Source organism: Nomascus leucogenys, chromosome 24 (assembly GCF_006542625.1).
Source record: "Nomascus leucogenys isolate Asia chromosome 24, Asia_NLE_v1, whole genome shotgun sequence".
Taxonomy (NCBI): domain Eukaryota; kingdom Metazoa; phylum Chordata; class Mammalia; order Primates; family Hylobatidae; genus Nomascus; species Nomascus leucogenys.
The window spans coordinates 22,129,041-22,199,491 of record NC_044404.1 but is presented as its reverse complement, the minus strand read 5'-3'; the positions used below and the strand labels follow the sequence as shown (position 1 = coordinate 22,199,491).

The 70,451-nt window shown below is 53.9% G+C and overlaps 1 protein-coding gene across 2 annotated transcripts; it reads left to right on the top strand.

Annotated features, from left to right (window-relative positions):
* The first annotated feature begins 34,322 nt into the window (after positions 1-34,322).
* Positions 34,323-59,346, top strand: WNT4 (Wnt family member 4). 2 transcript variants are annotated; one of them, XM_030805268.1, is made up of 5 exons: positions 34,323-34,483; positions 49,452-49,687; positions 57,716-57,847; positions 57,937-58,079; positions 58,775-59,346. In XM_030805268.1, the coding sequence occupies exons 2-5, from the start codon at positions 49,540-49,542 to the stop codon at positions 59,240-59,242; spliced, it is 891 nt and encodes a 296-aa protein (XP_030661128.1). In that variant the 5' UTR covers positions 34,323-34,483; positions 49,452-49,539; the 3' UTR covers positions 59,243-59,346. The 2 variants fall into 2 exon arrangements, with proteins under 2 accessions (XP_030661128.1, XP_030661127.1); XM_030805267.1 differs by lacking the exon at positions 34,323-34,483 and adding an exon at positions 35,103-35,368.
* The last annotated feature ends 11,105 nt before the right edge of the window (positions 59,347-70,451 follow it).

Sequence of the window (70,451 nt, the reverse complement as noted above, 5' to 3'; positions counted from 1 at the left end):
AGGATCAAGAGCGGCTTGGGGTCCTTTACCTTGAGATGTGAGGACTTAGCCATGATAAGAAGCTAAGAGGGCTGAGCCAGAGAAGGAAGGAGAAGGGATGGGGGAGGGTGGGGAGGACTGCAGGTGTGAGGCCCCGGAGGAGATGGCAGGGAACAGGATCCAGAAGACAGTGGCAGGGGCAGCTGGGCCCCAGGCAGGAGCCCTCAACTGGGGTTTCAGAGGACAGCAGGTGAAGAGGGAGTGGAGAGGCCACTGTTGGGTGGGTGGGTGGAGAAGGCAAGCCAAGGATGTGCTCACCAAGGGCCTGAGGACCTGCACGACATAGGGGTGGCAGCAGCAGAGAAGGGGAAGGCGGGGCCAGTCAGGACTAGGAGTGTCGGGGGACAGACAGAGCCAGGGAGGCCTGGGGGAGAGAAGAGAGTGCTCCAGCAGGCCAGGCCTTTCAGGGGGCTGCACAGGAGGTCTCAGGGCAGGTGTAGTGTGGTAGAGGCCCAGGGGCTGGGAAGTGGTCACCATCAGAGAGTGGGGCTCAGCATCCAGTGTTTCAAGGGAGGGCGGTCCTGAGGGATGACAAGGCCCAGGGTGGCAAGGTGGTGGGCCTTTGGAGGAGGGAGACCCTGGAGATGAGAAGGTCCAGGAAGTGGTAGCCAAGGGACTAGGCAGGTCATCCATGATGTCACTAACATCACCCAGGATGGTGATGGGATGGGTGGAAGGAAAGAGCATGAGCCAAGTCTTCAAGGAATGCAGAAGGTGTCAGGGAGGTCAGCAGGGGACGGCAACGAAGTAGACCCCAGCCTGGCAGAGTGTGACAGGGACAGACGAGTATCCCCAAGGAAAGCAGGGTCCTGGGTGGGCAGGGGGTGCGGGGGAGCCACGGGCAGGCTGAGGGGGTCACAGAGAGGTCTGTGAGCTGTGAAGACATCCAAGACCTGTACCTGAGACCAAAGGCTGGGGTGAGGACAGACAGTGCTGTAAAGGAAGGCAAGGAAGTAAGAGGGTGAGAGAAGATCGAATGTTCAGAGCAGACTTGGTTATCCCATTTTAGAGATGAGAAAATGCAGGCCCAGAGAGGAGAAGAGATTCACCCAGGGTCACACAGAGAGTGACTGAAGTTGAGCAGGCCCCAGGCTTTTGCTCCAGCCACACAAGCCTGCACGGGTCCCTTCCCCTCTCCAGGCCACAGTTTCCCCATCTGTAAAAGGAGATCAGTGGGCGTGGTGGCTGGACCTTAGCTGTGACCCATGAAGATTTGGTGACGACATAAAAGTTTTTGGAGTGAGAGATCCCCTTCCCTGGCCCTGCCCTTTTAACTGAGTCATCTCCAAAAAGGTAGACTTTCCAAATTCCCCCAACCGTGTGTTGGGTCCTCAGGGGGCTGAGTCACAGGGAAAGTCGAGACTGAGAGGCAGGCGGTGATTGATGCACATGAAGTTGAGTTGCCTCCAGGACGGGTACCTACGTGCCCTCTTTCCCAAGTGCCTGCCTCTCACCCACCTCGGTCACCCACCTGGGTTGATCTGATCACAGCAAACCCTCTGCAGTGAACGAATGGCAGATGTTTATTCTCTCCTTTTCCACCTTTGTCCCTATCCACTCCCGTCCATCTTCTGCACACTGCTGGAGCCATCTTCCCATGGCCACCTTGCTCTTGTCCCTCCCCTGCTCTGAAGTCTTCCAGGGCTCCCCATCATCTGTAAAAAGTCAAGTCCATCACCTAGCGTGCCAGGCCCTTCATGCTGCAGCCCCACAGCCCTCTGCAGCAACACCATGTGGTGCTCCATGCCAACTTCATGCCAGGCCTTGGGTCATGCCATTCCCCCACCCACCCCTTTCCAATGAGGATGCCCTTTTGTCTCTGCCAATCCAAATTTCACAAATGTAAAATCATAACCCCAATGTCCCCATGTCCTCTGGGCTCACCGTGTTCTTAGTTTCAACCAATAATTATAATTAATAAAATAGTCCAAAACCCCACGCTCCATACTGCAGGGTCTTCAATGCCCTTCTCAACACTGCTGAGGTCTCCCAAGCAGGACTTCTGTGTCCCTTCACCGCTAGCTCTACCATTCGTCTGAGCCACATCCTCCCTGCACCCTGCTGCCTCCCAGCCTCTCTCTGCTCCCTGATGCTTCATTCCCCAAGCCCCCTACCCCACCCACACACAAGGCTAGGTGTGCAGCAGACTCTGCTGAAGGTCTGGGGAAAGAGAGAGACTTCAGGACCTAACCAGCAGCAATACCAAACTGAACATTCCTAGACCCTCCCAGCCAGCCCGCTCTATGCCCCCTTGCCCCTGAGCACCCCCTCTGCTGAGGAACCCTGGCCCATCTCCACTCTGCTCCATGTCCCTAGAGCCTGCCAAAGTCCCACTCTCCAGCTGCCAGCGCCTGCTCCTCACCTCACAGGGCCGTGTCCTTCACTTTGCTCGGGAGGTGCAGGGGGAGACACCTGCCCTTTATTAAACAAAAAGGGCCTCTGGAGGGGATTTCCCAAAGCAAAAGTGCAGGCTCCTCCTGTTCCAGCCCCACCTCAAGCAGGGAGCAGCTGCCTTCAGTCCTTTATTTAAGTAACACTAGGTTTTTTTTAAGTGTTTTTTTCTCACAATGTGGAATGTTACAGACAGAGGTGGGACCATCAATTCCAATGTCATCGCTTAACAGAGGCTGACTGAGACCCAGGGGTCAGGATCCCACCAAAAGAAAGCTCAGCAATTTCGTGCCCCGCCTGGGGCAGAACCTAGTTCTCTGACTCCAGATCTGGGGCATCTGTATTCCCCACAATGCCTGCTCTTCCACATCCAGAACAAGGAGGGGAGGTGGTGAGGAGGAACCGATATTTACTGAGCAGCTACTATGTGCCGAGCGTGGTGCTAAGTACTTTATATGCATCTTGTCATTTAATCCTCACGTCTACCCTTAACGTAGGAACTGCTATTATCCCCCTTTTACAATGAGCAAACTGACCTCCAAAGAGGAAGCCCCAGTCAGTTGCCCGGTGTCCCTCAGCTCAGAACTGGAATCACAAGCAAGGCCAACTCTTTAAGGAATTAACCCGGCCTGGTCCGAGGCAGGGTTATTATTCTTCATAACAGTAAAAGCAAACATTTGTGGACTCTTTGACAGGCAGCAGCCTCAAAATCTCACAGGATTTATAGTGTTTAATCTTCACAGTAATTCCAGAAAGCATGTAGGATTATTCCCATTTTACAGATGAGGAAACCAAGGCTCGGAGAAGTAAGGTGATCTGCCCAAGCTCTCGCAGGTGATGAGTGGCAAAGATACATTCAAGCCTAGATTCATCCAGTCCAAGCCGCTCTCCCCACTCCTCTCCCCAGGAACCCCCCTCATCCCTTCCTGCTGGGAAGGCCAGGCGTGGCCACAAAGGCCAGCCCCTATGCCTGCCTCTCCCTCTTGCTCCAGCCAGCTTTGGGGCCTCCTTTTCTCCCCACTTGCGAATTCACTTCTGGGCACCTGGGGACCTTTCAGTTTGGAAGGTGGTTCTGCTCATGGTGCCAGCACAGCAGATGTAGTCCCTCCATCCCCGCTCCCAAGTCTCAACAGAAAGGATTAGATGTGGAGCTAGGAAGCCCCCCGGGGCAAAGTCCCAGCTGCTAGGCCCAAGCGACTCCTGGAGCTGGACAATGAGTGCCACTCAGGGACTGAATCAGCTGATCCAAAATAGGGCACTACCCTCCCTCCAGGCACTGTCACCACCACCCTGGTAATACCATTCTGCCTCGTCTCTATGAATTCGACTACTCTAGGTACCTCGTGTAAGAGGAAATCACACAGTATTTGTCTTTTTTCATCTGGCTTATTTCACCCAGCATACTATCTTCTAGGTTCATCCATGATGCAGTGTGTATCAGAATTTCCTTCCTTCTCAAGGCTGAAGAGTATCTCATTGTATGTGGAAACCACATTTTGTTTATCTGTTTCCTCCCCGTTGGTGCTCTGGCTCTCAGTTCTGGGCGGCTACAGCTGGAAAGACATGGGTCCCTCTGTCTCAGGAGTTGGGAGTGGACATTTGTGATTTGAGGGATGTCTCCCTTAGAGCTCCTTGATTGCAAACAGAATCCGATTTGACTTCCTGGTGCTCAAGGGGCATTTACTGGGAGGCAGTGGAGAGCTCACAGGGTGGAGAGGAGGCTGGAAAACCAGGTTCAGACTCAAGTCCAGGACAAGGAGGGCTTGGGTCTGTCCTAGCAGCCCCAGTAGCATCTCATCATGTCCCATGGGCTCTGATGCAACCAAACAACGAGCAGGTTGGCTTAGACAGGTCACGTGATCCACCTCTAAGAGGGAGGAGCCTTGCCCATAACAGGTGGACTAAGAGTAGGCAGGAAAGGATCTCAGGGTTCCTGGATCCTGGATCCTGCATGGTCAAACCCAACCAACTACCTCAAAAGAGGGCCTCAGACGTTTCTGCCATCTGTCTAGACTTGAGGCTTCTCAGGCTTGGTTCTGTGCTTCTTCCATCATACTAAGAGTTCCCCCTAGACCAGGGAGGGCAATGCTTCCACACACAGAAGGAAGGAAGGAGAGAAGGATGGAAGAAGGGAGAGGGAGGGAGGAGGAAGGTGAGCTTTTAAAGCACCAATGATGAGTTTAACTTAGTGCTGAGCTCTTTCACATAAGTTATCCCTGCAAGTAAGGAAAGGGAATCCTAGCAGAGCAAATAACCTGTGCAAAGGCATGGAGGTGTGAGCCATCGGGATCACTGAGTGGCCCAGGGCTGGAGGGGGCAAGGAAGACATGGCAGGGGAGGAAACTGGAGGTGGGGGCAAGGGCCTGACGAACAAAAGCCTGGAACACTAGGCTAAGAAGCTGGGCTCTCACTGAAGACTGGGCAGTCACTGAGGCTTGGCCTGGCCTCCACCTCCCCAGTGCAGCCCAGGATCTAGCCACCTGCTAGCTACCCAGCCCACCCCACAGAATGGGGCCATCCTGGGAAATGTGCCTGTCTGAGCCTAGGAAACCCTTCCAGAAAACTTCCCGGCATCCAAGTTCAGACCCTCCATTTGGTAAGGCCTTTATCTGGGCCCAGCCTATGCCACCCTCTACCAGGGCCAAACAGACAAGCAACAAAAGACACAGGCCCAGGGGCCATGTGGCCAGCCTATCTGCAGAGGGGCAGGAAGGGGAGCTCTTAGCAGAAATAAAAACACAACGATGGTAATTTTTTTTTTTTTGACATAGAGTCTTTCTCTATCCCCCAGACTGGAGTGCAGTGGTGCGATCTTCACTCACTGCAACCTCCACCTCCTGGGTTCAAGCGATTCTCCTGCCTCAGCCTCTGGAGTGCCTGGGACTACAGGCGTGCGCCACTGGACCTGGCTAATTTTTTTTGTATTTTCAGTTGAGACAGGGTTTCACCGTGTTGGCCAGGCTCAATCTCCTGACCTCATGATCCGCCCGCCTCAGCCTCCCAAAGTGCTGGGATTACAGGCATGAGCCACCGCACCTGGCACAACAATGGTAATTTTTAAACTACTTTTATGAGGCTAAAAATGACCTGAAAACAAAATAATCATTACTTTCAAGCTAGATAAAAACACATAATTTTGTTCTTATTTAGTTATCACAACTAAAATGATTCTTGGCCTGGTGGCCAGAGATTCATTATATGATTGGATCAGCGTGTTAACGATTGCCAGCTGCAGCTCTCTCTACAGCTGAGCTGCTCAAATGCCACTGTCCCTGTAGATCATCCTCCCTTGGGCAGGTCTGTCCAAGGTGGCTGCTGACCTATGTCACCAAGGTATACACAGCCCTGACCCATGAGGGCAGGGCAGTAAAGCCTTGGGGTGTGGAGTCAGTAGGATCTGAGTGGGGTTTGAGAGAGCAGCCTTACATATCTAGAGAAGGTCGGTCAATGGCCAAGGAACAACCTGGACTTAAACCCCAGCTCCATTTCAAAGCCATGAAACCTTGGCCAAGTCACTTCACCTCTCAGAGCCTCAACTTCCTCGTCTGTGAAATGGAGATAATACCAACGACCCCTCAGAACCGTGAAATTAAGAAATCAGATGCAAAGGTGCTTAGCCCAGTGAGATCCACACAGTAAGCCCACAGAAAATGGCCACTTTCCTCAGTCTACCCACCGGGCTGGTTGAACGCTTTCTCTTGCCCATTGCCCAAATCTCTATCCCAGCCCTATCTCCGAGGTGTCCCCCAGCCGTATCTCCGAAGCATACAGGAAGATAGCACTCCCTTATAAGGCATCTACAGGAAGCCGGACTCACTGGGTGGGTCTGAGCCAACCTCAGATGCAGGTGCTTCCTGGGACTATCCTGGAGCCCACGGGCATGTGTGAAGGCTGCCGCCGGGTGATGACCTGCCCTGAGTCACCGCAACAGACAAAGCCTGACGCCTCCTCATGCAACAGCCCCAACACCAGGTGAGGCCCATTTCTCTGCAATATCTTGGTCGGCCAAGCCAGCGCCCCAGGGCCGGCAGGGCATTTGGTGAAAACCCAAGTCTGAACCTGCCAGGCCTTGTGCGTTGGGCTCCACTCCCTGGGCAGGGCCACATGGGACGGTTCATCAACCGGTGTCTGAAGGCAGCAGCGCCGCTGGCCCCCACTCTCTCCGTTCTGTCCATAGCTCCAGGCTGCTTTCTGTAATGGCCAGGTCTCTGCTCCAAGCCCTCATCTGCCAGAGGGTGCACACTGCTGGGCCACAGGTCAGATGCGGGCTGGAGAGGGGTTCTGCGGGTAAATGCACGGACTCTAGAGCCAGACTGCCTGGGGATGCATCTTGATCTGGAACTTGCTAGCGATGTGACCTTGAGCAAGTTACACAGCCTCTCCACGCCCCGGTTTCCTCACCTGCAGAGTAGAGAGAATAGTCACCTACCTTGTAGATTCATGGTGTGGATAAGGAGCTGAGAAACAGCTCATCATAAACACTCCCCAGTTTTGCCTTTTTTAAAAGTTAAGGCAACATTTAAAAATAAGATTCCCACTTTGGGAGGCCAAGGCGGGAGGATCACGAGGTCAGGAGATTGAGACCACCCTGGCTAACACAGTGAAACCCCATCTCTACTAAAAAAAAAAAATACAAAAAAATTAGCCGGGCGTGGTGGCGGGCACCTGTAGTCCCAGCTACTCGGGAGGCTGAGGCAGGAGAATGGCGTGAACCTAGGAGGCAGAGCTTGCAGTGAGCCGAGATCCTGCCACTGCACTCCAGCCTGGGTGACAGAGCAAGACTCCATCTCAAAAAAATAAAAATAAAAAAATAAAAGATTCCACAGAGAAATTTCAATTTCTGGCTTTTCTTGAAAAAAATCAAAAAATTTGGAAAGACAGGTCCCTGCAAGGCACCGACTGGCATTCCTTTTGGATCAGTCGTTCTCAGTCCCAGCTATACCTTAGAATCCAATTCGAATCACTGGGCAAGCCGGGGACAGTGCCTCACACCTGTAACCCCAGCACTTTGGGAGGCTGAGGCAGGAGGATCGTTTGAGTCCAGGAAGTTGAGGCTGCAGTGTGCTCTGATCACAGCACAGTGCTCCAGCCTGGGCAACGGAGCGAGACCCTGTCTAAAAAAGAAAGAAAAGAAAAAGAATCACCTGAGCAGATATTAGAATATTTTGCTGAGCCCCACTCTGGACCTACGAAGTCAGAAACTCTGGGCATGGGGTCCAGGCAGCCTACATTGTCAAAGCATCCCTGATGATTCCGGTGGGTAGCCAGGGTTTAGGGCCACTGCTTTAGGTAGACTTTTCAGCTGTCCACAGTGACATTTGCCCTTTATCATTACACTGTGGCTTCTTTTAATTAGAGAGCACTTATTGGATCCCTACTCTTGTAAAAATGGGAAATAGAAGCCAGACCTAGAAGGTCATGGGGTCTTCCTTATACTTGAAAGACTCAGCTCATTCCAGTGCCTGCCTGGTCGCCAAAAGCAGCAGCCTGTGACCGTGGTCTCTGCCTCCTCTTTGGCCAAGCCCCATCCATATGTTGCTTCAAGACAGACAACCCCCAAGTCCTCATCTCTAATCTAACCTCCTCTTTCTGAACACATCAGAAACTCTTGCTTCTCAGTGCCTTCACCTCCAATGCCTCTCCTGACTTCTTCCCTAACAAACTTCTTTTTTTTTTTTTTTTTTTTTTTTTTAAGAGATGGAGTTTTGCTCTGTCGCCCAGGTTGGAGTACAGTGGCTCAACCTTGGCTCACTGCAACTTCCATCTCCCGGGTTCAAGCAATTCTCCTGCCTCAGCCTCCTGAGTAGCTGGGACTACAGGCACAGGCCATCAGTCCCCAGTAATTTTTGTATTTTTTAAAATAGAGACGGGGTTTCACCACGTTGGCTAGGCTGGTCTGCAACCCCTGACCTCAAGTGATCGGCCCACCTCGGCCTCCCAAAGTGCTGGGATTGCAGGTGTGAGCCACCGTGCCCGGCCCTAGCAAACCTCTATTTATCTATCATGGCTCTATTTGAGGACCATCCCCTCCAGGAAGCCCTTCTCAACCTGCCAGGCAGAGTTGGAGTCTTTCTCCTTGTCCCAGGAGCATCTCGTGATGCTTCACGCTGAGACATAGGATTCATTCCTTAGGGGTCTGCTCCCCACAAGATTGGGAGCTTTTCAAGAATGGGGCCACCTGTGGAGACCCAAGGCCTAGTTTAGGACCCAGACACAATCAGGAGTTCAGTGAGCATCACCTGAATTTCCACACGGCCCCAGTCCTCCACGGGCCCTTTCAGGCAGAATCCAAAAGAAACCACAGAAGAAACTTCCCTCTCATTCAAATCTCCAGTCCCTACAAAAGGTAGCCCCTAAGGCTTCGCAAAGTGAAGTCGAGGTCAGGCCACCCAGTCATTCCCATGGCTTCTCATTGGCTCTGATTTTGTCATTCCCTCATCCCGGAGCCAATCACTGTGGCCAGGGAAATCCAGTGCTCAGATTGGCCAGATCTGAGTCAAATGCCACCTCTGGAGTCAGTGAAAGGAGCTAATCCCCCAGAACTCTCTTTGAGTGTTGTCTTGGAAGGAGGGAAAGTGGGTCTTGACAGGCATGAAGGATGGAGTGTCACTATGGTCCTGAAAGACACACTCTCTGCTCATCACACCCCCACAGCTGTGGTTCTAACATTTTCAAGAGAAGCACGCCTTCTCCCTGTGAACATTTTCCCAGGTTGTACATTTGGTACTGCTTGTATGAGAAATTACCTAATGATAATTTTTTAATGTGAATTCAGGAATTCTTCGGAACTGATTGGTATTTTAGTCATCACTTCAGCATCAATACCTACATGTGTGTTATGTATTCAGCCTGCAGACAATGCCAGAAGCACTATGAATATGAACAGGAGGACCATTTCCACTCCTCTTGGCCTTCCCAAGAAAGCTCGTGGGAAATTGACAAGGCTTCTCAATGAACAACAGACCCCTCTCCCACCACGTCACAGCCCCTCAGCAGGTGTATCACTGAGGACTTTTTGGTTGCAAGCAACAGAAATGACCTTTGCTGACTTCAGCTAAAGGAAATACGTTGGAAGGCTACTGGGAGCTCATAGGACCCACAGGGGTCTGGAGCACCAGGCTCGGGAACCAAGGATGCTCCAGAGGTGCAAGGACAGAAGGCACAGCACTGGGCTCACGACCTGAATAGTATAGTGAGGATCCTGCCTAGGAAGGGACGGATCAGTCCCTTCAGCTCAAGACAGAGTGCCAGTGAAAGAGCTTCTGTTTAGCCTGCCTTTAGCTCAGGGAAAGTGGGACCCCTGAGACAATTCCAGTAAAGAAAAGCAGAATGGTGGCCTGCAGGAGAGTGGGTGTGGGAGCCAGGAGCAAGGAATACTCCCTACAGTGGTGACACACCCTTCAGATGGCTCTGATTGGGATCCACCCTCCTCAATCAGGAGACTACCCACTTTGAGTATGACGGTCAATTATTTCACTATTAGAGTTGCCACCACCTTTTTTTTTTTTTTTTCCTTTTTGGTTATTCTGGAAGCATTCACTTGGATTTTTCCCTGCTCTGGTTTTCTGTATGTTTCTATAATCTTTCGGCTCCTGGGTGGTCTGGTTTCCTACAGGCAGCAGAGTCAGCTGGTTCTCACAGAGTCCATGCGCTCATGGAGGAAATGTGGCCTGAGCCGATGTCGCCCCACCCACGGAAAGGAAGTGACAGCCACACAAGGTGGAGGGATGTATGGGTTGTATCCACAAGGGTGATTTTGGTTACAAGGAACAGAAAACCCAATTCAAACAGCCCTAAACAATAAAGGTGATTTATGGGCCCACATTATTGAAAGATCCTTCAGGAAAGGCTTGATCCAGCAGCTAACCAGTGCCAGCAAGAGCCCAGTTATTTTTCTCTCACTTGGTCTGCCATTTTTAAGACTGGCTTCTTTTATAGGCACAAGACACTTGCCAGAAGTTCCCAAGACAAATGTGTGACAGGTCTGGGTCATATGCCCAACCTTAAACCAATCACTGAAATGCATTTAATGACTTAGTCTTGCCCCTCCCTGGCATCAGAAGTGGAGACAGTCCCTGGAACTACATGGATCTCCAAATCAAGATCAAGGTTATCTGGGAAGGGGTAGATACTGGGCAACAACCCGCCCACACAGGCTCGCTGCCCTGGGCAGCAAGGAACATGGGAATCGGTGGATTAACCATCATCATTGCAGCTGCCTTCATGTACTGTATTAAGCATTTCACATGCATGAGTTCTATGATTTAATGAACTGTCACAGAACCCTGGGATGTGGCCTGCTAATCCTATTTTGCAGATAAAGAAGCAGGTTAAATGAAGTGACTTGAAGCATCATAGCTGGGGTGAGTCAGAGGCAGGACTTGAAGCCAGAGCTATCAGACCCCAAAATCCATTTCGTAACCTCTACCTGCACCTTACCTCTCAATTATGTGCAAGGCTCTGCTGGGGACACCAGGAAAAGGAGCACATTTACTCAACAGGCCTTAACTGAGCACCTACTATGTACGTGTCAGGCATCCTGCCAGACTCATTGGGGTGTAATTCCTACCTTTGCTGAGGTTCTTTTTTTTAGAGACAGGGTCTTGCTCTGTCACCCAGGCTAGAGTGCAGTGGTGCAATCATGGCTCACTGCAGCCTCCAACTCCTGGGCTCAAGGGATCCTCCTGATCCTTCTGCCTCAGCCTTCCAAGTAGCTGGGAATACAACAGGCACGCACCACCATGCCTGGCTAATTTTTTGTAAAGAAGGAGTCTCGCTATGTTGCCTGGGGTGGTCTTGAACTCCTGGCTTCAAGTGATCCTCCTGCCTCAGCCTCCCAAAGTGCCGGGATTACAGACATGAGCCCCCATGCCCAGCCTCTGTGAGGTTCTTGATCTGGAAAGGAAACAGTCCCAAATCCACAATGACAGCCCCATGGGAAGTACTATTTATTGCTGTGTTGTACAGCGATGTCTTTAGGCACTTCCCAAGCATTATCTCATTGAATCCTTACAACAAGCTCTGGGAAATTGATTCCTGAGTAAACAGACAGACAATGAGATTAAGTGAGTCCAGGTGATTCAGCTGGTCGGGTAAACCAGTCTCGCTTTCCAGGAGTCGAGGGGTCATTCAGGAAGGCTGGATCAGTGAGAAGACAGACATGGCAGGTACAGGTCCACTGGGGATTGAAGGCCTGGAGGAAGGGAGGGGCACTGTAGATTGTGGTGGGAAGGGAAGGCTTCCTGGAGAACAAGTTTTGCTGAGCCATGAAGAACAAGAGTAGAGATTGAAGGTGCCCGGGCTGGCGCTGGTGCCAACCGCCTCCTGCAGGTGCTCTGAGGAGCTGCCTTAGCAATATTCCCACCTCTGAAAATTCCCATCCCAGAATCTCTGGCAGGGAAACCTGCTTGACTGTCTCGGTAGTGCTCAAACCCCAAGGCCAGCATGAGAAAATTCCAATCCTGGACTGAAGCTTGCAGGCCCCTACTCAGTACCAAGGCTTCATCTCAGCCTTGTAATCAACCTGCAAGGTAGGAATTGCAAACATCACTTTACAAGCAAGGACACTGAATCGTGGAGAGAGCCAGAGCTCAGAAGTCACCAGGCTCAGGGCACCAGGCTTAGGAACCAAGGATGCCATGGAGGTACAAAAACAGAAGGTGCACCACTGGGTTCGGGACCCAAATAATATAGTGAAGATCCTGCCTAGGATTCTACCTCCAGGCCTGACCACAGTCCCTGCTTGTCCTGAGACACTAAAATTCCCCAGGTGCGTATACTGGGGATATACCCAGCTTTGCATATCCTGGCTGTCAGAGGTAGAGGAGGCTGGTGTCCCTCCTGAGTCATCCTCCCTCTCGGCTTTCCTCTGACCTGGGCTCCTGGCTGTGGACTTTCTAGAACCCTCAGGAAAACTCATTTGCCTTGGGAGTACCCTCAGCAGGGAGCTGGGTTCCCCAAGCCTCTCTAAACCCGCCACTCATTTCTTAGAGCCTTAATGGAGAAGATAAAGGCAGGGAAAGAGAACCATGGAGAAGAAGAATGTGTGTTTTAAAGACAGACAGGCCTGGGTTTGTATTGTATTAAGCATTTCACATGCATGAGTTACAGACTCAACCACTCACCTGCTGTGTGACCTTGGAAAGCCATCCCCTGTCTCTGAGCCTCAGCTTCCAGTGTTGTTCAATGAGGGGCAACAGACCGGGCGCGGTGGCTCACGCCTGTAATCCCAACACTTTGGGAGGCTGAGGCAGGTGGATCACCTAAGGTCAGGAGTTCAAGACCAGCCTGACCAACATGGTGAAGCCCCGTCTCTACTAAAACTACAAAAATTAGCTGGATGAGGTGGCAGGTACCTGTAATCCCAGCTACTCAGAAGGCTGAGGCAGGAGAATTGCTTGAACCTGGGAGGCGGAGGTTGCAGTGAGCCAAGATTGCGCCATTGCATTCCAGCCTGGGTGACAGAGCAAAACTCCATCTCAAAAAAAAAAAAAAAAAATGCAGGGCAACAATCCCCACTCCAGAGCAAGCCAGGAATCTAGAAGCTGTCCTTTAAGTGTTTTTCTCTCCCTACCCCTTCCCCCATCCAATCAAGCACCAAGTCCTATTAATTTTACCTCCAAAATGTATCTCAAATTCATCCACCTCTCTCTGTCTCTGTGCCATTTCCCTGCTTCATGCCCTCTCCTGCCTGGGCTAGTACCATGGCCAACCAACTGTCTCTCAGCACCTGCTCATCCCCTCCATCCATTCTTCATAATATAGCCAGGGAGATCTCCATAGAACTTACACTCCATGACGCCACCCCCAGTTAAAACTCTCCTGTGGCTTCCTATTGCTCTCGAGGAAACTCCAAAATTGTTACTGTCACCTCCCCGGAGAAGCCCAAATGGTCTCACCCTAGTTGTTCCTCTCTTGTGCCCAACTTCATGGTAGTGCTGTTCCCTCTGCTTAGAACAATCTTCCCCATCCTAGGCCAGTTAACTCACTGGTATGATTCGGCTGTGTCCCCACCCAAATCTCATCTTGAATGGTAGCTCCCACAATTCCCATGTGTTGTGGGAGGCACCCGGTAGGAGACAATTGAATCATGGGGGCGGTTCCCCCATACCGCTCTCATGGTAGTGAGTAAGTCTCACGAGATCTGAAGGTTTTATAAGGGGTTTCCCCTTTCACTTGGCTCTCTCTCTCGTCTGCCACCACCCAAGACATGCCTTTTGCTTTCCACCGTGATTGTGAGGCCCCCTCAGCCTCACTCCCCTCCACTCACGTGGAACTGTGAATACATTAAACCTATTTTTCTTTATAAATAACCCAGTCTCAGGTATGTCTTTATCAGCAGCATGAAACAGACTGCTTATGATTCAAATCTCCATTCAAAGGCCACTTCCTCCACGAAGCCTTTCTTGATTTCTCAGACCCATATTTATTTTTTTTATGTATTTTGTTTGTTTGTTTTTGTTTTTGAGACAGAGTCTCACTGGTTAGCCCAGGCGGGAGTGCAGTGGTGCAATCTCAGCTCACTGCAACCTCTGCCTCCCAAGTTCAAGCGATTCTCCTGTGTCAGCCTCCCGAACAGCTAGGATTACAGAAGCCCGCCACCACGCCTGGCTAATCTTTTTTTTTTTTGTATTTTTAGTAGAGATGGGGTTTCACCATGTTGGCCGGGCTGGTTCTGAACTCCTGACCTCAAGTGATCTGCCCACTTCAGCCTTCCAAAGTGCTAGGATTACAGGCATGAGCCACCACGCCCGGACTGACCCACATTTATTGATTTCACCTCGTACTTCTTTGTAGCACCAGTCACAATGATAATTGCATTAAGTATTCGTTAAATTGGTCCCTGAATGTCCATCTTCCCACTCATGGACACATTGCTTTTTGCCTCTTTCTCAGGATAACGATTTCACTCACATCCAATGGTGTCAAAAGTGGGTCTGGATTAAGCCCGGACATACGGATGTTGATAGAGGGCAGAGGCGCTGCAGGGAGACTGGTGAGGGCAGCCACCTTCCCTGCACCATGGAGAATACCCAGATGAGAATGAAGCCCCAGATAGAGAAAGTAGAAGCAGGAGGCAGAGAGAGCAGCTAAGGCCAAAAATGTTGTTTTGCCCTGAAGCCAGCACACCTGAAAGTTTCCCAATTACATGATCCTCTCCCCCCCTGCACTGTGTTTTGCTTTGCTTTGCTGAAGGTGGTTTCACCTCGCAATTCCAGACTGCAAGTGCCTCGAAGACAGAGCCCGTGTTTGTCTTCACTGCTGTACCCCAGGCCTAGCTCAGAGCCTGGATTGATCACTATTTGTGGGCTGAATAAATGAAATGGAAAGTAGAGAGCCCGTGGTATGGGATCAGAAAGGAATCATGATTAATAAGAAACCAGACGCTGTCTTTCTCTCCCATCACACAGGATGCAGCGGGCTCAACCAGAGCAGAAGCCTCCCTGGGGTCCTGTTGCCAGGACCCTGCTCCCTGGGGAGGAGAGAATCCCAGCCCTCCCACATGGCCTGGCTTCTGTGTAGCCAGCCTTCTAAGACAGAAGACGCCCTCTTGGGCCCTCCAGCTCATGGCCTCCACCTTGCTCTCACAACCCGAGGCCTCCCACTTCCTTCCTTCACTTCCCGGAATATTCCAGAGCTGACCTACCACCACCCATGGCACGCCCAAGTAGCCAAGGTGACTGTTTACCCTCTGCCCTTAGAAACCATCTCTGGCTGGTGGCAGTGGCCACCCCACACAGCTGCCCTCTGCCCACAGGCTGACTGAACAAGCAAAGGTGCTTCCTGCTAGGATTGGCACTGCCAGGCTGGGTTTCCCACCTCTCCCCAGCCCCTGCCCCCACTGCTCCTGGCCCACCCCAGCTCCCCACAGCCCCAGATGCCACACACCTCTGGTCAGTCTGGGAGCAAGGGGAGCCAGGAGCAGAACTCGCCCCTTCCGGATCCTCTGGCCACACTGTCCAAGGTCCAGCAACACCCAGGTGGCACATGGGGACCGCGCCTGCCTTGGCAGCCAGAGAGGCCTGGGCCAACCCGCTCCCCTGCTACCTGCAGCTTCCTGACCTCAGGCAGTGGCTCCACCTCTCTGAACCACAGTTACTGGACGTTACTCATGATGGAGTGCTGCAGCAGCATGAGGATGACAGCTGTAGCCACCCCGGGGGCTGCTCGGACAATGAAATTAGCACAGTGCTGGCCTGGGACTCAACATTGACTGACCGAGGGTGCTGTCAGGAGGGCCACCATGCCCTAAGGGGACACAGAGATTCACTTTTGTTCTGAGGGGATACTGAGAGCTTCATCCCCTTCCTGAGGAGACACTGATGGTTCCATCCCCTTCCTGAGAAGACAATGAAGGCTCCATCCCCTTCCTGGGGACACTGAGAGCTTCATCCCCTTCCTAAGGGGACACTGAGGGCTTCATCCCGTTCCTGAGGGGATACTGAGGCCTTCATCCCCTACCTGGGGACACCGAGGGCTCCATCCTCTTCTTGAGGGGACACCGAGAGCTTCATCCCCTTCCTGAAGGGACACTGAGGGCTTTATTCCCTTCCTGAGGGGGGACACTGAGGGCTTCATCCCATTCCTGAGGGGATACTGAGGGCTTCATCCCATTACTGAGGGGAAGAGCTTCATCCCCTTCCTGAGGGGACGCTGAGGGCTTCATCCTATTCCTGAGGGGACGCTGAGGGCTTCATCCCCTTCCCGAGGGACACTGAGGGCTCCATCCCCTTCCTGAGAAGACACTGAGGGACTCACCCCTCTCCTAACGGAATACTGAAGCCTCATCCCTTTCCCCAGGGCTGCTGGGCTGTGTGATCTCTGCCCCACCCAGTGGTGAGTGCTGAGTTTGGGGGCAGCCACCTGGTTGGAAGGGAGCCAGAGTATTGAAACTGACACTGCATGGCATAGTCAGACCATTTTTTAACTTGACTAGTGTTTATCTGGGGAGGCTCTGAGAGGTCTGATGGTGCTTATGGGGGCCTGAAGGACTCCCAAGTTGTGCCTCAGCACTGCTGACCACCTGGTGGCCCTCGTCCTCCTATCTGACCTGAGACCTGTCCTTGCCCTCTTCAGGACAAGCTTCACAGCCATGCCCTCTTCTTGCATCACCCCTTCACCACTCCCATCAGCAGGTGCACCCATCCACATGATCTTTGCTAAGAAATGAGTTCCCCCAACCTGTGAGCACTGACTTTGGAGTCAAAAAAACAAGGGGGTTCTTCTGGCTGTGTGGCCTTGCATGTGTCACCTGACCCCTCTGAGCATCACAGGGCAGGGAACACACTACCTACCACTGGATGCCATGAGGATTAAACGTGGAAACTTAAGAAAGGTCTGGATACAGCAGCAGGCCCTCAGTAAATGAGGAACATGCACAGGGGTATGGATTGAAGGTTTTCGTCCCCTCCCAAAATTCATGTGTTGAAAACTTATCCCCAGTGCAACAGCACTGGGAGACGGGGCCTTTTGGGAGCTGTTTAGGTCGTGAGGGCTCCACCCTCATGAATAGAGTGATGCTGTTATAAGAGTTTGCAGGAGTGTGGGCTCCCTCTCTACCGCTCTTCTGCCACATGAGGACACAGCAGGAAGGCCCTCGCCAGATGCCAACACCATGATCCTGGACTTCCCAGCCTCCAGAACTGTGAGCAATACATTTCTGTTCTTTATAAATTACCTAGTCTCAGCTATTTTGTTAGAGCAGTTCAAATGGACTAAGACACAAGCCAGGAAACAACACGTTTGCATTCTTCCCAGCCCTTATCTTGCTTGCTTTCTAAGGGGGGTGCAGGCTTGAAGCAGAGAAGGCTGGGGAGAACCCAGGAGCAGGTGAGCCAGGCACCAGGCACGAGGCCCCAAGTGAGGCACTAGGGATACAACTGGAAATGAGACTCAGTTTTGCATACCCACAGTAAGAGTACCAGGAAGGCCCCAGCTACACCCTGTCCTCTTTCTCTTCCCAACCGGGCCCAGTGTGTGGCCACTCCAGCCCACACATCCAAGCTCTGTCCACGTCCCCCAAACACAGGCTCCGTGGCCACCTCCAGGTCTAGCAGCATAGTGGAGTCCACCCTCAGGAGAATGGGTCACGGGAAGGGAGCCACACAGGCCCTGGAGCAGGCTCAGGCATTTGGAGCAGGCCATTCCAGCATCCAGAGTGTGCTCTACAAGCGGGGGTGGTCTGGGCTCTGGGTGGCACCTACTCTTGGCCCCTTAGCCTGTGGGATGGGGTGTGGGCCAGAAGTAACCATAGCCAGATCCAGGGTCAAAGCCTGGGCCCTGCTTGCCTCGATCTAGGGCAATTAGACACTGACTGGGTCCTTGCGTACTTAGAGTCGAACAGCAAGAACAGGCATTAAACAAAGAACTTGAAGAAGGTGAGATCCGTGACACAAACACCAGTGGAGGGAGAGCCTGGCTTCCCCTGGGAGTGGAAACGAATCCTCCAATGCCCCCAGCTGAGGTCCCTTCGAGTCCTGCTGCCAGAGCTCCCTCCCAGACCCCCAGACAGAGAGTTTAGGGAGCTGAGCCCACAGCTTAGCACCAGTCCTGCCACGCTCTGGGCTCTGAGGCCCAGGGTCCCTGGGGCAGTGTCTCCCAGCAGATGGCTTCCTGCCCAGTTGCAGATGCCTGCCCACCCCAGCCCAGGGATCCAGATGCTTGGCACGCAGTTAACAAGTGCCCTAGCACATTCTCACGCACCTTGAAGTTGGAGAACCCCTGTTGGCGGGAGCGCACCGTTTTTGCGTTTGTTCTGCATTCTTATATTGAGCACCTATAGTATGCCTGGCACCGATCCGGGTACTGAGGATACACCTGTGCACAGACATGGCCCCTGCGCCCATGGAGCTGGCCTCCTAGCCGGGGAGACAGACAGTAAGACAAATAAATGCAGCACGAGATCATTCCCACAGTGGTAAGATCCGTGAGGACAATAAAAAGGGCAGGGAAGGCCTCGTGGAGGAGGCGCTGTTGGAGCTGAGACCTGAAGGACTTACAGCCAGGTCTTTCTGCGCCACATCCCAACCATTGCGTGACCCTGCCTCCCTTTGTCTGATTGGGGCACCCTCAGCCCTGAGGGGCCAGGAAAAGTGAGGGTGATGGTGGAAAGAAGGTCATGCCTCCTCCCGCTGGAGAAAAACCTTCACAAACTGAGCGTGGAGGGAAGTGGTGATATAAAACCCACCACATATAAATAGGCCCGTCCGCTCCAGAGTCGCCCGGGAAAGCTGCGGTCAGTTTGGACTTTGCTTAAGGCTGAGCTCCCGGCCACCGGGAGCCCAAAACGGCTGAACAAACTTCGAGCTTCACATGGGGCCGGCCCTCGGTGAGTTCAAGGCTGGAGCATTTCTCCAGAGTCAAAACCGCAACAGGAAGACACAGAAACAGTCTTCCGAGGAGGGCCGCCCTGGCGCAAGGGCCCCGGTCAGCCTTCCCAAAGGTCACCGTGGAGGGGGGCCAGGGAGAAGCCAGGAATATCGCCTAGCTCCAAAACCTCTCCCCCGCCCAGGTGCCACCATGCCTGAAATTTCGCCATGAGAATTGAGGAGCTGGATTAAACATTGCTGCCCCTTTACTCCTGCAAGAAAGAACACACTTCGTCCTGTATGCGGGGAGGGCAGGAAGAGGGGCTCTGGGTAGCGTGGCTGTGCTAACGGTGTAGCCCGAAACCACCTCAACAGTTCTGATTTCAGATCATCTGTACCCATTTCCCACGGGAACCAACTCGTGTCTCCTAGGGACATAAGCCCATCCTCGTAGTTGTCTAGAGAAAGCAGTCCCAGGCAGGGAGTCCAGAGCTCTTGGTTCTGGCCCCGCCACTTGGCCAACTTTCCTTTCCTATCCCTGGGCCTTGATTCATTGATCTCTACAATGGGAACTGTGACCTCATTCAAGTCCAGGGACCCTCAGGCTGATTCCCTTCCCTAACAAGAAGTAGGGATGTGGGCTTCAGAAAGAAGGTGGCGGTGTCCCTGGTGGGGAGAGGAAAGAGGAGAAAAGGGCCCTGGGGAGGAAGGTGGAGATGCTGGGATGAAAGCTGCCAACTCTCCAGCTGCTGCCCACTAGCCAGATCCTGCCCCCTTCCTTGGACCCTTGGACCCCCAAGGAGCTCAACCAAGTCACCCCAGAGCAGATCTCCGCCTGCACTCTGGCCAGCGTAGCCGCCAAAGCCATGCCCCAGGGCTCCCCTACTATGGGAGCAAGGAGAGCCTTTGCCAAAGCTGCTCAGACTGTCACACTGGACCTCCGCTGGTGCTGGGGAAGTGACCAGCACAGACACCCGAGCACTGTCCGTGCAGGAAAGAGCATGGGAGTTGGGGCAGGCAAGGACCTGGGCCAGAATCTGCACTTCATCCTTAATTCATTCTGTGACCGCGACCAGTCAGTCCCTCAGCTTCTCTGAGCCTCAGTTGCACCATCTGTAGAATGGGGTTAATGATCCCTCTTAGAACCCATGGAGGTTCCCAGGACATTATGCACCCACTCTGCCTACCCCATGGCACACAGTAGTTTTACAGAAAAATAATTCTCTTCTTCTAAGAAATGTATGGGGTTTTTTTATTGTTTTGTTTGTTTGTTTGTTTGTTTGAGACGGAGTCTTGCTCTGTCGCCCAGGCTGGAGTGCAGTGGCGCGATCTCGGCTCACTGCAAGATCTGCCTCCCGGGTTCATGCCATTCTCCTGCCTCAGACTCCCAAGTAGCTGGGACTACAGGCGCCTGCCACCACGCGCAGCTAATTTTTTTGTATTTTTTAGTAGAGACGGGGTTTCACTGTGTTAGCCAGCATGGTCTCTATCTCCTGACCTCGTGATCTGCCCGCCTCGGCCTTCCAAAGTGCTGGGATTACAGGTGTGAGCCACCGCGCCTGGCCTGTTTTTTGTTTTGTTTTGTTTTGTTTTGTTTGAGACAGAGTCTCACTCTGTCACCCAGGCTGGAGTGCAGTGGCACAATCTTGCCTCACTGCAGCCTCCACCTCCTAGGTTCAAGTGATTCTCCTGCCTCAGCCTCCCCAGTAGCTGCAACTACAGGCACAGGCAACCATGCCCGGCTAATTTTTGTATTTTTAGTAAAGATGGGGTTTCACCATATTGGCCAGGCTGGTCTCGAACTCCTGACCTTGGGATCCGCCCACTTCAGCCTCCCAAAGTGCTGGGATTACAGGCGTGAGCCACCACGCCTGGCCAAGAAATGTATGTTTAACTGTGCACTTGATCCTGGTCCCAACATTTAACCCAGGGGTTAAGCTCCTCCTACAAGGGGAGCTGGATTTACACAGTTGAGAAATATAATCGCCACCACCACCCAGACTCCTGCCACCAGATCTCTGTATGTCACTGCGTAAGGTCCTGCCAGTGCAGGGCTACAACCATTGATAGTAACTGCAACTGAGTGCACACCTACTATGTGCCGGCTGCTTCACACACTTTCACTGTCTCATCACATTCTCACCTCAAGCCTCCAACCTGAGGAAACTCCCCATTTTACAGATGTGAAAACTGAGGATCAGCTCAGGGATGTGAAGTTCCTGCTCAGGGACCACACAGAGGTGGAAGGGACTCAGTCTCACTGTCTGCCTGCAAAGCCCGTGCATTTACCACTAGGCTACCCTGCCTCTGGAGGCTGAGCGAAGCCTCTGTTTCTCGGTACCCTAGTGAGGGCTGCTGGGGAGAGCCCAGAGGAAATAGCAGAGGCCCGAGTGTCCCTCCTCCCCAACCAGCAGTTGACAATTTCCCTTAAACCCAATTTCCCCACATTAAGAGCTTCTCCTCCTTCTTTTCAAAAGAATTGGGCTTCAGGGTGGACTCCCAAAGTTGCTCTGAATTCTGGAGGGGCCAAGAGTGCGGTTGTGATGCTGAGGGCACATTTCCAGGGTCATCACGTTTACCGACTTTAATATAGACACAGGAGTCTTGGTGACGGTCCCTAGATATGTGAACTTGGAGCCATTCCGGGCAATCAGGGTCCTGGGGTCACTGCTGGGAAATTCCCACAATGCCTCAGTTCTCTCTGGGAAAGTCCAGCTGTTCCTCCAGACTGGGACTCAGTCGCCACACTTATGGGCCAGCCACAGTGATCAGGGTTCTGTGGGTCTCTCCAGCCCCCCAGACACCCTGGCTGGGCCTGGGGACAGTCAGGGAAAGCTTCCTGGAGGAGGGAGGATGGAGCAGGCCTTTGTGGACAGAGAAGATTCAGGCAGGCAGAGAGAGGGGCATCTTCCCCAAAGAGTTGTCCTGGCACCATGGAGAGGGCCAGCCTTCCTAGTCAAGCAGACCTGCGTTTGAATCCTCGGATGGACAAATAAATAGATGGATAAATATATTTTGAAAAAGAAGGAAGGAAAGGAGAAAGGGAGGGAGGGAGGAAGAGAGGGCTCATTAGTACTCATTTGTTAATTCCAGGGCTGCAGGCCCTTGCTGCCCGCATGTGCCCCTCCCGCAGAACCTATAACGTCAGTCAGGAGACACTGGGTTACACACTGCAGCCACAAACAACTCCAAAGCCACACAGTGAAGGGTTTGCTCCTGTTCACACCGCATGCCTGTGGATGGGAGAGCAGTGGCAGAGGCCCCAAAGCCCCATCTGCTCTGTGTCGTCCCCACCCGGGTCCCAAGTCACCCCCATCCTGCTAGTTGCTGCTTGCTGTCACATTTTGCTGGCCAAAGCCAGTCACACAGCCACCTCTAACTTCAAGGGGCTGGGAAGTGCATTTCTACCTTAGATCTGGAAGGAGGAGAGCCTGGATATCTTGCTGCCACACAAACCGTGTCCCATTCCAGCTGCCTGGAGCGCTGTCCCCCAGTCAGTGGGGTGGGGACTGGGCAGGGAGGGGAGACAGCAGAAAGACCCTGGCCCCATGGCCTCATTGCAGGAAACCCAGTAGCCTACAAAGATATCCTCCCTCCCTCCACCTCACTGGACCTCAATTTCCTGATCTGTAAAATAGGGACAATGATACCTGCCCTGCCTAATCCACCGGACTCGTGAGAAGACATGGGAAGAGTTCTCCCATTGCGACACATTCTACAAATGTGTATAGGGCAATGTTTTCATCCCCTTCTGCCCAGCCAGCCTGACCGGCCCTGGGTCCCCAGAGGCTCGCACAAGTTCTGCACAGAGGTGTATTCAGGGACTGTTTTGATGAACTGAATATATTAATATATGTTCTTTTTTTTTTTTTTTTTGAGACAGAGTCTCTCTCTGTCACCCAGGCTGGAGTGCAGTGGCGTGATCTCGGCTCACTGCAAGCTCCGCCTCCCGGTTCAAGCAATTCCTCTGCCTCAGCCTCCTGAGTAGCTGGGATTACAGGCGCCCGCCACCATGCCCGGCTAATTTTTGTATTTTTAGTAGAGACAGGGTTTCACCATGTTGGCCAGGATGGTCTTGATCTCCTGACCTCGTGATCCGCCCACTTCAGCCTCCCAAAGTGCTGGTATGTTCTTAATTCATCTCATCAGGTAGCAGCCAACTTCAAGGCCAGTGCTGTGGATAACAAAGTCCCTCGGTCCTACGAGGAGCCCAAGCAAATCTGTCACAGATACGGGAGCCCGAGAGGTCACAGGCCACGCTAGGCGCTCAGCGCTCGCTCGTCTCAGTGTAATTTGGTTCGTGGATTTACAGCCCATCTCCCCCACCAGTCTGTGCACTCCATGGATGCAGGAAATGGGTCTGGCTGGTTTTCTGCTAAATCCCCAGCACCTGGCCTGGGGCCTGACATGTGGCAGATCTTCAGTGAATATTTATTGTCCGAATGAAGGATCTTGTGGATCTGGCTCTGTTCCTTCCAGCAGCCCCACCTCTCTGCGCCTCAGATTCTTTATCTGTAAGAGGTGAGGAGGTGGGAAAATCAGCTGCGATAACGAAGAACTCAGATAACAGTTTACAAAGCCCTTGGGTCACCAAAAGGCTCGCAGTGGGCATGGCTGCTATTATCACCATTATCATCACTACCATATTGCAGAGATGAGACAAATCCCGTAGGGGCTGCAGAGGGCTGGGGGAGGGCTCCAGCCAGGCCCCAAGTTTGTCCTGAAATACCACACACATTGCAAGTCCAGTGCCAGACCCACAGTTCCATTTCAGCCTCCAGACAGTGGTTCTTCTCCCCATATTTTGGAAGAAGAAATGAAGAAATTGAGACTCGGGGCAATGAGAGAACTCGCCCAGGTCACACAGCGCCTAAGCACTTGATCATTTCCTGAGTGTCTCCAGGGTGCCTGTCCCTGTGCCAGCAGCGACACATGCCTTGCCTCATTTTATCATGCCCATCTTACAGGTGAAGAAATTGAGGCCCACGGAGGTCACAGGGCTTGCCCGAGAACCACAGCCAGTTAATAGCAAAGAAGCATCTCCCGCCCCCACTCGGGCCTCAGCCTCAGTTCCCGGTGCCCACTCCACTCCCAGGAGGCTGGGATCTGAGCAGGGCCCTGGCCACCCTCTGCCACGCCGGAAGTGCCCTGTGTCTGTACCTTGATCTCCACACCCACGGTGCCAGGAAACCCCAGCAGGGGCGGCAAGCTGCGGGATATTTATAGCGAGCGTGCAGAAAGCTGCCACCCCCATCTGTTTACCCAACAACGCACTTCTCGCTGGCCACTTACAGCCCCGCCAGCCACAGACAGACCCTCTCGGTCGCCTCATCTATTTTTTCCTCCCCACTTAATTTTACATCATCCCAGCTTCCAAAATAAACTTCCCTAAACCAGCCAGGCTCATTCTGGCCCAGAATCCCTGCCCAAGAGCCCCCTTCAGCCCCTGCCCCCACATCAACCCATGCAGCAGAACCACCAAACCCAACCCGGCCCCTTGGCTGCCTTTGGCCTTGATTTAGAAGCAGCTGCTCCTGCCCCGGCGGGTTTCCGACAAGGCAGTGCCGGGGCGTCTGCCTCTGTGGGGATGCCGGCTGGGCTTCTGTGGGCATAGTTGCCGGTAGGAGGCTGAAGATACTGCCCCCTGTGCCCCATCCACCTCCCCAACACACATGCACACACGCATATACGCAGAGCCCCACAAGTGTCAGCCTCCTCCAAGGCTTCTCTCCCCTCGTTCCCTGGCCCAAGCTGGCCTCTTCCAGCTTTGCATGTGGCCCAGCCACTCCTCACCTGCCCAGCCACCACTCTGAACTTTTCCTTCCTCAGTCCCACCCTGCCATCTCACCTCCAGGCCTTTGGACATGCTCTTCCCTTAGCCTAGAACACTGGAACAGTTTCCCCTCACCACCTGCCAAGCTCACCTTACCAATCCCTCAGGCCTAAACTCTAGGTTACCTCTTCCAGGAAATTCCCTGTCCAGCATAGGGGAGCAGGTGTGTCCTGGGCCATCCTACCTTCCACCAGGCCAAGAGATGCTTCTAAGTCACACCTACGGTGGAATGGAGCCCCCACCCCCACCTCCACCCCCACCCCAGTTCTCCATGAATTTCTCGGCCCAGCCCTGGCCCTGCACACATAAGCAAACCAGCTCTCTCATCCCCAGGAGAAAGTACTCCTTCACCCCAGGACCAGAGAGGATCACTCAGCCCATCCGCCTATTGCAGAAGCCAGGGACACCTCAACCATTCCAGAATTACCATTCCAACTTCATGTTCAGTCCCTTGAGTTGCAGGTTTTTCAGGCTACTAATTCACAAGCCCATTTATTTCTTGTAAGTTTTTTTGCAAAGGTTGAGCACAGGAAAGGAATGAATGTTATGTCTATTCCCATTTAAAAGAAAGATACTCGTAGGCCCATTTTTGGATAAAGAAACTATAGCTTAGAGAATTCCGCTTCAATTATTCATTTAGCACTCATGCACTGAGTTCTCACCACATCCCAGGCACATCACAGCACCAGGGGCACAGCAATGGGCAAAACAGCCACAGTCCCTGCCCTCCTGGAGGCCCCAGGCTGCGGGAAAAGATGCATTCAACAGATGATTGCGCCAATAACTATTGAATAACCATTTGTATTAGGTTGACAGTGTTTCAAAGCTCAGGACTAAGACAGAATATGTAATCAGAAGCCCACGGAAGCCTCCTCAGACCTGTTATGGAAGTTGAGACCTGCAGCAAATTAGTCCACTAAAGAGCAAGTTGAGACCAGGCACAGTGGCTTAGACCTATAATCCCCGCACTTTGGGAGGCCGAGGCAGGGGGATCACTTGAGCTCAGGAGTTCGAGACCAGCCTGGCCAACATGGTGAAACTCCATCTCTACTAAAAATACAAAAATTAGCCGGGCGTGATGGCATGGCCCTATAGCCCCAAGCTACTCAGGAGGCTGAGGCAGGAGAATCGCTTGAACCCAGAAGGCGGAGGTTGCAGTGAGCCAAGATGATGTCACTGTACTCCAGCCTGAGCAACAGAACAAGACCCTGTCTCAAAACAAAAGAAAAAAGAAAAAAGAAAGTGGAAGGGCATTCCCAGGAGGAGAAACGGCACATGGAAAGGCCTGGAGAGACCTCTTGACCTCCCAAAGTGCTGGGATTACAGGCACACGCCACTGCGCCCAGGGGTGCACGCCTGTAGTCCCAGGTACTCAGAAGGCTGAGGATTGCTTGAGCCCAGGAATTCAAGGCTACAGCAAGCCATGATTGCAGTATCGCACTCCAGTCAGTGACTGGGACAGCAAGACCCTGTCTCTAAAAAAAAAAAAAAAAAAAAAAAGAGGAAGAAGGAAGGAAGAAAGGAAGGAAGGAAGGCAGAAGGGAGGGAGGGAGGAAGGAAGGAAGGAAGGAAGGAAGGAAGGAAGGAAGGAAGGAAGGAAGGAAGGAAGGAGACATTCAAGTGCAATTCGGCACCTCGTGCAATAATCCTTAGCTATCAGTTTCATTCCCTGTTACCTTGACCTTGACCAAATACCGCTTCTAATTCACCTTGAATTTTTCTTTATCAGTCAGACCTTTTTCTGAGACTTCAGAATTGCTGGTGTCCAGATTGTCTGCCTACCTCTTAATGGTCACTGCCAGACTAGCTTTTCATTCCTCCAAGTTCCTCTGATTTCTTCCCTTGAAGGTGATGTGAATTACCTTTGAGAAAAGTCAAGTTCACACTGCCCACCCCCAAGCTTCCCCAGGGCAATGGGCTGCATTAGAAGTCTGCCATTTGTGGAAGGGATGGGTCTAACAGGGCCTTACCACCCCTGAATAGTGTGTTTCCCAGGTTGGGTCTTGTTAAATGCAGCTGTTCTCCTAACAGCAGCTTCAACACATGCTCAGATTCAACCTTCTGTTGAAGGTCCAGCACTAGCAAAGCCTCCACATGCCCGTGTGCCACTCTGCTTCCCAGAGAAGTGGCATCCCTTCCAGGTCAAGCCATTTTCAAAATTCAAGCAGGTGCCGGGTGCAGTGGCTCACACCTGTAATCCCAACACTTTGAGAGGCTGAGGTGGGCAGATTGCTAGAGCCCAGGAGTTTGAGACCAGCCTGGGCAACACAGTGAGACCCTGCCTCTAAAAAAAACACAAAAATTAGCCCGACATTGTGGTGCATGCCTAGCGTTCCAGCTACTCAGGAGGCTGAGGTGGGAGGATCTTTCTGGACCAGGAGGTCGAGATTGCAGTTCGAGCTGTGATTGTGCCAGTGCACTCCAGCCTGGGTGATGGAACAAGACCCTGTCTCAAAAAAAAAAAAAAAAAAAGATTCAAGCAGAAGCGCAGCTGCAACAAGTGTTTTCACCACAGTCCTCTGTTGCTAGAAGGAAAGAGCAAGCTCCCAGCTGACTCGATGAGGTGATAAGAGGATAAAGACAGAGAGGAGTCAGCATCCAGGATTCAATCCGGTTGGAAAGACCAAGCGAGGACGGGAGCCCTGTGAGGGAATCAGAATCACGACCTGAGGCTGGGCCTGTGGACAAGACCCAGACCTGCTGGCCAGGACAGCAGGTAAAGGTGAATGCCCTCCACCCTGATCGGTGAGAGCCCCATCCTTCAGGTGGGTGGAAAACGGATACCTGCCTTCTGCTGGGCAGGGAGGGGCTGGGGCATAACAAGGTCATAACCACTCCAGGGTGAAATGATGACTGCTGCAAGTACAGCCCTTGGAATCCCAGAATCACAGGACATTGGGGATTTTTTCTTCTCAGCATTACAAGAGGCTTGAAAGAGAGGAGGTTAAAATATCCCAGGGCCGGGCACAGTGGCTCACGCCTGTAATCCCAGCACTTTGGGAGGCCAAGGCAGGTGGATCACCTAAGGTCAGGAGTTCAAGACCAGCCTGGCCAACAGGGTGAAACCCTGTCTCTACTAAAAATACAAAAATTAGCCAGGCATGGTGGCAGGCGCCTGTAATCCCAGCTACTCAGGAGGCTGAGGCAGGAGAATCGCTTGAACCCAGGATAGGAGGTTGCAGTGAGCTGAGATCGTGCCATTGCACTCCAGCCCAGGCGAAAGAGCAAGATTCCATCTCGAAAAAAAAAAGAAAAGAAAAAAGACATCTCAGGGTTCCAGGTGGAGAAAATGGGCTTCATCTAAAGCAGGAAAGACTGCAGTTAGACATGAGGTAGGAATACTGATCATCCAAGTGGCAGGATGTGGAATGAACTCCCGAAGGCGGCATTGGAATGGGAATAGATTCCGCATCCCCAGGACCGAATGCAAAAGGACCTGCCCTGACTGGTGAGGCCCGACCAGAAGGGCCAGCTTTCCTGAGTCTGACGACCCCTCCTTCATGGCAAAAGATTCCATAATGAGGGCACTTTTAGTATGTGTTAATAGCAAAATAACAAAAAGCCAACATAACCCATTCAGACTTTAGAGCACATGGAGGAACAGGTTAACCGAGAGCACGAACAGGCACTGCCAAGTGGGGGACCCTCTACAAATCAACTTCATGCCTGCACCAGCCAAGGACATTTTATTTTTTTTTATTTATTTATTTATTTATTTATTTATTTATTTATTTATTTATTTTGGGGGATGGAGTTTCACTCTTGTTCCCCAGGCTGGAGTGCAATGACGCGATCTCAGCTCACCACAACCTCCGCCTCCTGGGTTCAAGTGATTCTTCTGCCTCAGCCTCCCAAGTAGCTGGGATTACAGACATGCACCACCATGCCCAGCTAATTTTGTATTTTTAGTAGAGACAGGGTTTCTCCATGTTTGTCCAGCTGGTCTCAAACTCCCAACCTCAGGTGATCTTCCCACCTTGCCCTCCCAAAGTGCTGGGATTACAGGTGTGAGCCACCACGCCCGGCAGCCAAGGGCATTTTAAAAAGCCACAACTGGGAGATAAAGGGGCATGGCTCTAAATTAATGACAATCAGGAGACATAACAATCAAATGTCATGAGTGAACCTTGTTTAAGTCCTGATTGGAGAAGCCATCAGTAAACAGACTTTTTTAAAACTACTGGGGACATTTGATTCTGATGTTGGCGTTAATTTCATTAGGTAAGAGAATAGCATGGTGGTTATGTAAGAAACTGTCCTTGTGTTCGAGGCAGTGGTGTACTGGTAAATGTTTAACAACCAGCTCTCTGGGGTGGGGAGGTGGAGGGGAGCCCTGGTTTGTGGTGTGTGCCAATTCCCACGGTGTAAATACTCCCACCGTGGCCAATTTCAAGCTACCAACATGATGTTTCTGAATTAGGGAGAGATGCACCAGTCAGGTCTTAGCCACTAAAACCAGCAGCTCTGGCACAGCCCTGGTCTTAGAGCTGCACACTGAAGTTTTTATGGGTGAAACGAAAAGGGATCTGGCATGTGTTTTGAAATAATTTAGTAAAGATTTTAAAAAGTAGATGAAGCAGACCAGGCATGGTGGCTCACGCCTGTAATCCCAGAACTTTGGGAGGCCAAAGCAGGTGGATCACCTGAGATCAGGAGTTCGAGACCAGCCTGGCCAACATGGTGAAATCCTGTCTCTACTAAAATTACAAAAATCAGTTGGGTGTGGTGGCACTCGCCTGTAATCCCAGCTACTCAAGAGGCTGAGGCAGGAGAATCACTTGAACCTGGGAGGCGGAGGTTGCAGTGAGCTGAGATCATATTATTGCACTCCAGCCTGGGCGACAGAGCAAGACTCCATCTCAAAAAAAAAAAAAAAAGTAGATGAGGCAAATGGGATGAAATGTTGATAATTGTTGAATCTGGGTAATTCAGATATGGGTGTTTATTAATACTATTATTCTTTATTGTATATATTTGAACATTTTCACAGTAAAACATTTAAAACTGCGATTATCTTCTATATAGAAGGAAGGCTTTTGGTCCAAGAATTCTGGGTGTTCACATTGATTTCTAGACCTCTACTCTAACTCCGCAGCCTCCCAGTGGTCTGAAGGTAAAGAATGAGAACCACACGCCTACATCCATCTTCTGATCATCAATGGGTCATAACCAAGGTTACTCTACAGACCCGGCACTAGGTGAAGGGTGGAAAGAAAGCCCTAAAAAGAAAAAGAAACCTACGTCCGGATTGGCAGTCCTGGGTGTGCCACCTACTAACAGTGTGATGATCTTAGGCAACTGAACTGGCCTCTCTGAGCCTCTATTTCCTCATTGGCAAAATAAGGGTACTAATAGCTTGTGGTAAAGATTAAATGCAATATGTAGACACAGCTCTTGAGGTGTTCTGTGACAAACAGTAGGATGCTCAGTAAATACTGGCTTCCTTCCTTCCCACAGGGATCTGACAGGGGTTACGGGGGCATGAGTGAGCTGTTAAAAGTACAGTCCCCATCTAAAGTCAAAGATCGCTCTTCACCCGAGAATGTGGCTCCCATGTTGCCAAATCTCCCATTTCTCAAGAGAAGCTGGAGATCTAGCTTCTCATGTGAAATCTCCCAATCTTGAAATAGTATCAGTAAATTCACGTACTTGAAAACACACTAGGCAGGCCAAGCAAAACACCTCCGCAGACCACAGGTGCGCAACTTCTGGTTTCAACCATAGAACAAGATGAAGCGCTAACAATCACTGAAGCCTTACTCAACATTCACTGAAGCTGGGCCCTGTGCTCAGAAGCCTTTACACACCTTATCTATTGATTCCTCATGACATCGCTATGATCCCCTTGAACAGATGAGGAAACTGAGGCTCAGAGATGCAAAGAGATCTGTCAGGGCCAGGAACAAATGCGGGTCTTCCCCAGAACTTGCTGGCCCACTTCACTGCTTCTCTAGATCCCAAAAGAGTCTTTAAGGAGCAAATACCAGTCCCAGAGAGGGGCAAGGACTTGCCCAGGGCCGCGCATACATGGATGGCTGGCTGGGACTGACCAGGTTTCCCGTTCCCTCCCTGGTCAGGGTGAACAGCCTTGGAGGAGACGCCTGTGCAGATCTGCCCAGTCAAAACCCAACACAACGTAGACCATAGTGGCACGAGAAGAAACTACCTTTTATTTCCTTGAAAAATGCATGGATAGGCATTAAGACTTTTCTAGACCCTAATTAGCTGGGTGTAGTGGCAGGTACCTATAATCCCAGCTACTCCAGAGGCTGAGGCAGGAGAATCGCTTGAGCCCTGGGAGGCAGAGGTTGCAGTGAGCTGAGATCGCGCTATTGCACTCCAGTCCAGCCTGGGTGACAAGAGCAAGACTCCATCTCAAAAAAAAAAAAAAAAAAAAAAAAAAAGAATTTTCTAGACCCTGAGCCTAGTGCCCCCAGTTTCTTCACCTCACAAATCTGGGAAATGGGACTAGAAATCCCGGTCACCAGCTGACCTGCCATTCTGTTACCAGGTGCTTCCAGGACTGAGCTGGAGAGACATCCAACCACGTTGCTTTGGGCCCACTCCCTAAGAGCTGGCGATAACTTAGACACGCTGAATGTGATTCTTTCTGATTAAAAACTTGGCTAGGTTTCCCTTCCTCGGTGAATTTTCATAGTTATGAAGGAGGGAGAACTAACTCCAAAAATGGGCCGCTCAGGAAGTTAAGGAATTGGTCCCCTCAAGAAAGATATGTTCCCATTCCATTATGTGTGAGGTACTCATGGTGCTGGGCACAGAGAGGGATACGGTGTGGAGGGCTCTGCCTTGGATTTTGAGGGTTTAAAGTAACCCCCGGAAAGAGTCTACAGAAACCCCATGAGCTTCCCCTTCTGAACACAGACATTAATTCTGACATGTGGAAGACTTTTGTCCACTGAACAGCTTTGTGCTGGCTCAGTGCCCAGACCACCTGCTTCCAAACCCTGGCTGTGCTGCTAACTGGGTGACTTTAGGCAATCCACTTGAACACTCTGTGCCTCAGTTTCTCCATATGTAAAATGGGAATGACAATAATCTTAACCTATGTAATAGGGTTGTTAATATGTCTTATAGCAGTTTTAGAGCCACACATGGGCTTCCCCTCCTGTAAATGGAACTAAGAACAGTATCTACTTCCTAGAGCTGTGGCCAAGATTCCATGAGTTAATGCGAACGGGCAAAGCACTTGGAACAGTGGCTGGTATATATAGAAAGCACCAGACACACTCTTACTACTGATATTAAAGAGCTATTGACAATTTGATTTTTTAGTTAATTTGCATTGATATCTTCACAGTTGGGCCGTTCTTGAAGGTTAGAAGAGCATTTCCTCCAAGAGACTTTCTCATTAAGAATTTCCGGCCAGGCAAGGTGGCTCACGCCTGTAATCCCAGCACTTTGGGAGGCTGAGGCGGGTGGATCATGAGGTCAAGAGATCGAGACCAGCCTGGCCAACATGGTGAAACCCTGTCTCTACTGAAAAAAATACAAAAATTAGCTGGGTGTGGTGGCACGCACCTGTAGTCCCAGCTACTCAGGAGGCTGAGGCGGGAGAATCAGTTGAACCCGGGAGGTGGAGCTTGCAGTGAGCCGAGATCACACCACTGCACTCCAGCCTGGGCGACAGACGGAGACTCCGTCTCCAAAAAAAAAAAAAAAGAATTTCAGAGCAAAGGGCTCCTCCTCTCCATTATCACAGCACAGCTCAGGGAGAGACACTTTCTGGTGGCTCCAGTTCTCTCCCTCCTGGGCTCAGCTTGGTCCTGCTCATGGGGCTCACACACACCCACTCATATGCATCTCTCAGCACCCCAGGAGAAGGCAAGTCAGGTAACATTGTTCCCACTTGATGGATACAGAAACTGAAGAAACTGAAGGTCCTGCAGCTTCCCAAAGGTCAAGTGTCATGTGCTTTGGGACAGGGGCTTAAGCCCAAACACCTGAGTCCCAGGCTCAGCACAGTATGGGAGCCGGGGACGTGGCTCTGGAGTCCCAGGTCCACCGCTTTCCTTAAGCAAGTCACCCTGGTGTCTTCATCTGTAAAATGAGGGTGATAACAGTACCTACTTCCTAGATTTGTTGCAACGATTGAATGAGTCAAAGCGTGTAAAGCACTAAGAACAGTGCCTGACATACCAGGGCACAACATTTGAGTAGCACGATGCATCCTAGGTGGCCTGGCACAGTCTTGGTCTATGCCCGGTAGCCTGGCAAACCTTCCAGTTAGAGCCCCCCGTCACTCTTGAAAACATCCTGGTTTGGAAGAAAATTATATGGCCATCATAACATAATTGCCTGTTGCCATCTAAATTATTATTGTTGTTATTATTATTTTCCGCCATACCACACTGAGTCTCCAGGAAGTGAATGTGCTGGTTCAAAATAGGTCAGCACTTCAGTACCACCCTTAAACCCAGGTGAGAGTGGCCCCTGCCCTGGGGACCCCCCCAGTCTGGCCCTCCTCCTGCTAACCTCTCATCACAAGGAGGGAAGACCGTGGGACAAGGGGACATGCGCACCTGGAGCTTGCGGCACCTCCACTAGAGCATACCCTGGGTGCCCAGGCCCCTGGGGTTCCCTGCACAGATGGCCCTTAGCCCACTGCCAGGACCTGTGTGGGTCTCTTCCCCAGATCCAACCCGAGGACAGAGTACACCACTGGTGTGCCCAGCCCTAAGCCTGAGGGGCTACCAAGGGGCTGAGCTTGCATGTGCAGGCTGAGATGTTCACGAGCGTGCACAAGACTCTTAAAGGACAGGACAGAGGCAGAGGTAGGAAAAGGTAGGGGGCAGGGGCACAGGCCAGGCACTAGGGGCCCCCTCTCCCTGTGCCACCAGCTGCAGGGGCACAGGCCAGGCACTAGGGGCCCCCTCTCCCTGTGCCACCAGCTCCAGGGCAAGGTCTGAGGAGTATGAGAATGCCACACTCAAAGCCAGCTTTCCGCCTTGTTAGGAAAGTGTATTTGTCAGGACAGAAGAATAGAACATAATTTATTTTGCATTTTGTTAGCTTGATTTATAGCCTGCAAATATTTGGACATATGGTATGTGAACCTCCATCTATACTCTTGCCCAGCCCCACAAATCCCTGCCACCTTCCACCCACTCCCAATACCAAATGTTTACTGAGCCCCTCCTCCGTTCTGAGCCCAGGGGACCCCAGGGCACCATCCCAGCACCCAAACATGATGGCCTCTGTGGGAGCAAACTTCATACTCCAAAATCAGTGAAGAACTAAGGTCAGAGGTGAGGGCATAGACCTGGTCCTTGCCTCTGTTCCCAACCCCTAGGGAGGTGGGACAGGTGCCTCCCTTTCCGGGCCTTAGTTTTACTGTTTAGATAAGAGGTCCCTCTACCTCTGAGCAACTGGGGGATGCAGCCTGGAGGATGAGCAGCACACAGAATCAGATCAGTGACCTGAGAGGGTGTGGCCTGGACTTGGGCAGACAATTCTTAGGGGTTACAGTGATGTGGAATTGAGCTCTCTGGACTAGCCAAGCACAGGCTGTTGCAGCCCATTCCATTCCATTCACTTATTCCTTCCACAAACATGGCAGCCACTGCCCTGTGCCCGAAACCAACAAGAGGCTGAATCTGCCTAGTATGGGAGGATACATCGAACAAGCACATAGAAGACCAAATGCAAAGTAAGACTTGGTAAGTGGGCCAAGAGAGCTTCTCTAAACTCCTCCTGTCCTCCCAATCACAGCGTCTTAAGCCCACTTCTCGGATGAGAAAACGGAGGCTCAGAGTCAAGACCCTGCTGCCTGGGGTGCGCCCAGATCTTGTGGCTAGCCAGAAGCGAGGTTTCGGATTCCCACAGTCTCGGGCCACTGTCCCAAGCTGCCCAAAGCTGGGGAGGCCCCGTCCAGCTCCCGGAAGGCTGCAGGGAGGTGAGCGCCAGGGAGGGGCTGGGCCGCAGGACGCGGGGGCCAGGAGGCAGGAAGGGGCCGGGCGGGGGGCGGTAGGGAGACATCCAGCGCCCCGATGTGCAGCCCCAGGCACCCGGAGCGCCAGCGCCTGGGTGCGCGCGAGTGGTAGCCGCGCTCCGGTAGGTCCGCCGCGGTCGGACCGGGGTCTGGGCTCCAGGCGCCGACGGGGGGCGGTGGGGGGGTGGAGGGGCAGCGAGGGCCGCGCTGCAGTGCCCGCAGCGGCGGGTTGGGGGAGCTGTGCCCGCCTGTCCCCGAGGCCCGGGCGGCGGCCGGGCAGCTGGGTCGCCGCGCCTCTAGCCGGGCCGGGCTCGGCGGCGCGCAGCCAGGCGTGCCTGGAGCGGACTCCGGCTCCAAGTCCTCCGGAGCGCCCAGCTGGGGAGGCCCCCGGAGCAGCCCAGTCCCGCGGGCTAGGGCGGCAGCCGCCGCCGCTCCGGCCCGCCCCCGGGGGGGGTGTCCCGGGCCGCTGGGCCCGCCCAGGTAACCCCATCCTCGGCCCGCCCCCGGCCCGCCCCCCCGGCCGCCCGCCCGCCCGCCTCCGCCGCCGCCGCCGCCGCCGCCGCCGCCGCCGCATCCCGGCTCTGGGGCGGCGCTGACAGTCTGGTCCGCGCCGGGCAGCGGGCGCAGCAGCGGGCAGGCTGCCGGCAGGCACACGGAGGCAGAGCCCCGCCGCGCGCGCCCCGGCCCGCCCGCGGGCGCCCACCTGCAGCCCCGACGGGAGGCCCCCCGCGGCCGCAGCCGCTGCCCCGGGCCGGGCGCCCGCGGCGGCACCATGAGTCCCCGCTCGTGCCTGCGTTCGCTGCGCCTCCTCGTCTTCGCCGTCTTCTCAGCCGCCGCGAGCAACTGGCTGTAAGTCGGGCCGGGGCCGAGCGGGGCGGGGCGGGGCGGGGCAGGCCCCGGGGGCAGCGGCCGGTGCCAGGCGGCGCGGGGCAGCGGGCGCGGGGCAGCCCGGCAGGTGTCTCGGCCGCGGGACCGGAGGCTCGCTCGCTCGCTCCGCTGCCGCCGTCACGGCCCGAACGTCCCTCTGCACACCCGGGGTCCCCTCCTGCCCGGGTCCGGCTCCCTGCCCAGAGGCGTCAGGGGTGGCGGCGGCGGCGTCCGCACCGGTAGGCGGCTCGGGGCGCTCGAGGGCGCCAGGGGTGAGAGCGCGGGGCGGTGGCCCGGGAGGGGCGCCGGGTGCGGGGTGCAGTCCAGCCGGGCTGACAGGTCGCCGAGGAAGCCCATTGCAGGGAAGGGCTCCGGGACATAATAGCAGGTTAATCCCGAGAAGTCCGGAGCGAGCTCCCAGCGCCGAGCTGCGCCGCGCTGCGGGCTGGGCTGGAGGCGTGCAGGGACCTGTTTCTGCTTGGGGGGCGGGAGCCGGAGACAGAAGGAAGGGACCAGGACGCCTGGTCTCCCAGGGCCCGGGGCTGGCGCCGGCGCTGGCCGGGCCTTGGTTTTTCCCTGGGGCAGGAAGAAACTCCGTCCAGACCTTAAAGAAGACAACGGCCCCCCACCTCCCCGTGTCTAGCCTAAGGAGGAAGGGGTGGTAACCGCTGGTGACCTGTCTGTTTCTCCTTGACTGGGTCTGCGCTCAGGGCGCTCCCTGGGTAGGGGCGGAAGGTTTGCTGCAGGGAGGGAAACTAAAGGGATGAGCTCCAGTGAGTGGGTGGACAGGGAGCAAGAAGACCTGCACTCCTTTCATCCCCGCTCAGGGACGGTTCCCCATGCCCCGCGCTTAACCCTGGCCCCAGTTCCTCCGGCCCAGAGCTCTGCCACCATCCGCTGCGGGCAGCCAGTGGGGAGCCAAGCTCCAATATTGATCTGAAAAGCATGGGGTGGGAAGGGGGATCGCCAACAGTGTAGCTGGGGTTTCCATGGAGACAGGGAGAGAGGAAAAAATTCTCTCTGCATCAAGACCAAAGAACAAATATCTCCCATGAAATTGCCCCGAGTGTCCAATGGCTGTTGCTATGAGGTCATTGTGGCCAGCCAGAGCCCTCCAGGCTGGAAGGAGTGTGTTCGTTGGGGTCAGAGCCACCCAGGGCTTGGGGGACGGAGGTGATGTGGAATTCTCCCAGCTGTTCCGAGAGCAAACGACTCCAAGGCAGCCCGAAGTGGCTGCGGAGCTTTTGTTTTTCTTGGAGCCTTAATTTGATTAACACTTCAGGAGCAGTGGCGGAGTGTACAGAAAGCAAGGCACCACCACCTACTCCCACTGCCCCCCTGCAGGCCACCCCCTGAATGGAGCCTGGGTCGCAGAGCTGGGGAGGGAGCTGATTTGGACTTGGAGGACCCTGGGTGTCCCTGGAGCTGGCTCTTGAATGCGTGGGTTCAGAGCGGGGGTCTCCAAAACAGATCTGAGCATCAGGAGGAGCAAGAACTGGGTCTCACCTGCCCAGCAGCGCCAAAGCCACAAACAAACAAACAACAACAAAAAAAAAAACAAAGAAAAAAAGTGGCAGTCCAAGCATCTGGCCCAGGCCTGCATGGAAGACAGCGACATCTGCAGTGGAAAGTCCTTCAGGAGCATCTCATCTTTGACTCAGATGAGGAAACTGAGGCCTAGGGAGGGGAAGCTACTTGCCCAACCTCAGAGCTGAGAACTGAACCCAGGTGTTCTGACTCCCAGGCAGTGACCCTATACCCCCTTCCCTGAAGCTGTCCCAAAGTGGAAGCAGCATGGCCCGGTGGCATCACCACTCACCTTCACCCATGTCCACCCCCAGAATCCCAGCCAGGAAGGCAGCCTCGGCTTTGGATCATGCAAACTGTGGGGAATTCCAGCAACTCAGTTCTCCTGCCTGTGCTGTTGGGGGTGGGGTGAGGAGGGGCAGCCTAGGAGAAGAGAGGTTGGCAAACCTGTTCTCTGCAACGGTGATGGTTCAGGTTGCCACGAAGCAGGTCTCTGGATGACCCAGCTCACTCCTGCTCCACCCCCGGCTTCAAGCCAAGGGTCTCTCTGCTCCGCCCAAGGCAAGAGGAACAGGAGGCTTCCCAGGACCCTCCCAAACCAGAGAGGCTATGAAGGAGAAGACACTGGGCACATACCAAGGTTGGTCCAGTATTTATCAACCTCTGTCGAACAATCAGCTGGCCGGGAATGGCAGCTCTGGGGGAAATGGATGTCACAGCCTGGCCTCCCACAAGCCTGCAGTCTAGGTAGAAAGACATGATAAAACCACGACTGGGTGGAACAGGGCACATGCTCTGTGGCTGTCAGAGGAAAGAGCTGAGTGTGAGCCCGAGCAGGCACAGACAGGGACTTGGTCTGAAGACTGTAGGATCACGACAATAATAATTATTATAATGACTCCCACAGCATGATCTAAATCCCAACAACGTTTCAATCCTGTTACAGACGAGAAGATTGGGGATCACAGAGGTAACTGCCCAGGTCACCCAGCTGGTAAATGCCAGAGGTGTCCGACTGAAAAGCTGCCTCTAGAAGGAAAAGCTTCGGGCAGGCAGGTGTCCATGCAGGCATGATGGCTGGCGCTGTGTCTTTTCAAGTGTGAGGTATGAGGAGGCCTGGCCCCCAGAGGATAGCTGACAGCACCTGCCGAGGAGCAAGGTCTAGGTTCCGCTCACCTCCCGGTACCCTGGAGTCAGGCTTCAGTCCAGGGTGGGTCTGCTGGCCAGTGGCGAGAGCAAGGGCTATCTGTTGTCTCAGAAGGGCAGGTGGCCTGGTGGGGAGGCCAGGTGTCCCGCCGCGTGCAGCTGTTGGGCAGGACGGAGCCTGGAGCTGGGAGGGGAGCCTGAGGCCTGGGCAGGCCCAGAGAAGCTGGGAGCTGTTGATTAGACTCTAGTCTGGCACCCGGAGGAGCCTGCTGACAGCTTGTGACGGCTCCCACCACTAAGGGAGGGCCGGATGGATGAAGAGTCCCTGGGGGAAGGCTGGGATTCTGCCCTTAAGGAGGCTGCCCTGCCACGGACCTGAGCTCAGAAATGTTTCTGAATGTCCCCTCTTCCCTGCACTGAGGCTGTACCGGGAGTCAGGACACCTGGGTTCCAGTCCCAGCTCTGGGCCACATATTGGGTGTCCCCTTCCTCCCTCGGGGCCACAGTCCTCAGCAGATCGTTCTGAACCCCAAATGGAAGTGCCGGGGAGGGTTAGGCAATAAATAAGCTAAGGTTTCAGGACTGTGGATTTCTTAGAGGAAGGTAGTGGGGTAGTGGGGCTCTAGCAGAATCCCATGGGTGAGGGGAGGGAGACCATGCTGCACTCAGAGGCAGGCCGGCAGCATGGCCAAGAAGTGGGTCTTTGAGATCCAACCGAGCTCTGCCCTGCGCAGCTGAGTGACCTTGGACAGGTTACTTAACCTCTCTGTGCCTCGGGTTTCTCATCTGTAAAATGGAGCCCATTGACGCAAATGGTGCACAATGGTGGTTGGGAAGAAAGAGTGAGCCCATGCATGTGGCAAGCTGGCACTGGGCCAGGCACGCTGATGGAAATGGCAGCCATGGCAGCTGCCGGAAGCAAGGGCTGCTGTCACGGAGCTGCAGGGCCACATCCCTATTGATAGGGGTGGTGGAGAAAATGGGCCTTCAGGCTGCTGCTCCCAAGCCCTGTTTATCCCAGCCTGTCCCACCCAGATCCACTGATTTAACACAGGTAGGATCCTAGGCTGAAACCCCCTGGCTCAACAAGGGCCCCCACAGGAGCCTCCCAGAGTCAGGAAGACCTAGCCTGGCTCACAAGCCAATCTTGCCGGGCAGAGGAGTTGCTGCTGGGAGCACCTTTCAGTGCCCTGGGGGCAGTGAAGGACGCATCATGCTTTCCATTGGCTTTGAGTCTCCACCGGTGTGTGACTTCAGGCCAAGCTCCCCTGAGCCTGCTTGCCCGGGGGCTGGGGGCAGTTTATATCTCCCTTGGCCTTAGGTGGAATGAAGCCCAACACTCTGGGCACAGCTCCCTGGGGCAGGGATGGGGCACAGCCAGCCCAGATTGCAGTGCCAGCCACACAGGTAAAGATGTGGCCCACCTCCTCCAGGAAGTGTCCCCCTGATTCCCAGCTTTAAAAGATTTCTCTCTCCCCTCTAAATAGTCAAAAACCCATCTCCTTAGAGCTACTCCGTGGCTCTGGGCAGTGAATTACAATCACAAACACCCCCACAGTACTTTACAGTTTACACCAGGATTTCTCACCCTCCATATCACTGATATTTGGGACTGGATGCGTCTTCTTGTATGGGTCTTTTCTGTGCATAGTGGGATATTTAGCAGCATCCCTGACCTTTACCGGCTAGATAGCCAGTAGCATCCCCCAGGTGACGACACAAAATGTCTGCAGACTTTGCCAAATGTCCCCTGGCGGCGGGGGACCAAATCATTCCCCCAAGAATCAACGGTTTACAAAGACCTTTCACAACCATTACCCTATTTCAACCACACACCCTCCCCTCCATGCCTCACCACAACCACTGTCAGAGGACAGGAGTGTAGATTACTTTCAGCCCCACTTCAGAGGCCCAGACGTGCAATGACTTCCCCAAGGTCATTCTGCAAATCAGAAGCAGGACTGGAACTGCTCTCCCATGTCTAGATTTTACAGCTTTCATCCCCTGCCTATAGAACCGTTTCATATTATATATAACTCTAGTCTAATCATGTGGTTTCTTTACTGCTTCTACAAGGTTATAAACATCTGGAGGCCGTGGCTGTGGCATAAACACCTCTGAATATCTCACAGTGCCTGGCACGTGCCTGCCGGGTACTAGGTACTCAGCCAATCTTTGATGGATGAATGAAAGGTGGGCTTGTTCAGAGGGTTCTCAGCTGTTGTCCAATGGTAGCCCATCTTCAAAGGCCTGCAGTAGGAGGTAGGCTCTGCTCCACTGTCCTGAGGCTCAGGTGATACTAAAAGGCACAAAGGTGGGTGGCAGGAAGTGTGACTGTTGCCCCCCAGATCTGCTGCTCTGCCCCTCACTGCTGGGCTGGAACAGACCCTGAGAGCCAGGCTGAGTGTTTCTCCCCCAGCACTGCAGCGCCCCAGGACCAGGCTCTGCCCGAGGGGGTGGCTCAGGCAGCAGTCACAACCCAGCTGTCTGCTATGGTTTGACTTTCTTCCCTCAGCCCTGGATTAGCAATTGAGCAACGCAGCAAGCATCTGACAAGACAGTGCTCCCCAAACCTGTTGAAACTCGCCCAACTCAGGCCCTGTGGGTACACTGGGAAAGCTGAGCATTTGCACCAAGCCTCCTCCTCTTGTTCCTGCCTCTGGGAAGAGGGGCTTGGGCTGAGCCAGTGGGGCGCAGATTGGCCAGGGAGCCATGGGTGGGGTGACAGCTGCCTGCCGTGGGCCCTCCAGTCTCCCCTCCACTGCATGGAGCAGGCGCAGCTGCAGGCAGAGCTGCGACCCCAGGGTTGCTCTCCAGATTTCCACAGGAGTTGCCAGGTTTTATCTCTGAGTCCTGAACTGCATCTTCTGTGATTCAGCCAAACTCGGGACGGCTCGCTCCCTGCCGTGACCCCACCAGCTCCCCCTCCCCCACGTCCTGGCAAACTGAAACCAAACTGTGTTCTGAAAGTTCCCTGCCAAGTCAGACCCCGCAGAGGAGGGGACCTGGTCTGAGGAGAGAGCGGGAGGGAGGTGGGAGGAGGAAGGGATGCGTCCTCCAGGGGAAAGGAGCCTCGGACAGCTCACATGTATCTTTGGAGAGGCCCATTAGAACAGCAGGAATGCTGATGGGCCTGAGGGCCCTTCCCTGCGACGACTCTGAATGGTCCCTTCAGACCCTGTTTCTCAATCTGTTCACACACAAGCCCTGAAATCCCAGGACTGGGCCCCAGAGACCCTTCCCCAAGGGCTGGAGACAGCAGAGTAGCCCCTCCTGAGTCGGGTGCCCAGCTGTTCCGGCAACCCAAGCTTCGAGGCATGAGAGGGAGGGGGTTCTTGGGGATTCTCAGCTCAACTCCCTGGGGAGCCTTCGTGCCAGGGAGGGCCTGGGATGCCCCCATGCAAACATGTCAAGCACTTCCCCACGTCAGGCCCTGTGCTGGGCACTTAGGACCATACAGCATGGCGGTGGTAGAACCAGGACTCCATCCCAGGTCTCCCAGAGCTGTCCCCGCAGCCTCTGGCAGCAGCCCTGCAGCCCCGTGCCCCCAGCCAGTTATTCTTTGCAGGGGACATAAGCCCCACCCTGGCCGGGGCAGGAGTAGGGGTTCAGCCACAGGCTCTCCCAGGACTGGACCTTTGGAAGGTATCCCCCAAGGCCAAGGAACTCACTAGAAACCAGGAGCCTCACTCTAGGAGGCCAGCACCGGCTCTGGACAGTTCAGCTGGGGTTTCACCTGTCCCTCCTCTTTCCCCAACCCCAGGTTCCCTCAGCCCAGCAGGGAGGACAGTTCAATGGGTCAGTGGCCACAGGACCTGAAAGGTTATGGGGACACAGGTCGGATGGGTCTAGCAAAGAGCTCTCTGCTGGCAAATCAGGGGACAAAGTGAGGTCAGGCCAGCCTTAAATTTGATACCCACTCCCCCCAACAACACACCTGCCTCAGGGAGAGAAGGCAAGTTCTCACCTGGCAGAGCTCTGGGGCCATCCAGGCTCAGGTCCAAGGGGCTACTTTGTGGCCCTGAGGCAGCCACCAGCTCGCTGGGAAAACATACACGGAGATGGGAAATGGGGTGGGGGCTCCCAAACAGGAAGTGGGGGACACAGAGCCCTCAGGAGTGAAATGTAGGGGGCTGGGATACCACGATACTGGAAGTAATGAGAATTGGGAAACCAAGAGTCAGAAAATGAGGGCACTGAGGCTTCCAAGGATAGGAAATAGGAGCTAGGGGTCTCAGGAGAGAGGGAAAGGGGCCCAAAGGTGCAGAGTGGTATGCACTGGCGGTGGAGGCCTGGGTTCCAGAGGAGGCCCTTCTCCCTCTCCACCTGAGGAAACGCACCTGAGGCCAAGAGGACTTGGCCTGGGCCTTGACAGACCTAGGACCATGCTAAGGCTGAGGGGTGAAGGCAGCACCCACTGCCCTGCAAACCACCATGAGAGTCTCCAAAGCCTGCCCCTCCAGGGGTTTTGGACCAATGTCAGCAACCCTTCCATGGCCCCAACAGCTACAGAGATCACAGGCTTCCACACTGTCCAGGCAGTCCCATAACCACCCAGACGTCTGTCCCCAGCACCTCTTACCCCTGAACACAGCCCAGACACCTCGTTGTAGTTCAGAAAAGACATGGGGCTCTAGAAAGACCCATTGAGGGAAGAATCAGGGCTCCTCCCTCAGGTCACTGTCTGTTGACTGCCAAACTTCATGCCTCAGTACCCTGGGTCATCTTTGGCTTAGGAGCCAGAGTGACCTGTTTTCAAATCCTGACCTTTCACTGCAAGCAAACCTAGAAAAGCTTGGGACAAGCCCAGCTAACTCCAGGCTGCATGGGCTCAAAGACATGCTTCTCTGAGCTTCAGTTTCCTCATCTGCAAAATAGAGGGGAAGACACCTGCCTAGCCAGCCCTGCGCTGTTGCACTATGGACACTGAGGCATGTGACTATTGATTACAGAGCGTAAGTGAAGGTCCCATGCATCCACTCTGTTATGCCCACAGATGGTTTCCAAGTCCCCTTGACACTCCTGAGCATGTTCTGCACACCACTGTCCCTGCCCTCACCCCAGTGTCCCAGCTCTTGATGTCCTAGCAGCACCATCCCCTCCACCCGTCCCTCACACTCCCTAGCCTCACAGGGTCTGACTGACAGTCGCCAGGAAACACATTCTCAAACTCTGCAGACTTCGTCTGGAGACTCTGTCAAAAGCCTGCCATTGGGATGGCTGCTGAGGTCATCCACTGTACCCCGAGGGAGCGTGTCCCACCTCTCAGGCATGGTCAGCTGAAAAAAAGACCGGGAACCCAGGCCTAAGAGGGCCAAGAGACCCAAGCAAAAAAACACACACACAAACGAGCGGAAGTCAGCATGGGTCTGGTCTGGGGTGCAGCAGAGGGGCGGCCAGAGGAACTGGGAGAGGCTGTGGGAGGGGTGGTGACGGCACCGATGACAGTGAGCATCTTGAAGGTGCTGCTAGGACAGTGCTGCAGCAGGGACGAGCATCTCCTGCACACACATTTCATTCATTCAGGCCTCCTGCGTGCAGGAATCGCAGTCTCCCCACTTTACAGATGAACACGCTGAGGCTCAGAGGTGTTCACTAACTTGCTTCAAGCAACACAAGGATGACTTCTGGACCCAGGAGTCCCTGGTCCGTGTCCTTTCTGCACTGCCTGCCATGCCAAAAGACGGGTCTCCAAGGCTAGGGCACCATCAGGGGGAGCACAGCAGGATACCAAGACTGTGGTTATAGAAACATTCAAAGATGTAAAAGCGAGTGGGGGTATGGTTAGGATCTTGGGAAACCAGGTACCATCCCCCTAAGAATACAGTCCTGGATGGGGACTGTGGTCACTTTCGCCACCACTGGCCCGCATCCCCCAAGGCAGCTCTGTTCAGCAGCCACTCCGTTTTCTTCCGGCTCCTCCTCCCACCCACTTGGCCTCCTTCCTCCCTGGTATCGCAGGCACGACCGACCGCTCCTGAGGAGGCTCTAAATGTGGCCCAGGCAGGCAGGGAGGCCAAAGGGAGGGGGCAGAGAGGCCTGTGCTGGCGTCCCAGCCCCCACCTGGACACCCGCAGGGCTGGGATCCACGACACTGATCTGCTTGGCCTCCCAAACGCTCCAGCTATTTCCCGTCCCCTCTCCTCTTGACTCACAGCGTAAGAGCCGGGAGGAGTCGCAGAGGTGCAGATTTTCCTCTAGGAATTTGTATATTTTTTTAAAAAAGCAAGCAAACCTGGAAAAGCTTGGGACAAGCCCAGCTAATTTTAGTTTCTAATGAAAACAGCAGGTGGCTGAGAGGATCTGATCTCCCTGGCAGGGCAAGGGCCCTCCAGCCTTGCAGGCTGTAGGCACGGGCCGGGCTCAGGGAGGGCCTCCTGGGAGGAGCCTGCAGGACCTGCAGCCCCCGTTGGAGAAGATCAGGGCATGAGCTGGCTGGTAGCAGCAGCAGGGGCGGTCTGGGCTGGTGGGGTAACCTGATCAACGGCATGGCCATGGCGAGAGTCCTGGGTGGCCAGGGCAGCAGGTGGCAAATTGCTAAGCCTGTACTCTGCGGTGGCAGGAAGGAGCCTAAATTGGGGCAATGCAGCCAGGACAGGAGAAGCCTCAGGGATGGCCAAGGCCCTGCACAGCCTGGCCCGGCCCACCCATCATGCCCTGGCTCTCTGTCACCCCTAGAAAGGGCCGGTGCACTCCATTTTTGAGCCTGGTCCAGCTCTAGGGTCAGCAGATGGCACACGTGTCTCTGGGGTTGAGTCACCCTAGGACGCTGGGAATCCTGAGGTGTCCAGTACTAATCAGGCCTCACCCCGATGGGTCTCCAGGCCCTCAGCAGATCAAAAGACCACAGCAGCCCCCACATTCCTCCCTCATCCTTACCTTCCCCATCCTGTGCACTCTGCCAGGAGGCAAGCAGAGGGAACCCCATCAGGACAGGGCCCTCCATCCCTGCTGCAGGCATTTATTAAACACCTTCTATGCACTGTGCCCTGTGTGAGGCACCAAGGGCAGTGTTTGCCCCCTCAGCAGGTAAATGGGGCATATCCACAGCGAGGTACAGAGGAAAAAGAGTTAAGAGTTAGGGCTGGGTTTGCACTGCAGCTCGCCACTCTAGCTGTGGGACTTTGAGCAAGTCACTTTATCTCTGTAGCCTCAGTTTGCTCATCTGTAAAATGGAGCCAGATGCTAGCTGGATACTGAAACGGGCAAGCAGAAACATTGTGGATGAGGGCCTGTAATGCCTGGGGTTCTCACTTTCTAGAGCCGGTGCCCAGTTCCATTTCCAGCCCTGGCACCCAGCCCTGCCCAGGCGAGACCCTGGGGTCTAGGGGAACAGGGGTGGGGATGGGGCTGGGCCTCGTGTGTACGGAAGGGGACAGCTGCTGTGCCAGATGAAGGCAGGGGCTGGGGGTGGGCACTGGTGCCAACGGAAGAGGTTGCTCAGCTCCTTCCTGGAAGCTGGCCCAGTGACTCACGGCCACGGCAGCCCAGCAGCTCACCCTAAGCCCCTGCGACTGTCATTCAGCCAGTCTCTCCTTGCTGCGTTCTGAGCCTGGGTGGGGGGATGCAGGTGGCTCCCCTGGTCCATCTCACTACTTATTCAATGGCAGAGACACATCTATCAGCCTGGCATGGGGCCAGCAGGCCCCTGAGGCCCGGCCACTCCCCACCCTGCCAGTAGAAGGAGGCCCACCAACTCCGACAGTGGGAAAGGCCATATGGACACACCGGTTTACTGTACCCATGAGGAGACAGGCTCCAAGTATGGCAGGGACTTGCCCAAGGTCATGGTGGGTCAGAGGCTGCCCCCCCTGCCCAGAGAACCCCTGCCTTTGGGTGCCTCCCTTGACCAGAGGCCAGGGCCCAGCACAGCCAGATGCAGCCTTCTTGGCTGCACGCTGCAGGAGCAGAGACTGAGTTGGGGATGGGCCAGCTCTGTGCCCCCACATCATAGAGCAAACAGGGCCCCCACCCTTCTCCAAGAGGCCAAGCCTGGGTCTGAGCAGGAAAGGATCCAACGTCAGGCTCAATTCCTTGTCCCCCCACAGAGGGACACCTGTGGCCTCCTGAACGTGGACCTGGCCCACCGCCAGTAGCCAGGCTCTTGGCGCCCCCTGCAGGCCAAGAGCAACAGGTGGGACTAGCTCCACAGGCGACCCCTTGGCTGGGCACAGGCTGCCTCTCAGCCCCCTTCCTGCCCTTGTCTTCCCTCCAAGGGGCTCCAAGCTCCTGCCTGGGCCTTGTCAGGACACCACCAGTCTGTGCATCCCCTGGGAACCACCTGGTAGATAGGAAGGAGGGGCGGGGAGGCCCCTGGGAGACCAGGAATGCATGGGGTGGGGAGGGGAGGTTGGCCTTCTTCGGCCTGAGACCACCTGCTTTGCACTTGCCCCACACTATGCACTTGCCCCCACAATTACCTGGCACCTAGGATGTGCCCAGCTGACAGCCAGGTGCATCACACAGCAAATCACGGGCATTCCTCCCGGCAGCCCTTTGGGTGAGAACCGTTATCTCCATTTACAGATAAGGAAAGCCAGGCTCAGGCTCCACAGCCACAGGGAAAAGGAAACATCCTGGGGATCAATGCCACAGTGAGGAGGACAGTGGCATCCCTGAGTCAGAGCTCCCTATGGCTGAGAAGGAAACATCACCCATACTTATGCAGACTGCTCTCCAGGCCAGTGCCCACCTAGCCTCCCAGGTGTACCTAAGGCACATTAAATTAACCTCAGAGGCCCACCAACCCCCACTGGGACTGGGGCCCAGGCACCTCTACTTTCAACAAACCCTGCACACGTTTCGATGCACAGCCAGATTCAAGAACCGTCACTTGGTCCAACCCACATACCTGTCAAATAAAATTTAGCTGCCGCCTGCAAACCTCCAGGGATGGGGAGACAGCCCCACCAGCTGCACCCTGGCTAGCATCTTTGGGTTGAAGAAACCCAGCTCCCAGCAGCTTCTGGCCACAGTGTCAACTCTAGTCTTTGAGCCACACAGAGAATACTGTCTCTGCCCACAGCGGTGAAGCCAGGCAAACGCCAGGTTCAAGTCCTGCTCAACCTCACTGGCTGTGTGGCCCTGCACATGAGGTAAATTACTTAAAATGTCGGTGCCTCAGTGTCCTCCTCTTTTAAATGGGAGTTGGTTGGCTTTCTGAGAGGATTAAATGCAATAATGTAAAGTACTTAGCCCAGTCCCGAGTTCCATAGAAGTTAGCTCTTCTTATCATCAGAAAGAATTCCCATAAATAGGACTTTCTGTGTGCTTTTCTATTTGGTCACCATTCATTCATTCCCTCATTCAGCAAACAAATGACGACTTCCTGCCTCATTGCCTCGGGCCAGTGTCAGGCCATCTCTCACACAGATCCCTCTTGCTCCAGGTAGCAGTTCCTCCACTCAGACAGAACCAGTGGTCCCTTCTCTTATTACAGATGAGGAAACTGAGGCCCAGAGAGCAGTTACCTTCCCTTTATCCTTCTTCAAACAAGAAATTTGTGCAGCTTCCTTTATAAGATGCAACAGCTTCTTCACAGCCAACCCCTAGAAAATCCCCAACCCTTGGGAGACTCAGTGTGCTGGGCAAGCCCCTGGGGGAGACCTAGCTCGCTGCAGAGTCTGGGGCAGCAGGAAAGTCTTTTTCCAGAGCCTCCAACCTGTGTGGCTGAGGCTGAAGGTAGAGCCAGGCCCGGAGCCTCCTTCTGGGAGGCATGGGAAGGCCCCCCTTTCCATCTCTGGGCCTCGGTGTGCCCACCTGTAAAATGAGGGGTCTGGGCCAGATCACCTGTTGGGGAACATTGCTTAGGTGTGATTCTCTGCACTCTGTTGCTCCTCCAAGAACCTGGAAGGCAGCCCCGCCCTGGGAGGTGATCAGATGCATCTCCCACTCACCAGATGGGAAAGGGGGCCTTCCAGAGTCACCACTCAGCTCTCCTCTCCAGAGGCTGCCTCATGTGCACCTACTATGTGCACTTGGCCCTGGCAGGAGACACTTAGGGGAAGGGTAGGGCAGGCTGAGGGGCAATGGTTAGACCACAAGCCTCTGGGTTGTCCAGACCTGAGCTCTAATTCAGGTCTGCTCTTAGAGCTGGGTGACCTTGAACCAGTCACTCCACCTCTCTGAACAAGGCCTGACCTTAATAAGTGCTCAGTTAATGTGCGTTCCCCTTCCCTCAAGAGGGGTTCAGCTTCTCCCTCACAGGGCCCTTCCCTAGCTCTGCTCCAATCCCAGTGAGCACTTTTATGTCTTGCTCCAGGTCCCTTTGCCTCCTGGCCCAGATCGCAGAGTGTCTGTCCTTAGATGAGTTAGGGCCTCCCAGGCCCCTTGAATGCCACCAAGGAGGACAGGCAGGAGAAAAACCTATGGGTGTGAAGGGACTTGAAGCTGAGATCTGGCACTTATTATCTGTGTCACCTTGGGCCTGTCACCCTCTTAGCCTTCATTTTAGAATCCATAAAATGGGCATAATCATGATCACCTCATAGATTTGGGGCGAGGATGCAACAGGGAGAAGTGCAGCCATGGTGCACGGCACTTAGTAGGTGACCTGTAACTGTGGTGCTCTCTCTCGTCCTCCAATGAAATGGAAACATTCACAGGCCCCCCTCCTGCATGTGCCTGGTCCCCGAGCACCTTCACAGAACTCGTCTCATCGAGATCATGATCCTCACAATAACCCTCTGAGGAGTAGCCATCGTTGCTCCATCTCCATAGAAACTCAAGGGGCAGAGGGGAGAGCATGCTGCACTTGGCTTTTGAACCGTCCACACAGCCCACTCTCGCCACAACCACCCATAACCTGACCATCCCTAGACCTCTAGCCCATCACTGCCCTCATTGTCCCACCTCCAAAGGGTGGCAGCAATGACACTGGTCTCCATCTGGTGGTCCTAGGATGTGGCTGGCAGTGAGGATCTTGGTCTTGTGGCCAGAAGGTGAGCCAAGGATCACTGGGGTTCCTGCCTAGGACAGGGAAAGAGAGACCCCGGGCAGACAGCGGCTCCAGCCTCCTAGCTAGAAGGCATCTCGGCAGGGAACAGTGGGATCCCACAGCAAGGTCTGGGGTGATGTCCTGGCACAGACAGTGGCACAAGGCCGCCAGGGCAGGGAGGATCCCGTAGGGGCTCAATCAGCTTCCCTCCCGCTGCTGCCGCCTGCCTTGCCAAACTTGAGATAGAGGCCTTTTGCAGAAGACAGCATTTCCACTCCCTTGGTGCCCCTAGAGCCAGGCAAGAGGGCCTGTAACTGGATCCAGAGAGAAGTCAGCAGCCAGGCCCAGTCACTGGGACGAGACAGTTCCCAGAGACCCGGGCTGGAGCTCAGCCCTGGTCCTGGGCCGGGAAAGATGAGGAGGTGGGCTCTGCATCACATGTCACCCTCTCCCCAGGTACCTGGCCAAGCTGTCGTCAGTGGGGAGCATCTCAGAGGAGGAGACATGCGAGAAACTCAAGGGCCTAATCCAGAGGCAGGTGCAGATGTGCAAGCGGAACCTGGAAGTCATGGACTCGGTGCGCCGCGGTGCCCAACTGGCCATCGAGGAGTGCCAGTACCAGTTCCGGAACCGGCGCTGGAACTGCTCCACACTCGACTCCCTGCCCGTCTTCGGCAAGGTGGTGACGCAAGGTGAGGGAAGGGTGTGCGGGGCTGCAGGGGAGCCTGCTGTGCCAGGGCATGGGCCCGGCAGGAAATGAGATGCTCGTGAGCAACGGGACTATTCCAGGTCATTTCTGAAGCAAAACCAGCACAGGGCCCAAGTGAGGGCATAAAGGATGCAGAGCATTGGGGGCCCCAGGACAGGAGGATGAGCCAGGTGGGATGCACGTGTGGGATGGGGGCCATCGGAAGAGGTGGCAGCTCTGTGCTGGGGCAGCACTCAAAAGAGCACTGTGTTTCCACTGCTGGCCTCCTGGAAATGTAAGCAGGTAATTAAGGAAGAAACTGAGGCTCAGGCAGGGGACAGCACTGGCTTGCCCAAGGTTCCTCACAGAGAAAGGAGCAGTCAGGGCTCAGACCCAAGGCTCTGGACCCCTGGCCCACTGCTCTTCCCACCCCAGCACTTGGCCTCCGGTATCCGGGCCCATCCCATTCTTTGGTACACCTGACCAACCCTATTGTGCACCTCCAGCATAGCCAGCCCTGAGATACAGGGATGCGCAGAAACAGGCACATGGAGGTTAAGTAACTTGCCCAAGGTCACAGAACTAGAAAGTGGCAGAGCTGGCTGGGCGCGGCGGCTGATGCCTGTAATCCCAGCACTTTGGGAGGCCAAGGCGGGTGGATCACGAGGTCAGGAGATCGAGACCATCCTGGCTAACACGGTGAAACCCCGTCTCTACTAAAAATACAAAAAAAAATTAGCCGGGCGTGGTGGCGGGCGCCTGTAGTCCCAGCTGCTGGGGAGGCTGAGGCAGAAGAATGACATGAACCCAGGAGGTGGAGCTTGCAGTGAGCCAAGATCGCGCCACTGCACTCCAGCCTGGGAGACAGAGCGAGACTCCGTCTCAAAAAAAAAAGAAAAAAAAATAGAAAGTGGTAGAGCCAGGACTCAACCCCAGGCCGTCCCGCTCCCAGGTCTGTGGTCTTCTCCTCGATGAGCAAACGCTGTGATCAATGGGCCAGGGGAGCCTGTGGGAGCACAGGGTGGACACCACCCCTGGCTGGGGCTGGGATGCTCAGGGAAGGCTTTTCCGAGGAGATTGGTCCTCAGCTGAGACCAGAAATGTGAGATGGCATTAAGCCAAAGACAGGGGGGCCAGGGCATAGAGAATGGTCTATGGAACTGGAAGTCTCCTCCAGAGGTCGCCAGCCAAGCTCCTGCCCTCAAGGAAGTACTCTAAACCATGGGCCCCTTTTTCTACTTCCTGAGCATGAAACTGGCACTTCTGAGCCACTATCCGTCGACAGGGCCCTTTGACTTGTTCAGGCAGCAGGAAGGGGTTGCCTGGGCCAACCCTTCTCCTGGCACCTGTGGTCCTGGACGGCCGGGGCTGCTGGGCTTGTGGCAAACCATTTGGATGTTGCTAGAAACCAACTGTGATAGAAATTTGGAAGCCATTCTCCTAAGAGCTGGGGGGCCAAAAAGGCATGATCTCGCTTGGCACTGCTGAACATCGCTGCTCTGGAAAAGCAACAGAGACCCAGTGAGCAGCCTGGCAGTGGAGGATCTCCCAGGATGACAGGGCTGCCTGGTCGACGGAGCCCCAGAACCAGCCTCAAACAGCAGCCCATGAGCCTGGGAAGCCCTTGGACACAGTAGGTGTGTCTTGGACAGATTGGTAGATAGATTGGCAGGGTTTCATATGGCAGGCTGTCACCCTCTCCCACTCCTCTCTTTGCACATGCAACGTCCTCTACCCCAAACACACAAGCCCCCTTCTTGAGAGCTCAGCAGTTCCCTCCTCCACGACACCTTCTCAGCTCTTCCCTCTGGGCTCCAAAGCTCTTTGTTCTTGCTGTGGGATTTTTTTTAAATCATAATTTCAAACTTACAGAAGAGTTGCAAAAGTAGGACAAGTAATTCCTATATCCTTTTCACTTGATTCACCAACAGCTTACATTTTCACCCATTTGCTTTGTTATTCTCTATTTCTATATATAGACACACATTTTTGTCTAAACCAATTGTGTTCACACTGCTTCTAGCACACCTTTTAGACTGAAATGCGTATCTCCTCACCCGACTCCACTCCCCCATCACTAGGACTCGGGCCCTTCAAAGGCAAGGTTCATGGCACATTGACCTGTTTCTTGGCACGTGGCAAAGCCTGGCATGGAGGAGACAGTGAATGTCATCTAATGACAGAAAGCAGGTCGGGGGCGAGGACTCAAAGGCACGAGGAAGGAGGTAGCCTGGGGCAATGCTGGCCTGAAGCCATCATGGGTACTCGGGACCCCGTGAGAAGCCCTCCTTACCTTTGGGGGAGGAACCAAGCGGGCACCCAGCACCGGCTCAGCGTCTGAGGGACACTGAGATTCCTACTAGGCCTGGGTGGTACCTGCTCTGGACTAAAGTCTGACTGGTGGAGTCGAACGTCCAATCCCCTTTGGAGAGGAACAGGTCAAGGTGCCGAGACTAGGCCAGTCACACTCGGCAGGTGCCAGTCACACTTGGAGAAGGAGGCTGGGCTCTGCCCACTCATCAGACTCCTCCCTTTTGCGTTTTTGGTTTTCTTCCCTGGTAAAATTCCTCTTGGAAACTTCTTAATTTGTCTCCACTGACTAAGAGGAAAAGGGGATTGTCCCTCCTGAGGTCCAAGAGCGAAGCACTGCTCTCAGAAGGTCCAGGGATTGGCTGGTGAGGCAGATGGAGGAAGCGTGAGGCTGAGGATGACCTGGGACAAGTGCCTGCACTCCCCTGAGCATCTGTGTCCTTGCCTGGCAACAAGGCCACACATAGGCCCACCTCATGAGGCTGTCACGAAGATACAGTGATTTCATGCATGGGAAACACTTCATGTAGACACGCCTCCCGTCACCAGCTGCTGTCATCTGCAGTAGCCTGTGTAAGCGGGCCTCACTCACATGCTCTCAGGACTGGGGGCATGGCCGGAGCCTGCATACATGAGCGGCCTGGCTGGGTTGTGGCATCAGACGTGGAAGACAAAGCTAGCAGCCCAGACCAGGTCTGAGAGGAGAGGAGCCCCCATTTGTTGAAGGCCTGTGGTGTGCTATTGCATCAGGTCATCTTCGTGACACTGTGAGTTTACAGTGCTGTTCTCCCACATCACAGCTGAGAAAGGAGACTCGGCAAGCAGAGGGCGGTAACACCCCCAGCCCTGGGCCTGCCAACTCTTGGCTGGGAGATTCTGGGCAAGGTCTGTGCCCTCTCTAAGTCCCAGTGTCCACCTTGACCACCCCAGGACCACGACCAGCCTCCTAGGATTCCCATGAGGATCAGAGAGATGATGCCTAGCAAGGGCTAACTGACCCCCACACGGCTCAGGGCTAGGGGGGCTCCCACTGCCAGCACTGCCCCAGGTCTCACAGCCTCCCCTGCTCCTGGCCTGGAGGCAAGATGGACAGAGAAATAATGATGAACGATGAGGGAGGTGTGTAATTCGGGGCAAAACTGTGTGTTCTAGGCTGAAAACCTACCAAAAATTTGGTAAAGATGGTATCTGGCATAGCCGGGAGGGTGGGCATCAGTGGTTCTTGGCTGAGCAGGTATTCAGGGCTAGATGAGGGGTGGCCTCTGTATTTTAGACACTACTTAATCCCAAGCCCTAGAACAGGACCTGCACATAATACGTAACCAACAAATATTAAAATATTAAATGAGCAGGACCTGCAATAATAGGTAACTGATAAATATTGAATGAATCGTTAAATACTGAACTGATAAATATCAAATAAACCAATAAATAGCGAATGAACCAAAGGGTGTGAGGGTGGGAGGGAGGCCATAGCACCTGGTAAAGGTGTGCCTGGGCAGGGTGGGAGAGGCAGGAAAGGCAATAAAAACTCCCCTTCTCCTGCTGTCCTCCATTTGTAGACAGCACCGGGCCTCCTCTGCCTCTACCATGTCTCGTTCTGCAACCTTGAGCAAGTCCCTGTCCTGAGATGAAGGACTTGATGAATTCTAAGGCCCCTTCAGGGTCTGACTGCTGTGGCTGGGAGGCCATGTGGTGCCCTGGCCATAGCAAAGTGAGGGTCCAAACCCAGGCCTGTCTGTCCATTCCCCATGTCTAAGCCATCTAGGACACCTTCCTGACTGTGGCACCACCTGGGCCTAAGAAGCAAATGCTCTGTGGTCTTGGGCACCCCTCACTAGAACCTTGCTCTCACCTTTATCCTCAATATTGGCATCACACTGGACCCAAAGATGGGGAGAACATTATTTTCTCCTGGGTTACCTCTGTGACCCAGCCTCTTGATACTATAAGTTACAGAAAACCTGGGGAGGGGGTACCCCCGAGACATTCCCAGACTAGGAATGCCTTGAGGCTGCAGTGGCCAGACACACACAAGACAATTAGAAGATAAAGCTGGGGACATCCTGATTCTGACCGCATGGGGCAGGGAGGCAGAGAGGTGCGAGGTCTGGCCTGCTGGGGTGGCATTATTATCCCCATGTTAGAGTTGAGAACACTCAACTCAGGAAGGCTCAGAAAGAAAGGTCACACTGCTAGTGAGAATCCAATACAACTTTGGCTCTGAAACCTTTGCTCTTTCCCTGATCCTATATTGTCTCTTAAATCCAAAGGGGCTTCCTGGAGGTAGTTTCAAGAAAAGGTGGGTTTCTGCACATCCAAGAGAGTAAAGGAATCTGGAAAGGCAGACTGGGCAGGGATAGAGGTTGGAGAATGGGGGATAAGGTTATCCTGGGAGACAGTGCCTGTCCTGCCCCACCTCCCCAGGACTCCAGCTGGGCCTCACCTCCGCCAAGATACCTGCCGTGGCACCCAGGGCATCAGCAAGCCTATGGCTTCATTGCCAGTCCAACTCAGCCTTAGCCAGTTCTCCAAACACTCCTAACTGCTTGAATATCCTTCCTTCTCCTGTATCTGGGAAAGACTTCACAAGTGATATGCTCTGAAGAGCACAGGCCTTGAGTCCGACAAGCCTTGGTTCTAATCCCCGCTTGGCCATTTACTGCCTGAGGAACCCAGGACAAGCCACCAAGCCTCACCTTTTCTTCTATAGAGCAGAGCTGTAGAGAGCTCATTGCTAAGGCTGTCATGAGCCTTAGACAGCACATAGCAAGCCCTCAGAAAGAGTGGCTGTTAGTGGATTTACAGGTTAACTGAATTCCCAGCCCCAGGCAGCCTTAGCACCTTGGAAAAGGTGGCATTGAGGCTGGACCCAGAGGACACACAGTATTTAGGCCTGTGACGTTAAAGGCCAGGGGTGCTCTGGGAAGAAGAAACAGCAGGAAGAAAGGAGCTGGGTGTGAGAAGGGGCAAATGGCTGTATGAAAACGGAAGAAGGCACCATAGAGTTCTGCCTTACCCTGGCCCCTGGCCCAGGAAAGGACAAGGCGAGGATTGCCTTCCTTCCTTGGAAAGCCCCTGGCCAGGGAGCAGGATCTGCCACCTTGCTGGGGAACCCCCACCCCGCTGGTACCCGCCCAGGTGGACTACAGTTCTTTCTCTATGTCTGAGTGGCCCCTGAGGAGAGTGCTCTGCCAGGTCCTCCTCGAGCGAGCAGGGCTGCAGCCTGGACACCTGGGCAGAGGTGAGGAGCTAGGAAGGGCCACCACCCTGGAATCCAAGGGCTGGAAGCCAGAACCAGGTAGAGAAGGCTAGAGGAGCCGCCGTCGACTTTAGGGGCACAGATGCTTGCCCACATCTTCCAGAGTTTCTGGGGCCTCCTGTGCTGAGCCCAGATGCCAACTGCTCACCGTCCCCCAGTAAAGAATCCACAGAGGGAATTGGGCTTGTCCTACAGCATGTAAAGTTTGGGGTGGACCTAAGGAAGCCCTTCTTGGCTCAATATGTGGGAGGTGGAATCAACTGCATGTGTATTCCCAGGGGCTCAGGGCCTCTGGGAGGCAGAATAATGTCAGGTTTGAAAGCTCTGGAGTCTGGCTGCCTGGGCTCAAATTCTAGCTCCACCACTTCCTGGCTGGGTATTGTTGGACAAGTTGCTTTACCACTCAGTGCCTCAGTTTCCTCATCTGTCAAAGAAGGATGAAAAGTATCTACTTCATAAGGTTGTTGGGACAAGTATATAACACATGTGAAGTGCTTAGACAGAGCCCAGCACATGGTAAGCTGTCTGTAAGCTTTAGCTTGTTATTATTATCTTCCTTCCAGAATCTCTCCAGGCCCACTCCCGAGCTAAGAAAACTCCAGTGTTCTTGTTCCCAAAGCCAGGGCAAAAGGAACCTGGAGTCTCGGTGGATGAATGTTGGTTTGGGGAATGAGGCAGAGATCTCTCTGAGCAACCTCCCTGGGGGCCCTGCACCCCAGGGACCACCAGTACACAGGGGAGATCAGCCTGGGGCTTGGGTTGGGCCAGGGTGGCCTGGGAGCCAAGACCAGCAGAGGAGGAAGGACCATGCGAGGCCAGGCTGAGGCGACCCGCCAGTCTCATCAGCCAGCCCCGTCTCCCGCTTTGACTTCCCTTCCCCCTTGGTCTTTGGGGCAAAGATTTGTGCTGGTTCAGGCCTGGAAATACCAGAAATACCAGAAACTGAAGTCGTCTCTCTTTGGGCGGCCACAGCATAAAACCAACCAACATGATCCTGCTATTAACCTCGATTAACTTGGAGAAGACTCTGTCTCAGGCTGTCGAGCCTCCATTGCTCCAGCCAAGCCCCCCAATGCTGCCCCAAAATGGCCAAGCCAGGGTGGAGAGTGGGCACTGGAGAGTGGGTGGTGGGCACTATCGCCAGCTCAAGGGCCGAACCAAGAACAGGGCGTCCTGAGTGGTCGGGGACTGAGCTGCCTCCCACCCCAGTGCTGGGCCTCTACTGCCTCTGTCCACAGACGGGCACAGAGAAGGTGATTGTTTCCGTCTGACCACGGTGACTGCTCCCTGGGGCAGCCGAGAGTACAGGCCTGGGTGTCACAGAGGTAATTGCCAACCATGGGGCCAAAGCCTGCCCCCTCCGCTCCTGCGGACACAGACACTCAGGCAAGAGACAGAAGGACAGTCACAGCGTACAGAGGCCCTCCTCACAGGGCCCAGGAGGGGAGCATGGTCTGCTGTCTGGTCACACACCCAGCCGGCCATGCATACTCCAGCTCACACACTGCCCCCCACCTCCAGAAAGAGAGTCCACAACAGCTACACCCCCGAGGCACAGTTCTTAGGAGGATAAAAACATCCATTCAGGAGAGGGACGAGGGCAGGCACCAAAATAGAATCACTGAGAAGTCATGGGGCAGAGGCAGACAGACGTGTGCTTGAGTCTTGGTTCCGTGGCTCTCTGGCTGGGACCAAATCCCTTCCCCGGCTGATCCTCCATTTCTCCATCTATGAAATGGGGGACAATGAAGCCCCCAGTGGTGGAGGGCTTATGCGTAATAGGTATTAGCCACAGTAGGGGTTAGGGGGTCACGTAGAAGCTGTTGTTATTACGGTTTACTCTAAGGAAGCAAGACATTTTCAGAAACAGGCCCAGTCTCAGAGGAAGGGACAAGATCATACATAAGGTAGGGCGGCTCCTCAGAGCCCAGTGGGGCCAGTTGGGGAACAGGCCAGAAAAGGAAGCCAGACCTGAGTTTATAGTCCAGGCCTTCTTCCTACCTGCAGCCTTGGCAAGCCAGTTCACCTCTCCCAGCCTGTCTGGTCTTCCATAAACCTTCACCAACCTTCTGGGGAGGGAGGGAGAACAGCTTCCCACAGGAGCTGGGAACACAGGCTCTGAAGCCAGACTGTCTGCTGGCTAAGTGACCTCAGAAAAGCCCCTGACCCTCTGTTTAAATGGAGATGGTAACAGTACTTGCCTCCTGGGGTGGTTGTGAGGATGACAGGATCCGCACGTGTGAAGAGCCCTAAGCCACGCCTGGTAAAGGAAGCAGATTCAGCTATTGGTGTGATGAGAACAAGCGCCGTAGGGTGCCTACCTAGTACATGATTTCTGCCTGTCTTGCTCCCTCCTGGCCTCCAGCAAGCAGGAGGCCCCATATGCCCCTCCCCCTCTACAAAGGAGGGTGCAGGGAGGAGCCCTGGGACCCAGCCCTGCCCTCCCTCTGCCTCCCACAGGGACTCGGGAGGCGGCCTTCGTGTACGCCATCTCTTCGGCAGGTGTGGCCTTTGCAGTGACACGGGCGTGCAGCAGTGGGGAGCTGGAGAAGTGCGGCTGTGACAGGACGGTGCACGGAGTCAGCCCACAGGGTAAGTGCAGGAGGTGGTCAGAGTGGGAGGGCAGGGGGCTTGGCCTTGGCCCTCACACCTCAGCCCTTTCTGTGCCCACCACACCCCAGGCTTCCAGTGGTCAGGATGCTCTGACAACATCGCCTACGGTGTGGCCTTCTCACAGTCGTTTGTGGATGTGCGGGAGAGAAGCAAGGGGGCCTCGTCCAGCAGAGCCCTCATGAACCTCCACAACAATGAGGCCGGCAGGAAGGTAGTATGGCACTACCCCCCACCAAGAGCGGGGTAGGGATAGCGTGGGCAGGGCCCCACAGACTCTCCCACCCACACGGCCACTCAGAAAACATTTGTGCAGGCACTCACCAGCACCTGGCACCTTCTGCAGGCCAGTGGGGTTCAGGACAGGCCAGGTGGGGGTACAGACAGGCAGGCAGGTGCTACGGAACAGGGTAAGTGGCCCCCTCCATACATATGGCCCTCCCACACACATACATGCCTGTGTATCCATCCCTGTCTCTCATACACACTCACTCCCCAAAAGAGCAGCAGAGCTAGATGTGAACCTTTCTCTCCATCACCACGAAGATCGTGTGCCTAACTGTAACGCCACCTGCCTTCTGGATGCCTACTCCCCAAGGTTCCTGTGGAGGTTAAATGCAGCAGTGTTCTCCCCACCCCACACCTGTCACTCACTGTTGATAGGACACCACCCTTAGTGCTTCTCTTTCAACTCCCAGTGCCCCAAGTGCAGGGACAGTACCTCGTTCACCTGTCACAACACTGCTTAGCAGCCCAGTATCACGTAATTCATAAGAGGAGGCACAACGGCAAATCTGACTGCAGCATCAGCCCCAGAGATCCCGACGCTCCGCTGTCAGCCTCCAGGGCCCCTCCCCTGCCTTCCCTTGCCATCTCCTGATGGCCCCTCTCCCCCACCCTCTCCCACAGGCCATCCTGACACACATGCGGGTGGAATGCAAGTGCCACGGGGTGTCAGGCTCCTGTGAGGTAAAGACGTGCTGGCGAGCCGTGCCGCCCTTCCGCCAGGTGGGTCACGCACTGAAGGAGAAGTTTGATGGTGCCACTGAGGTGGAGCCACGCCGCGTGGGCTCCTCCAGGGCACTGGTGCCACGCAACGCACAGTTCAAGCCGCACACAGATGAGGACCTGGTGTACTTGGAGCCTAGCCCCGACTTCTGCGAGCAGGACATGCGCAGCGGCGTGCTGGGCACGAGGGGCCGCACATGCAACAAGACGTCCAAGGCCATCGACGGCTGTGAGCTGCTGTGCTGTGGCCGCGGCTTCCACACGGCGCAGGTGGAGCTGGCTGAACGCTGCAGCTGCAAATTCCACTGGTGCTGCTTCGTCAAGTGCCGGCAGTGCCAGCGGCTCGTGGAGTTGCACACGTGCCGATGACCGCCTGCCTAGCCCTGCGCCGGCAACCACCTAGTGGCCCAGGGAAGGCCGATAATTTAAACAGTCTCCCACCACCTACCCCAAGAGATACCGGTTGTATTTTTTGTTTTGGTTTGGTTTTTGGGTCCTCATGTTATTTATTGCCGAAACCAGGCAGGCAACCCCAAGGGCACCAACCAAAGCCTGGGCCTTTGTGGCTGCCACTGACCAAAGGGACCTTGCTTGTGCCTCTGGCTGCCCGCATGTGGCTGCCACTGACCACTCAGTTGTTATCTGTGTCCGTTTTTCTACTTGCAGACTTAAGGTGGAGTAACAAGGAGTATTACCAACACATGGCTACTGACCGTGTCATCGGGGAAGAGGGGGCCTTATGGCAGGGAAAATAGGTACCGTCTTGATGGAAGTCACATCCTCTGGAAAAAAGAACTCTCAACTCTCCAGCACACATACACATGGACTCTGGCAGCTTGAGCCTAGAAGCCACGTCTCTCAAATGCCCTGAGAAAGGGAACAAGCAGATACCAGGTCAAGGGCACCAGGTTCATTTCAGCCCTCACATGGACATCTAGAGGTTCGATCTCTGTGGGTCCTTCCAGGCAAGAAGAGGGAGGTGAGAGCAAAAGAAGGCTGAAGTCCCACCCTAGAACCCAGCCTGCCCCAGCCTGCCCCTGGGAGGAGGAAACTTAACCACTCCGCAGACCCACCTAGACAGGCATATAGGCTGCCATCCTGGACCAGGGATCCTGGCTGTGCCTTTGCAGTCATGCCCCGGAGTCACCTTTCACAGTGCTGTTCCTCCATGAAACTGAAAAAGGAAACCACACACACACACAGAGACACACACACAGAGACACACACACACACAACACACACACACACACACACCTGCGAGAGAGAGGGCGGAGAGGGCTGTGCAATAAAGTCCACTCCCATTATCTTACTCAATACAATTTATTGAGCAAATACTACGTGTTCTAGGCCCTGTACAGGCCATCTCACTTGATGGCCACAACAGTCCTGGGAAGCAGACAAAACAGGAATGCTAATGCCCATCTGACAGCAGAGAGGGCAATGCTCCCCAGACCTCTCACAGCAAGCTGGATGGGGAGGCAGGGCCAGAAGAGTCCTCCAGCCAAGCCTCCTCCTTGGTTCTTGTACCCGAAGGCAGAGAAACTGCAGGTCTTGGGTCTGAGCCTGGGGCAGGGGGTTCTGGCTGGAGGAAGAGGGGCAGGGAAGCAGCAGGAGCCAGGGAAGCAGCAGGAGCCAGAGACCACAGGCTGAGCTGGAGCCCACATGGTTCCTGAGGGCAGAACAGGCTCAGAGGAAAGATGTGAACAGCTGGAAGGCTGACAGTGAGGTTTCAGCAGTGTGATGCACCCATCCCCAGCACATCCAAGTCCCTAGGGTCCCAGGTACCATAGGTACTGCAAGATTTCCCAAGCAACCTGGGGCCTGACCAGCAACCTGGGCCTGACCCTGTACAACCGCCAAACCATCAAGAGCCCCGCCCAGGCTTGTGAGCAGGACATGCACAGAGCAAGACCTTGCCCTTGACCCAACTGCTTCTCAGATGGGCTCCCAATCACCAGAGGAAGTTGCTCTCAGCCCACTTTCCAGACTGCCCCCACACTGGGGCTCTAAGTTTCAGGTCTGAGATCTTATGCTCTGTGATCCCCCATTTGGGGTTCCCAGACTCCAAGCTCCTGGCTCCTGTGTTCAGTGGCTGAATTCAACATCCAAGATTCGGAATATGGGCTCCAGCCTGCAGAAACTCTTCTCCAGGCATTGTGGTTTGTGCCTCCTAGTGTTGGCTCCCTCATGAAAAGAGGGTCAGCACCCTTGGCCCCCAGCCAAGATCTCTGCTCAATGTCCATACAAGGAGGAAGCCAAAACCAAGCGAGGTGCTGGAGCCACATTCAAATGTGGTGATAATCTTGGGGCAGGCCAGCTCTGATGTGGATGAAAGCTGAGCCAACTGTCGCCACAGCTGCCCAGCTGGGTCCACTGCTCCTCTGGCTGGCTGTTCAGCTGTCTACTAAGCCCAAAAAAATACTATCCCTCACTAGCAGAGGCCAGACCCAGAAAGAGGGAACAGTGAGGACCACCCCACCCGCTCCCAGAGACAAGAGCTGAGCCACTCTCCCCATCCAGGGAACAGTGGGTCCAGGCTGGATGCTGGTATGATGGGAACTGCCCTTTTCACCTGCCAGGGAGTTCCTAAAGCTGATCTTCCTGGGGTTCTGAAGGTTGCAACCTAGGTTAATCACACCAGATTCTAGGAACCACTGCCCAGACCAACCACCGCCAGTGCTGCAGAGGTCAAAGAAATCCACAGCCACAGGAAAAGGAGCTTCTTTGGACATGCCCAGCTCCAAACTGTCCCGGGGGAACTGGCACAGCCCTTACATAGCCCACCCCCTCTTGGCCTCACCGTGGCCTGGAAATTGGCCAGAGGGTCCACATCCTGCCCAAACCACTCTCCTCTCGTCCCAAGGCAAAGGTGATGCCCTGAGGCCTAGGGCTGGATAAACCCCAGCTCTGGATGCTGCTAACCCACTCTGCTGCCCCACCCCATCCTCCAATTTTTATACTAGGCTCTTCACCATTGTGACGTCCCCATGACATAGTCTGATGCACGATAAAACAATTATTTCTTTATCTTGCAATTGTGACAGTGACTTTTTTTATAGAATAGGGAGAAGAGACTTGGAGAAGGTCATGGGAATAGCAGATAAATAGTAGCAAATTCTATATATAGGGGCCCCTTTGCCTTCTTAATAGGTGGTTTGAGGGCCACAAGGACCCACCTGCATGCTGAAACTTCACTGTTAACACACAAAGGCTTCTTCGTGTGCGTTTCACTGGGTCATGACCAGCTACTTAAACCTCGGCCTAGTCACATCTTTCAAGAGTATTGATGAGTGCCTGGTTGAGTAGAGGGCCTGGCAAACGGGGTACTGACATGGGAGGTAGGGGACGAGGGAAAAGGACTTAGTTTCTGTCCTGAGACGTGGGAATCCAAGGACTATGGCTCACAGGTAAACTCCAGGATTAGAATCCAATTAGAATAAGGAGTCTGGGCGGAAAACTTCATGTAACTCAAGTCTAAAGCCACAGCCAAGGGAACTCGTTGCTGACGGGGAGATCCAGGGTGGCTTCTCAGGAACCTCCATTCTAACTAAATGAAGTCCTTATTCTTACCAAAGTAGGCCATGGCCTATCCCCCACCCCCGCTGCAGCAAATTCACAGCAGCCGGGGAGTGGGTAGGCTGCTCTGTGCTCAGCTTTCCAAAAGCTTAGCGGGGTAAAGGGCTAAAGGAAAGTGCTTTCAGGACAGCAGGGGTGCTTATGAATTTGTGAATAATCGGAGGCAGGGGCATAATAGACAAAGGGAGGTCCCAGGACACAGTATAGAGTATGCGTGGACAAAAAAGGACACCTCATCCTCAAAAAGGCAGAGAGAGGGGATAGAGGGTACAAGAAGAGCAAATAAGTCAAGGTTAGCAACATGGTGAAACTCCACCTCTACAAAAAATTCAAAAATTAACCTAGCACAGTGGCACACACCTGTAGTTTCAGCTACTCAGGAGGCTGAGGAGTGGGGATCACTTGAGCCTGGGGGACAGAAGTTGCACTGAACTGAGACTGCATCACTGCACTCCAGCCTAGGCGACAGGGCAAGACGCTGTCTCAAAACAACACTAAACCAAGAAGTCAAGGTGACCATGCTGAACCATTTTCTAGCACTATGCAAAGGTCCCAGGCTTTGAAATCAGATAGACCTGGTTTGGATCCCAGCACTGCCACTTCTTCACTAGATAAAACCTTGGACAATTCGTTGTCCTCTCCCAGACTCATTTCTTCATCTGTAAAATGGGCCTGTCCCACCCGCTTACACACACATACTTCAATGGGGCTAGATAATAATAGAATATATTTATTGGGGGTGTTAAATAAGAGAACATTGGTAAAGTTCAATAACTCTTCTAGAAAGCTGCTGGCTCCTTTGCCCAAATGCCCTCACCTCAGTTGCTGCCCTGAGCTCCCTCAGCATCTTATCTAATTCTCCCTCTTCTCCTTGTGTCTACCCTCCCAGACAACTCTCACTGGAAATATTACTATTCCCTTTTCAGGAACCTAGGAGGCAGTTAAGGTCATGGCAGTCAAGGTCATTGTAAGATGAAGGGAGCAGGACGGGGGATGAAAGGAGGAGTGGCTCAATCCCTCTAATTCACATGGAACAGGTTGAGGGCTGAGGCACGTGCCCCAAGACTTTGACCCTACCCAGAGCTCAGAAGCAGGCAGATCTCTACCCAAAGTAGAAAACCCCAGTAGGAGAGCAGAGAATCCCAGAGGCCAGGATACCCAGGCAGCAGCCAACAAGGTTACAGCAAAACTGTCCCTGGGCACCAGCTGGAGGGGCTGATTGAGATACCAATGTCTGGGAAAAGCAGGGCAAGGCCAGAGAGCAGGGCCAAGTCGGAAGTGCAGACAGGAGTGCCAGAGCTGCAGGAAAAGGTGTAGTGGGCCCCAAGCACTCTGCCTGTGAGGACGGAAGTAAGACTTTCAGGCTCCCAGGCTGGGTCCGCTTGCAGAGAGCCTGTGTCCAGGCTCCATCCTTGTAGCTGCCCTCAGAGCTTGGGCCTGAAGTTCTCTAGGAGAGCTGTGAAAATGCAGTGACAAAGTAGACCTCCTTCTCAGCCTCTTCCTGAGAACAACCAGTCCATGGGAAGTCTGGAGAGCAGTAAAGGCCAAGCAAAAGCTAGAGAACACAGGAAAACAGGACAGAAGGGAAGTCTAGGAACCAGACAACTGTGGGAGACTAAGAAAGGCTAGACAGAGTGAGGAAAAGGCAGAGGGAGGACAGACATGAGGAAGACAGGGAGAAAGAGACAAGAAGAGAGAAGATGCTGTGGTAGCTCAGAGCAGCGACTGAGGTGAGGGTGTCTGGGCAAAGGAGACCAGCAGCTTCCTAGTAAGAGGAAAAAAGTGCTGAGCTTCAGGAGAAAGTGTCTGATTCAGAAGGGGAGCTGGGGAGGTGCAGTCTAAGGCATGTGGGGGAGGGGTGTGTGGAACATGGCCTGGCCTGGCCCAGTCGATGACTTCATAAGCATCTCCCCCGATTCCTTCCTGAGCCGCCAGTCCTAGTGACCCCCTGCCCACATCTCAAGGGTCTAGGCCAAGCAGGCGCTGACAGGGGAGAGAAGGTGCCCTTCTGGGCCAGGCCCCCAAGGCTGGCACAGTGCCTGCTGCAGGAGGAGGGGACTGGAGGCCCAGCCCTTGTCAGCATCCCGGCCGGCACTTCGGAGGCAATTAGCAGCCCAGCTGAGCTAATCCCCCGCCTGGCGAGGCCAACACAAACAGGCCCAGACCGGGTGCACACTCGTCTCCCTGTTTGCTGAGGGGCTCGGTGGTCCGCCAAGAACAACACCAATAACCCAGGGCCTTCTCTAGGTTAAGAGGAGGACCGGGGCCTGCTGAAGAGCTGACAGTGCCTGACAGAGCACACTCTGGCCAGGTGCCCTGGCTGCCCCAGAAAGGCAGCCACTGTTCCCAAGCCTTGGGTCAGTCGCAAAGAGGAAGCTGGACACAAGGAGCCATGTATTCCAATTCAGCACACACCCCACCTCCTCGTGCCACCTGTGAGGAAGAAGGCCCCATGCAAGCTTGTGCCACCCTGGCCAGCCCAACAACTGAGACCAGCAAGGGCTGGGCCCTCTGGTCAGGGCCCAAGGATTACAGGCTCAATGCTGGACAGGGAAAGGCCAGAGGCAACTCAGACCTGGCCCCTGCCCTCAAGGAGCTCAGTCAAGCCAGAAAACAGATTGTGTGTATGACCTTGGAGCAGTGCCAGTCTCTAGCCCCACCAGCACCCCAAGACTTGGGAAGGCTAAGGTAGAACCCTCAAAACAAAGAAGGGAAAGGGGGACTCAGGAGAAGGAACTGAGGCCCAGAGACTGATCACTGTGGAAGACGGTGCAAAAGCCAGTGGGAAGGACCCAGGACAGGCTTTGCCAGACTTCCTGGACCAGGCAGTGGCTCCTCTGGGCTTAATTAGCTCAATTCAGCAGCCACTGGGAGAACCCAGGCCCCAGGCATGGCCCTTCTCATGTAGTCCCGCTTCTTTTAATTTTTGAGGCAAAGTCTCGCTCTGTCACCCAGGCTGGAGTACAGTGGCACAATAATGGCTCACTGCAATCTCTGCCTCGTGGGTTCAGGCAATTCTCCTGCCTCAGCCTCCCAAGTGGCTGGGATTCCCGGCGCCTGCCACCACACCCAGCTAATTTTTGTATTTTTAGTAGAGACAGGGTTTCACTATGTTGGTTAGGCCAGTCTCGAACTCCTGACCTCAAGTAATCTACTCGCCTCAGCCTCCCAAAGTGCTGGGATTACAGGCGTGCGCCACCACACCCAGCCTAGCCCCCCTTCTTGATGCCAGACCAACTCCACCTTCATCAGCTCTGATCCCCCTTTTGAGCCAAAGCCTCCATCCTCAGTTTGGTTCCTCACCTACCAAAGGACTCTCTTTTTTTCTTAAGTCCTCACAGGCCTCCTGCCAGATATAAGGGTCAAAAATGGACTTTGTAGTGACATCAGGAACAGTTGCCTCCTTGAAGCTTCTACTTGAGAAAGCAACAGACATGGCCTCCCTGAGAGAGCGATGCAGGACACTACTAATTATCAATACTCAACACCACACCATTTACTGAGCAACTCACTGACCGTGGGTCAGGCCCACACTAAAGCACCATTTACTAGCATTATCCCATGTCACGTTCATAGGCAAGCAAGTGAACACAAACATTTCCTGTCAGATAAACCAACTGAGAGGCAGGTGTAGGCTTCATCGCTATTTTACAGGTGAGACTGAGGCCTACAGAAGGGAAGAGACTTGCCCAAGGCCGGAACCTAAGGCTTCAGCCTCCTGGTCAGGATGGAATATGTTACCAGAGCCCCTCCTCAGTCCCACAGACCCTCCACTTCCCTCACTCCACTACTGGCGTAGACCTACCCTTGGTGCTTCCTGGCCAGAGGGCTTCAGAGCCTTGATCCTACCCCTCCCCACACAGGAGCATGAAATCTGTCTCTGGCTGGGCTAAGCTGAACTCTGTCACTCTCCTGGAGAATTACACATCGCTCTACAGTTTTCTCTTTAAGGCAGGGGATAAGGAAGCCTGGAGTCGCATTGCTAGAGCTGACAAAGCCATAGCTGGAAACAGCAGCCCTCTCCCCACCCCTTTCCCTGGCTGGCGTGGCAGAAGAACTTTAGGCCCAGCTCCAGGCCTGTCAGATTGGCTGTCAGGTGCCTGCCTGCAGCAGGAAGGGGCTGACGATCCAGTCCAAACCCCTTTTGGGCTGCTCCCACACCTGGCTCTAGAGCATCTCGCCTGAACCAAGGTATAGATGAGTTGACGAGTCCTTTTTCCCTTCAGTTCAGCCAAACGGAAGTATTTTTCAAAAACATCTTTTACTAGGAAATTGAAGGAAAACAAACAGATCATAAGTACACAGAAACAAGCAGATTCCTAAGCAGGACTTTAACCAGCACCTAACCAGAGCCCTATAGATGCTTGCTTCTCCCTTCTCTCTTCATGAAGCCTCTTTCTAGGCATCAGAAGACCTGGGGTCTCATTCCTCATTGCTGACAGCCTGAGGAATCTGAAGCAAGTTCATAAACCTCTCAACTTCATCTGTAAAGTAGAGATGAAGATACCGCAGGGCCAGGACTGGACGGAGTTCTAATTCTAAAGCCTCCATTCTACACAGGCTTCCTGACCTCACACTTCCACCATTATGGTTGCTGGAGGCCCAAGTGAAACACTGTATGGAGAAGTGCTGTATGGACTGGGAAGGGCTATCAGGGATGCTGACGGTAGTCACTGGCCAGAACACTGGCTCTTCCCTTAAGAGTGAGGGAAGTATGTACTGGGCATGTGGAGAATGGCATTCCAGGCTCTTGGTCTCATCAGGTTTAGGTGACACTAGAATTTGCTTGCTGGATCTCTCTTCTCCCATCTCTCCTCCTCCTTCCTTCCAGCACCTCCTGCAACCTGGGCCTCCTCCCCCATCCCCTTCTTGGACAGCAGCTAGAGCCACCTGGGAAGCTTCAAGAATGGCTGATGGTTATCGCAGCCAGGACAGGGCGAGCTGCTGCCCCTCTGATTCATCATAGAGCTGGAGTTGATCCAGAGAAGTGACCAAGAGGATCCAGGGCTGCTGCTATGAATTCAGACAGCTTCAACTGGGAAAGAGGGAGGCTGAGAGGAACAGCTCAATCCCTCAAATCAGAAGGGTGTGAGGAGAGGGGACTTGAGACTTGCTCTCCAAAACAACAGGCAATGGTGTGGTGGGAAAAGCCTGAGAGCTGAAGTTGCACAGCTTCCCCATCTGTCCCATCTCAAAGGACTCCTGTGAGAACTGAGCCATAATGCAGGTCGGCATCCAATGAATAGTTCCTCCCCTATTCCCTTCACTTCTGACCTGGGACACACACACTCACCCTTCCCACCTGGGCAAATAAGCACAGCCAGATGCTTACTTTACACATCCTGACCCTCTCATCTCAGAATCTAGGATACACTCAATGTGGGTGTGATTCTTGCTCCCCAAGCTGCTCAGGTGCCCATTTCCAACCACAGCAGGCTTCAGTTTGATAGAAGGACCCCCAGTATGGCAAGGGGAAAGGCAGGTTACTCCCCTCCACTGTGCCCTCAAGGGTCACAGCTCTGTACAGCTCACCCAGTGAAGCAGCCACTTGCTGGCAAGCAAGAGATTCTCAACCTTTAACCTATGTCCCCTGCCTTTGAAAGACAAACCCCTGCCTTGTTAAATCTGTCATTTCTTTTTTTTTTTTTTTTTTTTTTTTTTTTGAGACAGATTCTCACTCTGTCGCCCAGGCTGGAGTGCAGTGGCCCGATCTTGGCTCACTGCAAGCTCCGCCTCCCCGGTTCACGCCATTCTCCTGCCTCAGCCTCCCGAGTAGCTGGGACTACAGGTGCCCGCCACCACGCCTGGCTAATTTTTTTTTGTATTTTCAGTAGAGACAGGGTTTCACCATGCTAGCCAGGATGGTCTTGATCTCCTGACCTCGTGATCCACCCTCCTCGGCCTCCCAAAATGCTGGGATTACAGGCATGAGCCACCGGGCCCAGCCTATTCTGTCATTTCAAAATAAATCTTGTGACTAAAAACAAATCAACACAATAGTGATTTTAAAATAAGCATTTCCTTTTTGTTTTTTTTTTCTATTATTCTCATCTGATAAAATAAGCATTTCAAATTCTACACATCATTTGTCCACCAGCTATTCTATTACTGCCCCCAAGGGGAGCTGGTAATACAAGTTCTGGAGTCAAAAGTTCAAGGCTGGCTGGCTTGTTCAAGTTCAAGGCACGGTGGCTCATGCCTGTAGTCCTAGCACTTTGGGAGGCCGAGGCAGGCGGATCACGAGCTCAGGAGTTTGAGACCAATCTGGCCAATATGGTGAAACCCCGTCTCTACTAAAAATACAAAAAAATTAGCCAGGCATGGTGGCACAGGCCTATAATCCCAGCTACTCAGGAGGCTAAGGCAGGAGAATCGCTTGAACTGGAGAAACAGAGGTTGCAGTGAGCTGAGACCACGCCAATGCACTCCAGCCTAGGCAACAGGGCGAGACTCCATCACAAAAAAAAAAAAAAAATTCAAGGCTACAGTGAGCTATGATTGCACCACTACACTTCAGCCTGGGTGACAGAGTGAGAATCTGTCTTTATAATTTTTTTTAATTTTAATGTAGAGACAGGGTTTCACCATGTTGCCAGGATGGCCTAACAAGGTGTTAGCCATCATGCCCAGCCACACCTTACTACTTTTCTATAGAAATAAATACTGAACACCACTTTTCTTTTAACTGCCAGTTGACTAATTTCAGCTTAAGTAAACTAATAATTTAGTTATTGACATGTAAGGGACTTAATGTCAACTCTATTCTAGACATTTTTACATTTTCTGTAAGGAAGTCAGCCACAACAGCCCACCAATGGCACCAGCTGGATCTCAGTTACAAGAAAAAACAGCTCAGAACATTCTCAAAAATAATTTTTTTTTAAGTTGTGGAGTCAAATAACCCCAGCTCTACCACGGACTGGCTGTGAACCTTGGGCAAGTCATTAACTTGTTTCCTCAGTTATAAACTGGGAATGAAAAGAGTAGCCGTCTCACAGAGCTATCATGAAGATACAGCATGTAAAACCCTTAGCACACTGCTGGTCACATAGCCAGGGCTCAGTCATTAGCTATTACTGCTTTTAACATCAGAGAATGTTCCTGCCCCCACTTCCAATCCTGAGAATCCTGAGCCAGTAGATGTTTAAGAGTAGGCTCTCCAAGACTTCAGTTGGGCAGAGGACACACTTTACAGAAAAAAGGGACTGATACTCCTTTGACAGACCTGTGCTTCCCAAGGTACAAGCCACATGGTGTCATACATACTACTGCTTACACATTCATACCCCCCCCCCCCCCACTAAACTGTGAGCACTCTCCGGGTGGGATCTGGAACTTCTATTTCATATTGAGGGTGGGAAGGATGCACTGAGAATATCAAATGAACTGAGACATGCATATTAGGGGAGAAAACATAACCATCTACTGACCATCAGAGAGGTGCAAGATAGACCGACTCTCTGATGAATGGCCACACTGGAGTGGACTCCAGACCTTTTCTAAAATGCTACAGGTCTATGACTGTTACTCTGGACTCTTCCTTCTCCAGAATAAAGAAGTCAAGGGAACAATTAATCTCTACCCACTACTATCCCTGGACTTCAAGGCCCCTTAGTGCCCCTTTCAGGGCCCCAGAGAAGAGCCTCAGCCTGGGTCCACAACCCATGGTCCCTGTGCAAGGCCTCCCTGGAGGGCCAGCCCACACGGCTTTGTTAGAGATGGCGGCCTGGACAGCTATCTGACCCACTGTCTTCTAGTCTCCTCATCTCCAAGTTCCTGAAGCCCCAGCCAAAGACAACAGTGTGGACTTGTTTTTTGGGGGCCCGAAGTAGAAGGCTTCTCAGCACCTGGGAGCAGCTGGAAGTTGGAACTCAGGACTCATCGCTGCTGGTCTCCCCATCCTGTGCCAAGTGCATCTGTAAACAAGCCTTCTCAGTGGTTCCCTGCAGCTGCTCCCCAAACGGGTCAAAAGGAAGAGAAACAGGCTAGAATTAGGGCAGCT

Coding starts and splice junctions, on each gene's coding strand:
- WNT4 (XM_030805267.1), top strand. CDS start 35,292: ATGAGTCCCCGCTCGTGCCTGCGTTCGCTGCGCCTCCTCGTCTTCGCC. Junction 35,369..49,451: donor GCCGCCGCGAGCAACTGGCT/GTAAGTCGGGCC, acceptor CCCTCTCCCCAG/GTACCTGGCCAAGCTGTCGT. Junction 57,848..57,936: donor GCACGGAGTCAGCCCACAGG/GTAAGTGCAGGA, acceptor ACCACACCCCAG/GCTTCCAGTGGTCAGGATGC.